General features: G+C 31.1%; 9 protein-coding genes across 14 annotated transcripts; 6 read left to right on the top strand and 3 right to left on the bottom strand.

Annotated features, from left to right (window-relative positions):
• Positions 1–3,846: 3,846 nt before the first annotated feature.
• On the bottom strand, positions 3,847–6,968 carry LOC127265106 (probable purine permease 5). The gene is made up of 2 exons (XM_051294798.1): positions 6,799–6,968; positions 3,847–5,072 (listed from the first exon to the last, which is right to left on the bottom strand). Exons 1-2 carry the CDS (start codon positions 6,833–6,835, stop codon positions 4,000–4,002), a joined length of 1,110 nt encoding a protein of 369 aa, XP_051150755.1. The 5' UTR covers positions 6,836–6,968; the 3' UTR covers positions 3,847–3,999.
• Positions 6,969–12,418: 5,450 nt separating this feature from the next.
• Positions 12,419–16,717, top strand: LOC127264849 (probable WRKY transcription factor 32). The gene is made up of 5 exons (XM_051294391.1): positions 12,419–12,752; positions 13,001–13,089; positions 13,666–14,381; positions 14,479–14,637; positions 16,172–16,717. The coding sequence occupies exons 1-5, from the start codon at positions 12,419–12,421 to the stop codon at positions 16,467–16,469; spliced, it is 1,596 nt and encodes a 531-aa protein (XP_051150348.1). The 3' UTR covers positions 16,470–16,717.
• Positions 16,718–32,314: 15,597 nt separating this feature from the next.
• LOC127264982 (transcriptional regulator STERILE APETALA) lies at positions 32,315–36,107 on the top strand. Of its 2 annotated transcripts, none has more exons than XM_051294602.1 (3): positions 32,315–32,643; positions 34,697–35,249; positions 35,332–36,107. In XM_051294602.1, the coding sequence occupies exons 1-3, from the start codon at positions 32,392–32,394 to the stop codon at positions 35,913–35,915; spliced, it is 1,389 nt and encodes a 462-aa protein (XP_051150559.1). In that variant the 5' UTR covers positions 32,315–32,391; the 3' UTR covers positions 35,916–36,107. The 2 variants fall into 2 exon arrangements, with proteins under 2 accessions (XP_051150559.1, XP_051150560.1); XM_051294603.1 differs by lacking the exon at positions 32,315–32,643 and adding an exon at positions 34,158–34,568.
• A 2,901-nt stretch (positions 36,108–39,008) lies between these two features.
• LOC127264755 (protein PELPK1-like) lies at positions 39,009–42,779 on the top strand. 2 transcript variants are annotated; one of them, XM_051294264.1, is made up of 5 exons: positions 39,009–39,527; positions 39,594–39,683; positions 42,267–42,506; positions 42,540–42,649; positions 42,680–42,700. In XM_051294264.1, the coding sequence occupies exons 1-4, from the start codon at positions 39,108–39,110 to the stop codon at positions 42,606–42,608; spliced, it is 819 nt and encodes a 272-aa protein (XP_051150221.1). In that variant the 5' UTR covers positions 39,009–39,107; the 3' UTR covers positions 42,609–42,649; positions 42,680–42,700. The 2 variants fall into 2 exon arrangements, with proteins under 2 accessions (XP_051150221.1, XP_051150220.1); XM_051294263.1 differs by having other exon boundaries at positions 42,540–42,779.
• A 2,638-nt stretch (positions 42,780–45,417) lies between these two features.
• On the top strand, positions 45,418–55,146 carry LOC127264756 (protein PELPK1-like). The gene is made up of 2 exons (XM_051294265.1): positions 45,418–46,202; positions 54,385–55,146. The coding sequence occupies exons 1-2, from the start codon at positions 45,534–45,536 to the stop codon at positions 54,931–54,933; spliced, it is 1,218 nt and encodes a 405-aa protein (XP_051150222.1). The 5' UTR covers positions 45,418–45,533; the 3' UTR covers positions 54,934–55,146.
• LOC127264754 (uncharacterized) lies at positions 49,080–51,771 on the bottom strand. Its single transcript, XM_051294262.1, has 9 exons — positions 51,366–51,771; positions 51,051–51,254; positions 50,730–50,787; positions 50,579–50,641; positions 50,320–50,395; positions 50,066–50,181; positions 49,819–49,908; positions 49,591–49,722; positions 49,080–49,487 (listed from the first exon to the last, which is right to left on the bottom strand). Exons 1-9 carry the CDS (start codon positions 51,698–51,700, stop codon positions 49,353–49,355), a joined length of 1,209 nt encoding a protein of 402 aa, XP_051150219.1. The 5' UTR covers positions 51,701–51,771; the 3' UTR covers positions 49,080–49,352.
• Positions 53,970–59,654, bottom strand: LOC127264753 (APO protein 2, chloroplastic). Of its 4 annotated transcripts, XR_007841843.1 has the most exons (6): positions 59,409–59,652; positions 58,685–58,821; positions 58,131–58,480; positions 56,711–57,580; positions 54,204–55,277; positions 53,970–54,120 (listed from the first exon to the last, which is right to left on the bottom strand). XR_007841843.1 is itself a non-coding variant. In XM_051294259.1 (5 exons), the coding sequence occupies exons 2-4, from the start codon at positions 58,817–58,819 to the stop codon at positions 56,752–56,754; spliced, it is 1,314 nt and encodes a 437-aa protein (XP_051150216.1). In that variant the 5' UTR covers positions 58,820–58,821; positions 59,409–59,652; the 3' UTR covers positions 53,970–55,277; positions 56,711–56,751. The 4 variants fall into 4 exon arrangements, 3 of the variants coding, with proteins under 3 accessions (XP_051150216.1, XP_051150217.1, XP_051150215.1); XM_051294259.1 differs by having other exon boundaries at positions 53,970–55,277; XM_051294260.1 differs by lacking the exons at positions 53,970–54,120; positions 54,204–55,277 and having other exon boundaries at positions 56,565–57,580; positions 59,409–59,457; positions 59,539–59,654.
• A 4,774-nt stretch (positions 59,655–64,428) lies between these two features.
• On the top strand, positions 64,429–65,288 carry LOC127264985 (early nodulin-like protein 1). Its single transcript, XM_051294607.1, has 2 exons — positions 64,429–64,686; positions 64,824–65,288. Exons 1-2 carry the CDS (start codon positions 64,497–64,499, stop codon positions 65,189–65,191), a joined length of 558 nt encoding a protein of 185 aa, XP_051150564.1. The 5' UTR covers positions 64,429–64,496; the 3' UTR covers positions 65,192–65,288.
• A 4,051-nt stretch (positions 65,289–69,339) lies between these two features.
• On the top strand, positions 69,340–70,518 carry LOC127264848 (putative F-box protein At3g17490). Its single transcript, XM_051294390.1, has one exon. The coding sequence runs from the start codon at positions 69,340–69,342 to the stop codon at positions 70,516–70,518; it is 1,179 nt and encodes a 392-aa protein (XP_051150347.1).
• Positions 70,519–71,228: the final 710 nt, after the last annotated feature.

Genomic DNA, 71,228 nt, shown 5'->3' with positions numbered 1-71,228 from the left:
GAGCCGAAGGTGGTAGACGTGGGCGTGCTGGGACTCGAGGCAGAGGTCGTGGTCGTCGAAGTGAAACTGTTAGTCCCTCTCCCGAACCCATGGAGGTTTCTGAATCGATTAATAATCCTCCGCCACTGGCCGAAGGAAATCTGAAGGAAGCAGAGGACGACACTGTTATTCAAACCCTACAGTCCTTGAACGAACAATCGAAGGTTCTAGAGGAAAATGTCTGTCCAAATGAAGGTATCATCACTGGAACTGAAGTTGCTGTTGCTGTTGAAGAAGAGCCCCCAACTATCGCTGGCGAAGCCCCCATTGAAGAACTCGAAAAGGTTGCTGAGGAGCCCCTGGTTACTGAAGAAGTTCAAAATGCTGGTGATGCTGAGGAAGTTGTTCCACAACATGTTGCCGAACATAAGGTCCCTAACACACAGATAGATGAAGTGGTTGCTGAAGAAGAAGTTCCTACGGAACAAGTTGTTCATGGTGTTGAAACAGAAGGTACAAATCTTGAGCCTCGTTCTTCTTCTGAAGATCTTGATGCTCTCATTGACAAGGTCGTGAGTCAGCTTCCTTCTCAAGATAAGGAGTCATCTTCCGAAACGCCTGGACCAGACACAGTCCCTGATTCTCCGTTACTTGGAAAAATGGTGGAAGGTAGTGAAGAGGTTGTTGCGACATCAGAACAACAACCATCTGCAGAACAGGCCATGGAGGCTGAGTTTACTCCATCATCGTCAAAGAGACAACCCTCCAAAAAGAGGAAGTCGTCTGCTGGTGTTCCCGGGTCTTTTCGAAAAAGGCTCAAACGATCTTTTTCAAAGAAAGTCATAAAGGGAAAGAAGTCCAAAACTCGTCAGAAGGCTCTCGGATCTCATTCTGTTACTGCACAACAAGCTATGGATACTACACACTTTGATGATCTTGCTGAAGTGTTTGAGTACGACATTCTCGCCGACCGAAAATTTGTGATTGAAAAGAAATTCACGAGCAATGAGCATGTGGAGGTTGGTTTTTCCGATTATCTGCGCCGGAAAGGATTGTTTCACTGGGCTGTCAAATTGCGGAAGTACTGTCCAAAATTGGTCAAGGAGTTTTACGCTAACCTTTCTGCTCATGTCTTAGATCAAGACTCTCCCTGGTTTCATAAAGTTTATGTGCGTGGCAAGGTTTTTGAGCTAAGCCCGCGGGTCATCAACAAGCTGTTAAAGCTCCCTCTTGACAATCCTGAAGAGCTTCCCTCTGATCTTCTGAAAGACTCCACGAAAGATGTTGCCCTGTTTCTGTCCTCACGCAAGTCAGTGGACTTTGGTAGAAAAGGACTCAGTGCCTCTGAGCTTTCACTGAGATTTCAATGTCTTTTCCGTCTCTGCGCCAAGAACATTCTTCCAACCAGCAATGGAACCACTATTGGTTCTGAAATGGGTAAACTAATGTATTCCATTGATCGCTTTTGTCCTAACATTAACTTTGGTTTTATTGTGATGTCAAAAATGGTCAAGTTCTCTCGCGGTCAGAAAACGGAAGGTACGAACCTACCGTATCCTGCCTTGATCACACTGTTGTTGAAAAAGAACGGCATTGTTCCGGATCCTGCCGAAGACGTCATCAACCTGGAGGTGTTTCAGCCCAAACCGAATATTCTCAGTCTGCACAACGACATTACTGACGACATCCCCCGAAATGCGACCGAACAGCTTCTTGAAGCCCGACGAATTCTTCAAGAAGTGGTGCAAGAACAAGCGGCCATCCGCATCACTCTGGGAGAGCATCGTCAGAAAATCATCCGTGCGGTCAACCTCATGCCGAAGATTGGTTCTGTACTTGCTGATGAAGGGGAGGACCCTTCGCTTCTCTGATCTGCTCGTCCATCCCTTTTTGGCATCTGCTCTCGAGGGGGAGAGATGTGCATGAGATGTGCATGGTGTTGGTGTGTTTGCTGCTTTGCTACTGTTTCCTGCTACTGACTATTTCATTTTGTTTGCCAGGCTGCCTGTAGCCTGTGTTTGTTTTCTGCTGGCCTGTAACAAATTGATAACTTACTGCTGTTTTTGTTTGGATTGATTGGTTTGGTGTGGGAGTGATTCTCCTGCACATTGGGCGAAGTCCCATATGCCAAAAAGGGGGAGAATGTTGGAACAATATTTTTCTCCAACTTTTTTTGGCATATGGTTCTTCTTGCTTTTCTCCTGCTGCCTTTTTCTGTTTCCATTCAGGTCATTTCAACAGACTGCCTGCAACTCTGATGGTCTACTCTTCTCGATTTGGGAACCTTAGAAGAGACAAAAAGAATGAATTTTGGGGTGGTCAACCTTTGACAGAATTCATGCAGGATTACATCATTCCACTTTCGTGCAAAGGGTTTTAATTGAGTTTGTCCTGTATGCCTTGTTTGGCTGCTTCTTGGTTTGTTATGTGGGAAGTATTGTGGTTGTTGCATAGGTTAGAGAGAGAGAACTGTTGTGAGAGAAAGTAAGTTAAATCCTCTCAACCTCAACCCTTCCCTTCTCCATGCATTGAAAGAGTGCTTGTCACATTTACTTGCCGGAGACATCGTCGGAGGAAGAAGAGATTGGAAATCCGATCAGGAGATTCGTCCAAAGTCTGAGCAACCCTGCTATTTGCTAGTTGTCAGTACGAGTTCGTGACAACTTATACCTGTGGAGGGATTTTCCTAGGTGGTTTGCGTCATAGTATGGGATATAGGAGTTTTGGGCTGTTTAGTTCATAATCAACCTTGATTAGTGAACTTCTCCTGGATTGGAATCCCCCGGATGTAGGTTGGTTATAACCGAACCGGGTTACCAAATATCTTGTCTTTTATTGCTTTGGATTTTGCCCTTATTTCGTTGACAAGATAATGTTACAACTGTGATTTTACCACGCTTCGGGAGTTGGCCCATTTTGAAAAGTGTACAAGAATTTATCGGGGTAGCACTTATTCCATCCCAACATACGTAAATATTTTTCTTCTAACAAAATATTTCAGCATAAGTTATTTTAATATCAAGTCTAACCAAAAATTTCCAAACTACATAAAAAAAACATACCCTAAATTTATGTAAAGTTTTTTTCTTTTTTTTTTATAACAAAATTTCAGGTAAAGTTTGAGTCAACTCATGATTGATTTCTATTATGGTGTGTCTGTTGAGGGATTTCCTCAAATTTTTACTATTTAGCTAATTTTTTTTTTTTATCCATCTAATTTTTTCTCTCAAAAAATATCAAATTAAGACCATCTCTAATCCATCAATTCAATTTATCCAGTTTTAACTCTAAATATATATGCAATTGCTACAGTAATTTTACTCTAATCATAACTCCATTTTTTACTATTATTCTTTAAATATTCAATTTTTTCTATTATTTTAAATAACTTTTTATTTTTATAATTTAAAATAATTTTTTTTAAATTAAAAAAATAAAAAATAAATTTAAAAGTTAAAATAAATTATTTAAATTTTTTTAAAGAAAAATAAAAAATTGGCGTTGCTACAGTGTAACGGCAACGCCAATTTTTGGAGCTGGGTTAGAGATGACTTAACACATATTTTTTATTTTTATATTATACTAAAAATTAATTTTAGCAACAATTATTACAATTCAAAATTTTTACTATTCAAATTCCAATTCAACGTGCAAACTCCAAACAAACATACCCTATTTTTCTGTTTGAAATTTTTAGGTAAGTTTATTTAGATATAAAGACAAAACTAATAAAATTTTATATTAAAATAAATAAATAAAATTTCAAGTGATAATATTATAAAAATTTTATTAAAAAAATTAATAAGAATAATAAAAAAAATAAAAAAACAACAAATTAATTAGTATTTATTAAATAAAATAATAAAATTTGAAATGAATAAAATTATTTATAATAAATAAGCACAAAATTTATTACACAATCATATCATTGTCCAATAGAGCAAATACATTCTACATATGGCAAGTACACACCTCTTTTCCGGCATCGATATTTAGCATGATAAGCGATTACAAGGAGCCTTAACTAGTCGGGTAATGCCCGTATATATAACAGGCAAATCCCCATAATGTAATAACCAAAGACAAGATCTTGAACCCGCTCATCGGATCGTTCAACAGTATAACAGCCGCAACGGCGGTTAAGGGCACCCGCATCGAGTTTAGGACACCGGCGAGCACAGTCGACGCCAAAAACAGGACAGCCGTCGCCCCGAGAATACCGAGCTGAAACGAGACGAGTCCCCATATAAGAACCGAGAGGTACGAACTTCTACCCCCGGCAAAACTCTTCGACTCGGAAACCATCCCCGAAAAGCCGTCGTTTATTATAACCCCGATCGTAGTAAACACGAACGCGAAGAAAGACACCATCACCTGCTGCTCCAATACGACGTGAAACGATCTTCTCCCGAGCAATTTGACGAAAACGAGCTCGGACAGCGCAAAAATAAGCCCGTGTAGAAGTGACGCCAGAATGTTCCATATAATACCCATCGCGTATTGACCATCCGTTACGCTCCCGTACCTGTCCGAACCCGAGTCGAGCGCGATTATAGCCATCGAGGCGGTGATGATGAAAATCGAGTTCACCGTGCAAGAGTTGATCTTGTTCTTGACTATGAGGTACCCAAAGAGCACTGAGAAGATCAAAGAAGTCGATCCCAACAATGAAGCTGTGGATGCCGGCAAATATGCGTATCCGTACGCATACAAGAGGTTATCGGCAGCGCTTAAAAATCCCAACCCGACACACGAGACGACGAGTTTTGCGCTCAGAGGAGTCGGAGAATTTCCCGCGACAAAGTACATAGGGATCAGAACTAGTAAAGGAATAGGCCATCCGGCAACGGCTACCCACGAGATTATCCATTTGCTCGTCCCGCCATTGGAATAGTAAGCTCGCAACAGAAGAGCTGACGCCGGGAATGCCACGAGCATCGCTGCACTGCTTAGAGATAAGAGAATCCAATGCGAGATCGGCTTGCTTTCGAACGTTTTTCTAGCCATTGTCCTATAGGCCACCACTCTCCCCCACGCCGATACCCGGCCTTGCCGAGCCGGCCGCGGCTCCTCCGATTCTCCGGCTTCCATTTCTTCCCTCGGGAATTAAGAATAACAAATTAGGTAATATCTATTTATATCACATCAAACAACTATTCAATAATCCAAACCCAAACCTACAAGCAAATGCACCCTAAGGCTCAGTTTACTCAATACATTTTTAAAAAATTTAAACATTTTGATATGGTTCTTCACATTTTTTTTAAATTTGAAAAGTCTCTATGTAGACTAAGGGGTGTATTCAATTGGAATTTTAATGGATGTTTTTTGAATTTTAAAAAGTTTATGAATTTATGTGGATTTAGAAAATCCATAGACTCTAGACTGAGTTTGATGGATTTTAGTAATTAATTTAAATGGATTTCTACAAATTTTATTGAATTCTTTATGTATTTATATGAATTTTGTAGGATTGTAAAATAATATTTTTATTAATATATATTAATTTTATAAATTTATATCAACACAAATTTTATAAATATAATATATAATTATCAATAAAATAAAATTTAATATTAAAAAATAATACATAATTATGTAACCTTTTTACATAAACAAATAAATACGTATATAAATAAAATAAAAAATATAATTTACAATTTTTTTAAAAAAATATTAAAATAAATAAATAAATAAATATAAATTAACGGTTCAACAAAAAAATATATATTTAAATATCTATTTCACCGTCATCGGAATGATAATATAGTGTATTCGATAATTGAAAAAGAAGAATTACACCGAAATGACAATATATTATATTCAATAACTAAAAAGGAAAGACGATAGTAATACATATTAATTATGATAATAATATTTTTTAAAATTATATTTATAATATAAAAATATATATTTAAAAAAAATCATAATAATTTGCTAATATATTTTAGTTTTAAATTATTATTTTTATTAAAAATTATAATAATATTAATAAATATTACCAAATTATTTATCATAAGAACAACACTAAGAACAACAACAACACCAATAATAATAAAAATAATAAAAATAATTATTATGAGATATTTCATTCTATACAAAATTTTCACAATTTTCTATTAAAATTCATAGTCTTTCAAAGTGTATGGATCGTTGAATATCTAAAAATTTTAAAAAACTTTGTATTGAATTACTCAAGATTTTAAAAGACTTTTAAACGTCATATTTTAACTTTTAAAAATGTTACTGAATACACCCGAATTTTGAAAGTACAACAAAAACTTACAAACTCTAGATTGAATCCACCCCTAGGTATAAGAACTCAACAGATTTTAAGTGCAAGGGACTCAAATAATGAGAATAATCAACAGTATGTGTAGAAAGTTTTAGCGCAAACAGAAGGAATCATCATCGCAATAGGTATGGAATATTTCACAGCAGATCAACAATGGAAGCAGCTTAGGATCAAAGCAATTACACTAAATAAAAAAAAAAAAAAATTCAGTGAGAAATCAGGTGCTAACCACAGATGCAATTCAAACACGACAAAACAGTGACCAATTATCAGAACTCCATAAACATACACAAATGGTGGGCCGTACCTTTTCCACTAAAGTTGGGCGAATAAATAAATTCAAAAGCACCCAATCGCAACCATTTAATACAGAAATCACACACAACCGACACAATATACAGTTATTCTATTCGCAGTTTAATAATTTCCCCAACATTCGGTTCCGAAATCGTAGCCACAGAAATTCCTCAATTAACGAACCAATTCACAGTTTCACACCAACAGTAAATTGCTATTAGGCTAACCTGATGAGACGAGTGGTTGGTTCATGAACTCCGACATCGTTCTCGCTCGAGGACTCGATAATAACTCCGGAAGAAGAATTCGAATGGATTGGAATTGAATGAATCAGATTCAAGTTTTGATATCTCTGTGTGAGGACAGTAATAATCTCTCTGGCTACACAACAGTGGCAGTCTGAATTCATGTCGTCGTCGTGGGGTAATATATAAATGCATTCAAGTAAAACGTGAAGAAAATAGACCGATAGGAATGCTTCGACGTATATTTATTTATTTTATCATTTTTAAATTTGAAAACTCATGTTTGAGATTTTACTTTTATTTTTTGTTATATACTCATTCCCTTCCCTCCCGTTACATATTTCTTTTTATAATATTTAATTACAAAGTAAATATTTTATTTTTTTTTTACAGATACATATACTTTATACCGCATCATTATTTTTATATAAAAAAAAAAATAAAATAAAATAAAGACAAAAATATTATTATACTATTTTTAACTATCTACTATAATTAAAATACTATTATTTTATAAATACCGCGCCAAAAGTAATTGTATACTTTATATGTGGACGGAGGGAGTATTATCTTTGTAAATTATACTCTTTTCGTCCCCTTTAAGGTCACATTTACGTTTTGCATCATTTTACTTAATATTAAAAATATTTTTATATTTGTATAATTTATTATACAAATTTCATTCTATTAGTATTACAATACACTAATATAAGTGTTCTTGTAATTTTTCTTAATTTGTACATATAATAATTAATTCAAATATTAATATGCAAAAAGTAAATGAAATCTTTAGAGCAGGACGGAGGTAATATATATTTTTATTTTAAATTGTTCAATTACAAAATAACTATTTAAAAAATATATTTTTTTTATAAATATTTCTATTTTATTATACATTATTATTTTTATATACTTTTAATTATTCATTACAATTAGTATTATCATTTTTTAAATTTTGCGTCAAAAATAAATATATATATATATATTTTTAGCTGAATGGAAATAGTACTTTTTTTTTCATATAAATGCATTCAACACGTTACTCTTTTTTTACATTACATCGGGTGTGTTTTTTCTCTATTTTTCTCGCGCTTATTTTTTTCAAAAAAAGCATATTCATTATTTTTGTATTCTCTACCCAATTTTTTATACCCCACATAAAAATAAATAAATAAATAAATAAATAAATCCTTTTTTAACCATTTCACAAAACAAACACACATTCAATACCTACAAAAAATTTTCAACACATTTTTCAAAAAAAATAATATATTACACACTCTACTTTATTTTCATTATATTATCTACACAATTTTTCGTACCTAACATAAAAAAAATATCAAAACACAAAATAAACACATTAAACTTTTATTTTGTTTTGAAAAAAAAAAATTATTTTGGTTCCATATATATCACAATTATCGATTTTGCTAATAGAGAATTTACACGGCCGGGTTGAATAATTCGAAAAAAATGATTAAGTTTCATAGACAACCAATACGGTCGTATTCATTCCCTGTACTAAGCATGACCGTGTTTATGCCCCTATTCACGGGCATATTCTAAACATAGGTTGTATTTTTGTTAGTATTGTAAAAATAGTCATGTTGTTGTCCATGTTTACAATTCTGTTATTAACATGATCATGTTATATGATATACTCAACCTTATTTTAAATATGATAATGTTTTAGGTCATCTTCACTATCATGTTTACTTCTTTTTGTTTCAATTCAATGTATATATTTTACGCATTTTTTAATAGGTAATCTAAAAAAAATACTAAAATACTCTTTTTTTTTTTTACAAAATATTCATTTATTTTTTACTTATAAAGGTAAAAATATCAAAATTATTTTACACACTTCCACTTATTAATAAAATATTGTTCCATCCGTCCACTATTAAACTTTTCATTTGTTATATATCCTAATCAAAACTTATCATTTCTGTTTTTGGAAAAAAAAGTAATTTGTAACTAAATATTAAAATATTTTGACTTTTTATTTTTCACATTATTTTTTAATGGTAAAGTAGACATTATATTTATATCACTACATATCTATAAAATATTAATTTATTTTAATTTTTCTGCAAAATTCAAATAAAAAATTTGCTAGTATACCGATGAAATATTATTTTTTAATATTCTACAAAAAAAAAGAAAGTACAAACATGTGTTCCACGACTTTCTCCAAAAAATTATTGTACTAATAAAATTAATATGAAACTTATAAAATGTACTCTTTCCGTCCCATATACCATATCCACGTTGCCGTTTCTGTTCGTCCCACATTCCATGTCACTTTTTTTTTTTAAAAATGATTACACACCTTAATCTCATTTTAAAATTTTTAATTTATTTATTTTTTAATTTTAATTAAACTAATTAGTTATCTTAATTTTAATTTATAATTATTTAGATTATAAGATAATTATTTTCACTAATACATTATTAATTATCTACTAATTACATCCCTCCTAAAATACCGTATCTACAGTGTAGCAGACACGATATGTGGGACTGAGAGAGTATATTTTTCTTCAAATATTTTAATGTAAGACTGAGGTTTGCAATCCAACAATATGTATTATCTAATACAACATATACATCTAAAAACACTTGAGTTTGTTTATTTGAGATTGGTTTGAAAAGATTTAGTTTAAGTTTTGTATTTGAATAATATTTAGGGGAATATTTTATTAGAGATTTTTTTGGAAAAAAATAAAATTTAAAAAGAATATATTAAAGAAAGACAACCAAAATAAACACACTCTATAATAATATAACTATTTAAATCAAAATTCAAATTTATTAGAATTTTCCAAACCAAAATTTTTAATATTCAACTGGTATAATTCTCATTATAAATATATTATTCTTTATTATAAAATAACTTATTAAACTAATTGTTGATGCAATTTTTCAATAATAAAAAGTAAAATTCGAAAATAGAGAAATATCTTCGAATTTGATAGATGAGTGCCTAAGATTGGAAATTTCTAAACACTGTAGAATACATAAAATAAAATAGAAAAAATAAAATAAAAGACTGAAAAATAAAGTGGTGATCCCCAAAAGCAATTCTCTTGAATTTGATGTCGATTGAAGATGCTTTTTTAGGTCAAAAACAGACCTTTAAATAACCCCTTAAAGAAGCGGTTTGAACCACCATTTGGTCGGTTACAGCAACTGCTGTCAACCGTCCACCAAGTTCTCATCTGTTGAGACGTGTTGCAACTTCCTTCAACCTTTCGCCGGTTGCAACTTCCTCCAACCGCCCCAGAACTGCCTCTCACGACTTGAACCGTCCCAGAAGTGCCTTTCGTCCGACCTGCACATCCACTGCCATGTCCCTTCTTGCTCGACTTCGTTTCGCCCGACCTCTGTGCCACCCGACCAATCCAGAGATTAACTGGTCGCTAGACCAAACGATTTATTGGCCGCCCCGTCAAGCGACCACCATCTGGTCTCTTGTACGACCACGTATCATCCGTCTCATTCTTCTTCACCCGACCTCACTTGGTTCGAACTCCGCAACAACCGACTGTGGTCCCGACCACAGAGCAACCGACTGTGGTCCCGACTGCAGACCAACCAACTGTAGTCCCGACCACAGAGCAACCGACTGTGGTCCCGACCACGGACCAACCGACCTCGGTCCTGACTGTAGACCAACCAACTGTGATCCCGACCACAGAGCAACCGACTGTGGTCTCGATCACAGAGCAACCAACCGGCTCTATTTGCCTTATCTCCTTAGATGGACTCCCCTTGACAGACCGTCTGTCCGACTTCTTTTTTCCCGACTTCTGGGCCGTTTGGCTTATATCCAGACTCAGAATTCTACTGCCATTATTTATTATTATTATTATTATTATTTTTTGTGCTCAACACTAATATTTAACCAAAAACTCATTTATACAATCTTATTTTAAGGTTGTGTTTGTTTGGGGGTTGGATTTTGAGTTGAGATTTGAATGGTAAAAATTTTGAATTTATATAGTTGTATGATGTGATATAAATAAGTGTTGACGTGATATTTTGAATGTAAATTTGATTTTTAGTATAATATAAAAAATAAAAAATAAGTGTTTAATTTGATATTTTTGAAAAAAAAAAAAAGGATGAATAATGAATTTAAAATTCAATCCCTCAAACAAACACACATAAGTCATTTAAATGTATATATATTCATAGTAATTTAATAAATATATAATAAAAACCATTTTCTTAAAAAAGGAAATTTAATTGTAAATACGTAAATCATTTAGTTTAACAACAGTTTTACCAAAAGGGAAGATATAAATATCTTCACGGATTGTAATTTTATAAAAACGTAGAAAAAAATTTAAGAAAAATTAAATTCACTAATCTACTAATTAAACTATATTTGTTTGTTTTTTTTTTAACCCTAAACCCATATTTTTACTATTTGGACTCATTTTTCTTCGAACAAAATATTTTTATCATATATTATTTTAATATCAAACCTAAACCAAAATTTTCTAAACTACATCAAAAAAACATACCCTAAATTTTAGGTAAAGTTTTTTTTTTTTATATAACAAAATTTTAGGTAAAGTTTGAGTCAACTAATGATTGATTTCTATTAGGTTGTGTTCTGCTGAAGGATTTCCCAAAATTTCTACTATTTATCTAATTTTTTCTTCTATTCATTTAATTTTTTCTATCGAAAAATATCAAATTAACACATATTTTTTATTTTTTATATTATACTAAAAATTAATTTTATATTCAAAATATCATATCAATACATATTTATATCACAACAACTATTACAATTCAAAATTTTTACTATTCAAATTTTAACTCAACATCCAAGCCTCCAAACAAACCGACCCTATTTTTTTGTTTGAAAATTTTAGGTAAGTTTGTTTAGATATAAAGACAAAACTAATAAAATTTTATATTAAAATAAATAAATAAAATTTCAAATGATAATATTGTAAAAATTTTATTTAAAAAATTAATAAGAATAATAAAAAAAAATAAAAAAACAAAAAATTAATTAATATTTATCAAATAAAATAATAAAATTTTAAAATAAGCACAAAATTTAACTTAAAAACAAAAACATAAATAGTTTGAGCAGAAACACGTGAATGAATTTATTTCAGGTGGATTTTTGGGAAAATTTATTTTAAATTTGATTTTATAATAATATTTTATTGATTATTTTGTAAAAATAATTTTTTTTCTAAAACTTCAGAATTGAAATATTAGAGAAATTTAGAAAAAGAAACACATAAAAATTAAAATCAACCAAGATTAATATCAGAAGGGTAGTTTTGGAAATTCATCTCAAGGCCGAGTCAAGGGTCAAATTCAGTCAACAGCAACGCCAGAATGTCCGGTTCAGCAAAATTAATATATGTTGAATTTTACTATTGACACTCCGAGACCACTAGCTCCAATCCCACTCACAGAAGCAAAACTACGAAAATAGCCTCCAAACACGCGGCTACGACAACCCCTCACAGCACAATCTTGGAGGGGTATTATAGTACTTTCCCCTAACGCCGTATTCCCACAGTAGATTCGCCTCATCGAATATAGTCTGAGAAATTACTATCAGCAGATGTTAAAGGAAAGAAGGGAAAGCTCAAAGCTGTCCTTTTTTGTCAGCGGCGAGAAATTTGCGGTGGCGGAAGAGAGCAATCGGAGCTCGCTGGGAGGCATGGAGGAAGGGGATTCGAAGCCGGCGGTGGAGGAGGGCGGAGGCGGTGCTGAATTGGGTGAAAACGAGGCGCAGAGGCTGGGGAGTGAGGGGAATAGTAGTGACTGTGCAGCAGAGAAGACTTCCAGTGGGGAAAGAGGGGAATTGCTGCTTCCTCAATCTGAAACCCTAGGCGCCGTACGGATTTCGGAGAGTGGTTTGCAGTCGTATAAGGAATCATCGGAAAATCTCTCCGGTAGTTTGAGATTCCATTTATTTTTATTTTTTATTTTGTTATTAATTTTTTTATTCTGCGTGCTTTGGTTCTTTGCTTTTGCTTTTTCTTTGTGTTTTTAGGTCGAGTGGTGGAATATTCGCTTGATTTTGTATGATCGGTTAATTAACTAGTTGTGCGTGATTGTATTTGTGTGTGCGCATGTGTACGTGAGAATTGCGTTGTTTTGTGACTGTGGCGATGGTTTTGATGTGTTTTGGATGGTGCAGAAGTTCCGGTGGAATACTCTCTGCAACCACTGCAGTCTGTTGGAGAATTGAAGGTTAAAACATCTTTTAATGCTCCTACTTTGCTTAGGGTAACTAATTTATTTTTTAGTAAAATGCATCCTGATTTTACTTTTTTGGTTACTGCTACTGCATTTATGATGCTATATTAAGTTTAGCTGAAAGTTGAAGATAACTACTTGGTTTTCTGAAGTTTAGTTTTAGGATATGTTGATTTTGCAAGTGTAGTTAATTGAGTATTTGAATTCTTAGATAAAAATGATCTGCCTTAAAAAGCTTTAGCAAAGCTGTAGAATCCTGAGTATGTTTATTTACAAGTATGGATGGTTGAAATAACTATGTGCAGAGTGATGGTTTATCAAAGGTTTTGATGATAAGTTGGCATGAATGTTTCCCCCAGTGTGTTTGAAGTTCACACTACTCAGTTTGTGCTTCTTTCATGCATGAACCTAAGCAACTATAAAAGAGACAAGAAAGCATAGAATTATAGATTTTGTTGTATGCTGCATTGGTTTCAATCCGAATTATATAATTTTCATATTAGATGTTTCTCGGAGATTTCTAATTTGCTATTGTGAAACTAAAGCTGAGTACTGTCTGAATTAGTTACGTGACTCTGGTTCCTTTGTATCCTTATTATTATCCAGGATGCAGCAATAGAGGTAAACAACGAAGCAGTGAAAGGTATCGATAACCAAGCCACTAATCTTCATACACAGAAACAGGTACAGATACCTGAACGTCCGCCTAAGCTGGCAGTGTTGCCAAAGTCTACTAAACAGTCTGTTTCCCCCATTCCAACTCCATCTCCATCTACATCTAAAAAAGAGCTGCATCCATTAGATAGTGGAAATAGTCACCTGACAGTTCAGGGTAAGCAGAATTCTCCAGATTCTAAACCTTCGACTGGTGTGACTATGCTGAAGACATTTGACGGCTACAACTGGAGAAAGTATGGTCAAAAGCAAGTGAAAAGCCCAGAAGGTTCTAGAAGTTACTACAGATGCACCTTTTCTAATTGCCATGCTAAGAAGATTGAATGTTGTGACTGTTCTAGTCGTGTTGTAGAGACTATTTATAGAAGTCAGCATAATCATGACCCTCCTCAGAAAGTGAATTGCACTAGGGAAAATAGATCTCCTAGAGCAGTTTTTCCGGTTAATGGGAGTCATGAAACAACTCATACAAGAAGAGGCCTTAGTGATTCAATCCCATCTACATCTCCTAAAGAATCTTTAGTGGTTAGTGATCAGATTCCCGAACCGAAACAGCAGGATTCATGTGGGTCTGATGAAACCATGGAAATTAATGTTAAGGAGGAGTATGTTGAGGGACCTGAATATAAGAGAAGGGAAGTCCTTAGGTACATTTACTACCATATTTTTATATCCTGTATACTTGTATATTATAGTTGGTTATGACACGAAAAAGTGACGCCCTTTTATGCACAACATTTCTAGGCAGAAGAGAATCGCTATTGATGAATCTGATTCCACTCCTAAAACTGGCAAGAAACCTAAATATGTTGTTCATGCGGCTGGTGATGTGGGCATATCAGGTGATGGCTACCGATGGCGCAAGTATGGGCAGAAAATGGTGAAGGGAAATCCTCATCCAAGGTATGTCTCGAATAATTGCTGGCTCACCTCAATTTTGACTTAATTTACTGTAGTCATTAGCTTCACTATGTTTTAGTATCCTCAGAAATCCTGTTCTGTGCCACTGGTTCTACAGTTGTCCTTTATAGAGATCTTATTATTTGGGTCTTATGTGATCTATCCAAAGGTTTCCCATTTCCTCTTCTGTAGTAATTTATGTTTTAGTCACCAAAAATTAGAGATTATGTTCGCACACGTGATGAGATGAATTAATAATCAACCTTTGCACCTCCCTGTTTCTTACTTCATCCTCTTACACATGTAGTAGTTTATTATATGGCCTTTTATCATTAAATTTTGAAAACAACACTTGTGAAGAGTCTATCTGATATTTGTCTCGCTAGTTTATGTTGCCCTTGTTTTGACGAATCTATTCACTGATGATAATTTTATGAATCGAAAATCTAAAATTTCATTTGCTTAATTGCAACTTATATGCGAATCAGGAATATTCTGACTTCATGGTGTTGAATACCTCTGCCCAAACAACATGCTGCCGATCCCCCAAAGTATACATATTTTGAATGAACTGTTCATGGTTTAATGAGTTTATTTGCAAATACTGATCTGCACTGTGTTGGATACATATGATGCTGTACTTCCAAATGTCCTCGGGTGCATTATCTGGAACATTAAAATAAATAAGATGCATATGCCTATTATGTTGATATTTTTCTATCAGACTTGATGCCAAGATGCATATTTTAAATATATTGGAGATTCATTTTAAAAATAATTCTTATCAATATTTTTCTTCACTCAAAAGGGTAATGCTACGGCACATGATATATGAATTTTACAGTCTTTTTTTGGTTTTTTGTTTTTTGTTTTTACGCTTATAATTATTACGTAATTATTAAATAATAAATCAAAGCAAGCATCCCCTCAATTGCTTATTACTATTTTCATAATTCCACAGCCTCTTGTTAATGTGATTTTTTTTATTTTATATTATTGAAACATTTCTAGGTATAATTATTTCATAATTCCACAGCCTCTTGAACTGGACTGTAAGTTGAGAAATTGCACGGTTTTAGTCTATTTGGAAAGTCTGCAATTGGAATTATGTAATTCAGTGTTTCATATAGTTTTCTTGCATATCCAAATACACTTCTCAAAAAATGACTTTATAAACATTTTGATTTTCTTTTCTAAAATTTTTTTCTTGTACCAGCAACGAACCCTGGGCAAGCTGCTGTGTTGTGTCAAGCCTTTGATTTCGGTAGGTTCTCTAAGAAAAATTTGTGTGGATCTCATTTCAACGTAGATACAACCAAGATTTTATAAATACGGACGCCATGATATAGGAGAGTTAAGCTCGGATAAAATTGGAATAAGTCAAATAGGGCTAGATCATAACTTAACACTGAAGGAACCAACGGCTTTTGAGTCGAACTTGTTCATGCCCACACAACATTACCACCTTTTTATTACTAGCCAGTATGCGGGAAACCCAATTCTTTAGTTTAAAGCAGAAATTGTGGTATATTTTCAGGAACTACTATAGATGTACCTCGGCTGGATGTCCTGTCCGAAAACAGATAGAGAGGGATGTGGATAATGACAGTGCTGTAGTAATCACTTACAAGGGAGCTCACAATCACGACGTGCCTGTGCCGAGAAAGCGTTATGGCCCAAAGAACACTCCTACCATTACTGAAGAAGATATTCAAAGCAAGACCGAACCTCAAGAAGGTGAATTGACCGGCGAAACATTGAAATTGGGTGGAGAAAAATCATCGGAATCAGCAAGAACCCTTTTGAGCATTGGATTCGAGATCAAGCCTTGTTGAAATTAACTCCAACAAAAACATGGATTGGCGCAGGTAAAAATTGACCAAATAATGATGTGTATGTATCCTATTCCTAATTATTACCGCGATATTTTTACCTTATATTCCTGTAGTCATAGTTTATCTGTCATCTAGTGTGGTAATTTCTTGAATCCGAGAAACAGCGCGAAACATTTAACTGTAGTGGTGGTGTGTTGTAGTACTGGATGCAGCAGTCTATAAATTATTTGTTGTGGGACTTCTGGCAATTTTCTTACCTTTCTAGGTCATAGGTCTAGCTCTTGAATCCGATTTTCGGGTTGTGTCTAGACATTTCGAATTTTCGCAACTGACTAGTTACTTAGTCCATTTGCTCGTAAATTAGGCCGGCAAGATAAGATAAGTCATACTACTAGGAAACCATGTGTGACACGATATACTTCGAGGTGTTGTATTTAAAATATAATTTTACGAATTCACTTTACACTTTACCCCACAAGATTTGCCATCTCTTATTGGACTTTTAATTCAGAAGTTGGTACAACCATTCTTGTATATAATACTCCATATCAAAATAGTAGTCCTTCTGTCTCATATACTGTGTCTGCTACATTGTAGACACGGTATTTTATTAGTGAAAATAATTATTTTATAATATAAATAATTATAAATTAAAATTAAGATAATTAATTAGTTTAATTAAAATTTTAAAAATAATAAATTAAAAAGTTTAAAATGAAATTATAGTGTGTAATTATTTTACAAAAAACAAAAGTGACATGAAATGTGGGACGGATAGAAACGACAACATGGCCATGATATATGGGACGGATGGAGTATTATAATATAATAGTACTATATATTTTAACTTTTGAATTTTTTTATTCTATAATTATACTTACTTTAACTTATATTATTATTTAATACATTAATATTTTTTATTTTAATTGAACTATTTATTAAATTTATAGGAAAAGAAATTCACATTATTATTTTTTTCTCTTTCTATTTAATTTAAATTATTAATTATTAAATTATAAATTCATAATCAACCAATCATTACCTATCAAATTCTTTTTTTTATTTATTTTTAATTTTTTTTCTGTTTTGTATAAATAATGAACTAAATCAAGATGAATTAATTCCCTTGTTCCCACATCAGGCTCGTCTCATCTCAATCTCTGTGATCTTTTCTGTCATATTTATATTCTATATAACTCCCTCCGTCCTAAAATTATAATCTTAATTGGGTTAGACACGAGATTTATTGATATTATATTGATAGTTGGTAAAAAATATGAATAAAAGATTTTTTTACTTAGTGAGTGTATTAGGGTAGAAAATAGGGTAATGAAAATAAAAAAACAAGGGTAGTTTGACAGTGACTTGGTTATTTATGAAAATAAGACTATTGTTTTGAAATAGAAAAAAATTGTAAACAATACTTGGGACGGAGAGCATATTTTTTTTTTCGATTTAATTACCAAAAATTATTATAAGTCAAGGAGAATTGTGTTCTCTCATTTAAATGTAAAAAGTTTGGGCCGACTGAATTTTTTCATGCTGCTGCCAGGAGAGGCCCGGTCTAATTTTGAATTGGGCCTAGAAATCTAGATGCAGCACGGCCCGATTCAATTTGTGCCGGGCCAGGCCAACTCAAAATTTGAAATAATTATTTTGCATAATATTTGTTAAAAATAAATTTTACTAGTAATTTTAAAAAATACAATGATTAGAAAAATGATATTTTTATTGATAATTAAGAATTTAAATATATAATTAATTTTTTATTTTATTATATGTTTATAATATATTTTAAAAATATTTAAAGTAGAATTTTATTTGATTAATCGTGTTCAACCATGTCGGGTAGATGCGGTCAGAAAATTATTTTTGCCGGCTATACTCACCCAAGAGTGTACTCTCAATAGTAACTTAATTGTAATAAATTAATTTTAGTTTAAATATTTTTTTTTTTTCTATTTTGCTTAAATAGTTTAAAAATAATATCAAATATATATTTTTCTAATAAAATATTATATTAAATATGATCCTTTTATTTATTTTTAAAAGTTTAAAACTCTCAAAATAGTTATTAGACGAAGCCATGTATTATCTTCATGCAACCGGTAATGCAATGCAGTAGAACAAATGTTAACTGCTACTCCCTCTGTCTCAAACACCTTGTAATATTTTATTTTTAGTATATCCTAAATACCCTGCAATATTTTCAAAATATGAAATAATTAATTATACTTAATCTCAACCTCACAATTTATATCATCACATCACCCAAATAAAAAAATAAAATATACATTTCTCTCTCCATCACATCACCTCATTTCTAAATTATCCTACTTAATACTACCTACCTAAAAATCCGTGCCAAAAATAAATATTGCACCTTATTTGAAACGGAAGAGTACTAGATTTAATATTTGGATCAATGTTATTTTTCGTCTTCTAAACTTGTCGTATTTTCTATTGCAATACATTCATTCATCAAACTATTTTGCACTTTCTTAACGGCTTTGAATCGGTACGTTATGCATATGTTAGAGGATATTAAATAATCGTTTCATCTAAAAGTTTTAAAAATCGACCGTCCTCATTCATCGTTATTCACGTGTACAATTTGTATCCTCTTTGTATGTGAGGGGCATGTTGTTTGATTTTTATAAAAATATAAATAAATAAATTATGTATATCCCTATAAGATTAAGCTTTTTAGTTGAGACGATCATTTAAAGAATCATTTATTATTGATTGACATGTATTATCAATATAAAATATTTGTTTTTTACTCTCTTCGTCTACTTATAAAATATATATATTTTTACTTTTAATTGTCTAATTACAAATTAACTATTTCACAAATATCCAAATTTTTGGCACAAATATTTATATTTTACCTTTAAATTATTATTTTTATACTAAAAAGTAAAAATAATTTAAATTTTATAGTACATTATTCTGAAATTGTTAACCAACTTAACATTACAGTATTAATGAAGGGGAAAAAAAATAATAATAATGACTACACAATACATCTCGGGTGTGTTTGTTTGAAGGATTTTGGTGGACTTTTACTATTCATCTCAACATCAAATTAAATACCTATTTTTCATTTTTTATATTATACTAAAAATTAATTTTACATTCAAAACATCACATCAACACCTATTTATATCACATCTTACAACTATTCAAATTCAAAATTTTTATTATTCAAATCTCAACTCAAAATTCAAATCCCCAAACAAACACACCCCTCATTTTTTACTTCATATATATTTTTCAATTAAAATCTTTTATACAATTCACACCACTTTTTATTTTATACTTTTAATTTAAAATTAAAAAAATTACTTTATTTAATACATTTCACGTTTATGTCACTATTTTTATTATCTATTAAATTAATTTGGATCGTAACTCTTAAAATTCAAACAAATCTATTAATTTAAAGAAATATATGATTTGTTAGTTTCTTGACGTGAGATATAGAAAATTGTATTGATATTATAAAAAAATACTTTATATGTCTCATCTACTGTGTTTATATTTCCGTTTTTGTTCTTCCACATCTTATGTCATTTATTTATTCTTTTTGAAAAATAATTAGATAATTTAATTTCATTTTAATTTTTTTAATTTATAATTTTTTTTATTTTAATTAGACTAATTAATTATTTTAATTTTAATATATTTATTTATATTATAAGAGAATTATTTTCTCTAATATATTTTTAATTATTTACTAATTATATTTATCCTAAATTCATATATTTACGATAACTCGGACACGCTAAGTGAGACGGGAGAGTAATATTTTATGTTGAATATTGATTATTATGAAGAAAAATAAAAGATATATATATTAAAATTAATAGTTTCTCCGTCTCACTTAATTTGTCCACTCTTTTTATTTTCGTCCGTCTTATATTTTAAAATTTACAATTTAAAACTAAATGAAACAATTTAATTAAGGCGGATGAAATATTAAAAAAAATAATAATAATAAGTAAACAAAGTCGAAATTTTCTTAAAACTATCTTAAAATTTAAATCTAATACAAACATAAATTAATTTAAATCTTTCAAACTTTCTCCAAAAAAATCGCACCCAATCATTCTATCAACGACCAAATAGAACATAGTGAGAGAGAGAGAGAGAGAGACAAGTAGTATGTATAGAATATATATATATATATAGTCAGCAGCAAATGAATTTGTTCAATATTCGAAGTGGCAGTGACAGTGAAAGTGACAGTCACAGTGACAGTGACAGTGACAGTGACAGAGAGAGCAAAATAAGACACTAATCAGCCTTTAAGTCGATTAGACATAACCCTGCAAGGCCACCATATAATATTTGTGCTCGATTTAATAGTCCCTCCCTCCCAGAAAAAAAATTATTTATTTGTTTATTTTTATTTAATTTTAAAAATATTAATATTATATTAAGATATAATAGAAATAAAATAGAAATAATTAAAATAATCTTGTTAGTACGTATGATATAAAGGTAATGACATTTGTGTAATATATTGTAAGTTCTAAGGATATTTGTAATATTAGGTAGATAATACAGTTACTAAAAAAAGAAATGAATATTTTGTTATGGGATGGACGAAAAATTGATACTTTATCATGGGACAGAAGGAGTATAAAATTTAAATACTCCCTCCGCTGGTTGTCGTTGAGCACGGAATTTTAAAAAATATTTATATTATATTAGTAGTCGATAAAAAATAAGAATAAATAATTTTTTTACCTTTATGAATATATTAGTATAAAAAATAATGATAATTATATAATAAAAATAAAAAAATAGAGATAATTTTATAGTGCTATGGTTATTTATGAAAATAAGACTATTAATTTTAAACCGATAAAAATGGTAAACAAAACTATTATATTGGGACGGATGAAGTATATTAAAAGTATAAAATATTATTCTACTCCCTCCGTCCCGGTGCATGGTTGCAGTTTACTTTTTACAAGTAGATTTTTTAATATTACTATTATAATAAGTTGTAGTGAAAAGGATAAAAATATCCTTATTAATATTGTGTAATATAAAAGTAATGACATTTGTGTAATATAATGTAAGTTGAAATGATATTTATTATGTTGGTAGGTAATACAATTACTAAATTAAGAAATAGTAACTTTGTTTTGGAACGGACGAAAATAGAAAATGACACTTTTAATAGGAGGGAGTATTAGTCTCACATAGAGTGTTTAATTTTATTTATTTTTTTTATGTAAAGTTGGCAAAAATTGACACAATACGATAACTCGATATGAATCTAACACGAAATAATTTGATTTGAGTCAAATATTTTAACTCGATTATATATAAGGGTTAACATGAATCCGACACAGTAATAAATACGTTGAGTTAGCGTTGAAACTTTCAATTCGAATTCGACACGCCAATCCGATTATAATATATTTATTACATATAAAAGATAATAATAATTTAATAATTACTTCACGCATTAATTTAAATTAAGTTCATATTTAAATAATTTAATTTAATACATTGTATATATATTACAGTAGAATCAATGAAAACTAATATAACATGAAAATATGACAAAATAATTACATTTGAATTAAATATTTTGACTTAATTATATATACGGATTAACACAGATTAACACAAATCCGATTTAATAATAATTGCTAATAGAATTTACCAAATTAACACACCAGACGAAATTCTAATAGTTACGTTAATATCTAAATCTTGAAAAATTATGAAAATAATTAGATTACCACAATTATATAAATTATTATTCAAAATTGGCTAAAAATATCATAATCCAAAGCCAATAAAGTAAATCCGGTAAATTCAATCCAATAAATTGCATAAGATCATAAAAGTATTTACTTTGGTTTTGTAAATGTCAATATATGGAATCAGCGTATATTCAATGCGAAATATGTCAAACAATATGCTTAATATTTTTATTATAAAATATTTTTCCATAAATAGTGTTTAAACTTTTAAGTTCCTTTTAATACGTTGGAAGATTTTGAATTCTTTTTCTAATAAATACGAAGGAAAATGAAAGTTCGAGATAAGTTGTTTAAATTAAAAAAATTGAAAAATTACTATTAAACTCATACACATTTAATAAAAAAATTGTAATTCAATGGTTGGTTGATATTCAATTAGCACAATACTAAATTTTATTATTCATCGTGTAATCCCGTCTATCTATTTTTTTTTTATTACTTTTGTCTTATCTACTAAAAATATATCACTTTGTTATTGTGATAAAAATAATTACATAATAATAATAAAATACCTTTAAATTTTAAATAAATTACAAATATGTAAATATATAATTATAAATACAATTAATTTATATATAAAATATGAAAAACAAATGTAAAAACAATTTATAATTTTAATAACCAATAAAATAAGAGTATTATTTTCTCTGTCTCGAACAAAAGTATCTACTTGGATTTAATTTTGTAGTATATAAATAAATAATACTAGTAGAATGTGTTTATTTGGAGGTTTGGATATTTTAGCTAAGATTTGAATGGTAAAAATTTTGAATTGAAATAATTGTATGATGTAATATAAATAGGTGTTGATATAATATTTTGAATACAAATTTAATTTTTAGAATAATATAAAAAATAAAAAATAAGCGTTTAATTTGATATTTTTGGGGAGAAAATTTTGGATAAATAGTGGTTTTTTTTTTTTTTTGCGAAATTCCTCAAAATTTTTTATTAATTAGTAGAAGTGTGTAGATAATTTTGATTATTTGTTTTATCTTTTTTATTTTTTTGGATGACGTGGGAACCCGCAATCGCTACCCGAAAATGCGCGTGTAAGAAATTAGAATATTTTATTATGAATATGTGATTTTTTTATTATAATAAAAGAATAGATAATTTTAAATAAAACAAGCAAATATAATTAAAATGATACTCCATCCGTCTCATAACTATGTATTCATTTATTTTTTACACGTAGTTTTAGAAATATTAGTATTATATTGAGATGTAGTAGGAATAAAATAGAAATGACTAAAATAACCTTATTAATATGGTATGATATAAATGTAATGACATTTGTGTAATATGTTGTAAGTTGTAAGGGTATTTGTAATGTTAGATAGATAGTACAGTTACTAAAAAAAAGAATATTTTGTTATGAAACGGACTAAAATAAAACAATGAATACTTTGTTATGAGACGAAAAAAGTATTTTCAATTAGAAAACATAAATTACTCCCTCCGTCCCAGAAGTAAGTATCTATTTGCTTTTTGCACGTAATTTTAGAAATATTAGTATTATATTGGGATATAGTATGAATAAAATAGAAATGACTAAAATAACCTTATTAGTATATGTGATATAAATGTAATGACATTTGTGTAATATATTTTAAGTTGTAATAATATTTGTAATGTTAGGTAGATATTACAGTTATTAAAAAAGAAAATGAATATTTTGTTATGGGACGAACTAAAATGAAAAAATAAATATTTTATTATTGGACGGAGAGAATGCTACATTCGGTTCAATAATAAGCTTTTACTTTGTCATTTTAGTCTTTCTAAATCAAAAGTAATTATCAACTAAATGTAAAAATACTTACTCCCTCTGTTTCACGTAACTTGTCATTTCTATTTTTGGAAATATAATTATGTACTTTAATAGTTTTTTAAATTTTATAATTTTTTTAATTTTAATTAAACTATTTACTTATTTTAATCTTAATCTATAATTATTTTTACTAAATAATAATTATTTTTACTAATATATTTCTTAAGTAATTACTAATTCTATTTTTTACCTAAATTCTTGTGTCTACAATAATACACATATTACCTGGGAAATAGACGGTACTTTATTACAATATATATAAAATATTAATTTATCTAATATATATAAAAAAAATTATTGAGAAAGTACTTAATCATTTACGAGATGAAAAGGATGGAGTAATTACGGAACTGTTTCTTTTGATTTAGTTTAAAATATTTTAATTGAAGTTTGATATTAAAGTATTTTATAAAAAAATAAATATAATATTTAAAATTTAAAATTTAAAATTTAAATAATACTTCCTTTGTCGTACAAATATGTGTTCATTTGATCGGAGACGAATTTTAATAAAAATGAATAATAATAGTTACTTTTTTCTTTTATATTAAAAAAATACAAAAATATAATAAGTTTTTATTTCAAAAGGTAACGAAATATTATTTAATTACAGTAAAAAAAAAAAAAAGTGAGTACAAATTTGAAATGGAGGTTGTAAATTCTTTTGAATTTATTAAAAAATAACAAACTACATATTCCTTTAATTTTTCTCCTTTAGTCAAAATTTAAGGCTGCTGCCAACTCACTGACTCCATTACTCACTGTTCTATTGTCTATTCTACTCCTTATTAGTCCATTTATTTTCATATATTTATATATATTTTAAAATTATTTTTAAATATTATTTTCGAGCATAATTTGATCTTTACACTGTTATATCTATTTTATATTACAAGAGATTTTAATTTAATATTAAAAATATTTTTATATTTATATAATTTATTTAAAAATATTATTATATTTGTATTATAAAAAATAATAGAAATTTTTTTTTTTTATCTTAATTTATACTATGTATTAATATGACAATTAATATTAAAAAATCTACACATAAAAAGTTAATAATACCTTTTTTTTATGAATGAAATATTTATTATTAATTTTGATTAAAGTTTATAACTAAAAATTTAATCATATACTTTCTCCGTCCACCTTTCTATTTTTGTCTTGAAAAAAGTTATACGTAAGTGTGTGTTTGTTTGGGGGTTTGAATTTTGAATTGTGATTTGAATAGTAAAAATTTTGAATTTGAATAGTTGTATGATGTGATATAAATAGGTGTTGATGTGATGTTTTGAATGTAAAATTAATTTTTAGTATAATATAAAAAATAGGTGTTTGATTTGATATTTTTTATGGAAAAAAATGAGATGAATAGCAGAAGTCTACCAAAATCCTTCAAACAAGCACACCCTTAATGTCATTTTAAATTTTAAATTTTAATTATACTGATAAATTATTGTATTAATCTTAATCTAAAATTATTTTTCTTATACGATAATTATACTCATATATTGGTACTTATTTATTAATTATACCCTCTAAATTCCCGTGTCTACGGAATTTCAGTAACCGGAACAAAAGGAGTATTTCAATGACATAAGAGAGTGTTTAACCTATAATACTTTTTTATTAATACTCCCTTCATCCCACATGTCCACGTTGCCGTTTCTGTCCGTCCCACGTACCATATCACTTTTATTTTTTTGAAAATGATTATACACTTTAATGTCATTTTAAACTTTTTAATTTTATTTTTTTAAAATTTTAATTAAACTAATTAGTTATCTTAATCTTAATTTATAATTATTTATATTATAGAATAATTATTTTCACTAATATATTCTTAATTATCTACTAATTACACCCCTTCTAAAATACCGTATCTACGGTGTAACAGACACGGTATATGAGACAGAGGTAGTATTATTTTTTTGTTCAAGTAAAAACATTCGTATTAATATAATATGACACGAAAATTTAAGAAAAACATTATTTGTATATAATTTAAAATTATAATAGTAAAAATAATTATAAATTAAAATTAAGATAAATAAATAAATTATTTAAAAATTAATATTATAAAATATAATTAAAATATATAATTAACTTTTTTAAAAAAGAAAAAGAAAAAGAAAAATGATGTGAAATATACGGAAATAAAAAAATAGACATTCAATGTGGAACGAAGAAAATAGTAAGCTTTGTTCTTTCTATTGTTTTTTTCCGCATGATTTTTCATAAAATTTAATACAATATACATATTTATTATTTTTATATTTTATATACAATTCTCTACGTATCACATAAAAAAAATTCTTAACAATCTCACAAAACAAACACACCGGTAATGTCTTCGTTTTGTTTGATTAGAATTTTTTTCATTTTTTTCTTAAATCTTTTATGAGCTTATCTTTTACATTTACAATAATATTATTAGAATTCATTGAATTTGCATTAATACAATTAAACAAATATTTTAAAGAAGAAGTATATATTTTGATTTATTTATCGTATTGATTACAATGTTGAATAAATAAACCAACACAATACTAATTTTTTGTACAATATGTTAAATAAAATAACATAGTTGCTATATATGAATATATATATATATATATATACTACATGTTGTGAATGATTATAAATTATTTGTCTTTTACATATATTGGTCATTTATATTTTATACTCTCTCCGTCCCATAATAAAGTATCAATTTTTTCATTTTAGTCCGTCCCATAACAATGTATCCAATTTTTTTAGTAACTGTATTATCTACCTAACATTACAAATACCCTTACAACTTACAATATATTACAGACTTGATGTTACCTTTATATTACACATACTAACAAGGTTATTTTAGTTCTTTCTACTTTATTTTTACTATATCCCAATATAATACTAATATTTCTAAAACAACGTACAAAAAACAAATTGATATTTCTTATTGGGACGGAGGGAGTATTTGTATTATATTAAAATTGAATGGATAACACATATTATAGTAAAAAAACAATACAACATGAGTATGTTTTCAAATGTGTTTGTTCGGGAGATTAGATTTTAAATACACTGTTAATCTCATTTTTTCCATAAAAAATATCAAATCAAACACCTATTTTTTATTTTTTATATTATATTAAAAATCAATTTTACATTCAAAACATCACATCAACACTTATTTATATTACATCATACAATTATTCAAATTCAAAATTTTTAATATTCAAATATCAACTCAAAATCCAAACTCAGAAAATCAATTTTGATTGATTTGGTGTGCCTTTCTCACACACACACACTTTTTATTTATGAAGTGGGCTTTTCATGGGCTTTGAAGGAAATTTGTGTAAGGAATTTAGAGAAATATTTATTTATTTATTTATTTTTGAAAAAACACATTGAGAAAAATATTTATTTGTTGAGTTTTGGCCTCATTTTGAAGGAGATGATTCTTATATTTGAATGAGAAACTCATGTTTTGATATGGATCATCTAAGAGGGTTCGGTATCTTTTATTTGATTGTGAGACGAGATGTTGGAACCTAATAACCTACAAATTAGATTTATAATACAAATTACAATAGATTAATCATCTGTGTTAAATAAAATTCAAATGTGTCATGATTTCATAATTACGAGTCCATTCTTATACTATCGGATAATTCCTTAGGGGATGTCATAGACCTTGTTAATTTACTTTGTTGATTGGAAATAGACCTTATTATTATTATTATTATTATTATTATTATTATTATTATTATCGGCTGAATTTAATACTATGCAAATTAGGTACGACAAGTCAAATTATACTAGGTGAACCATGTATAACGATGAACCTAAAGACATCTGAGATTTGAACTTATTACCTTATAGTCAAGAGTTCAAGAGTTCACTCCACCACCAGACAATTAGACAATTAGGGACGAAACAGACTTTGTTATAGACCAAATTGGATGTGGGTTTTATTAGGTTTTTTACAATTTATTTTTTTTTAAAAAAAATTCTTTTAATATATTAAGTTAAATATTAAATTTTTATTTATTATATTATACTGAAATTTAGATTTAGTTTAGGCAGAAGTTTAAGATGAAATTTTGGTTTGAACAGTTTTATATTTGAATTATTTGAGATAATTTTATTAATTATAAATACTAGATAATAAATGATGTGAGTGATGGGTGTAGAATTAAAATATTTATATAATATTATATAAAAATAAATTAAATGTGATTTTATAGATATATTAATTCAAATATATTTAATTTATATTATTTTATAAACAATATTATTTTATTTTTAATATAAAATACTTAAAAATGATGTAGGGTATTTTAATATACATTTACTATATTTTATTTTATATAATATTATAATATTAATATATTATAAATGATTAACCCATCAATCATTAGTTGCTAAACCAAATAGAGAATCCAAATGCTAAAGTTTCAAGAGATATATTTGGATTATTTAAATAAATTTTATTTATTTATTTAAAATATCAAATCAATATTTATTTATATTTATATGAAAATCGAAAAATTATATTAATTCAAAATTTTATTGATAGCTCCAAACTCACAACCATACACACTGATACTATTTGGCATAGTAGTGTATGCATGTACTTCAAAAAATAAAAATAAAAGATACCAAATTTGTCGAAATTCTAAAGTTCACATCTACCATTTCTACCTTCACTTAACTAAATTTACCACAAATTTAATACTGTCTATCAACTACATCTCACTTAACTTGAAATTTTCTATCTAAATCAGAAATAATGGTATATATTATTAAGGTATGCTTAATTTATTTTTATTTTTTATTATTCAATCATCAAAATTTTTGTAAAAATATTTATTTTATTTTATTCTATAAAACATTATATATATATATATATTTTTTATTTTTTTAATATCATATCAACTGCAAACAAGGTTCATTCATAGGCCAGTGTTTTTGCTTTCATTTTATTTTTCATTTAATGTGGACAATTATAATAACAACAACAACAATACTGACCATGCATGGATTTGTTTTGTTATTATCTTTTTTTAACAAAAAATATATTTAATTATTCAATTAGTATGCTTTTTAATAAAAATATATTATTTTTATTTCATAATATATTACATCACTATACTATTTAACTCAAATGTTGAATAAAAAAATTCAAATAAAAACTTATTTAGCTATGTTTTTTTGAGTTTCTTATGAAAATATATTGTTTTTATTATGAAATATTAAATCCAAATTATTTAATTTAATTTAATTTTTTAAAGAAAACACATTTATAAACTAGAGGGTATCATTGGTTGCATATTCAAATTTATCTAAGTATTCTTAATTTACCAAAATATAATATGCACTGGCTTTTTATCTAATCTAACGTTTTTTTGACTTAAAAAAATATTATATTTAAACTATATATATATTTTTTCATTTAAAAGTTTCAATAAAAATGGTGTTTAATTTAGCACAACTTATTATTATTGTTATCTTAAAACTATTACACAATTTATTTTACATATTATATCAAAAAAGTATTTTAACATTCAAATACCATATACAATTAAAATAAAAATATTCTTACATCAGAAAAAATATCTAGTAGTATACTTTTATTTTCAAATTATCGAAATATTCCAAAACTGTCCACAAAAGTCTCGAAATTACTCCAAACTACAAACAACCACACCCGACTCTTTATTGTAACCCGAAAACACTATACTGTACGAACCACCCGCACCCGACTCTTTATTGCAACGGAATAATAAAATTGTTTAAAAAAAATAAATAAGGGAAATAAAATAAAATAAAAGAGGCACTTTAAATGTTTCATTTATTAATTTAGGGAAGTTATATACATTGAATATTGTCTTCAACATTTACAAACCATCTTAAAAAATATGGGTTGATACCGGTAGTGAACTATACACTTTAATACTAATGAATAAACATAATTAAATACCATATTCAATATATACCTATAAATATATACTTTATACTATTATTTAATAAATAAATATTAGTATACATTAATAAGTTTGTTTACTTTAGGTGTATTTTTATTTTTATTTAATTTTGTATATTATAATTTTATTTTGAGGTAGAACATTGGGTATACATAGGTTGTGCTCTTTTGAATTTTAGATTTGAGTTTAAAATATATATAATATTTAATAAATATAAATAAATATTTAATACTTCCTCCGTCTCCGGTGAAAGAGTGATGTTTGTTTTTTGCATGTAGATTTTTGAATATTAATATTATATTGGATTGTAGTAAAAAAGACAAAAATATCCATATTATTATAGTGTAATATAAAAGTAATAAAAGTAATGACATTTGTGTAATATATTGTAAATTGGAAAGATATTTATTATGTTAGGTAAGTAGTACAATTACTAAATTAGGAAATGGTAATCTTGTTTTGGGACGGACGAAAATGAAAAATGACAACCTTTCAATGGGACGGAGAGAGTATAATATTTTAAATCTAAAATTAATTTTTTAGTAATACGTTTACATGTAAATGATATGATTGATTTAAGAGCTTTGAAGAGGAAGATTTTGTTGAATAATGTATAGGCCTTATAGAAATTAAACAATTCTATAATATTTTATATGGTAAATTAGTACTAAATTTATTATTTTTTATTTTAATATTTCAAATTAGAATAGTCATTATTTATTCAAAATAATTTTTAATAAAAATATATTATTTATTTTTCATAAAATATCAAATTAAAATATTATTTAAACAAAAATTTATATCAATATTTTTATTTTAAATCAATTTCAAAACTACAACCAAACAAATTCTTATTATTTGGTTTGTATTTTAAATCATTTTATTTACTATTTCCATATAAAGCATTTTAATGTAATACTCCACACCAATAACTATTTTATGGAAATACAAATCACAAAAATAAAATACTCCCTCTGTCCCATAAGAAGATACGATTTTCTATTTTTATCCGTCCTAAAACAAGGATATTACTTTCTTATTCAGTAATTGTATATCTACCTAACATAATTAATACTCTTACAACTTTCAATATATTACACAAATATTATTACTTTTATATCATGCAATCTAATAGGAGTATTTTTGTCTTTTTCACTATAAATAAATAGTATAATACTAATATTAAAAAATTTACGTACAAAAAGTAAACATTACTCTTTTTCCGGGACGGAGATAGTAAAATACAAAGTGTGTTCTCAATAAAAATACTCCCTCCGTCGTGGTGCAAAATTGCCGTTTTATGTTTTGCACGCAAATTTTTGAATATTAGTATTATAATAAATTATAGTGAAAAAGACGAAAATATTCATATTAATATTGTGTAATATAAAAGTAATGATATTTATATAATATAGTTTAAATTAAAAGAATATTTATTATATTAGGTGGTAGTTATAATTACTAAAATAAGAAATAGTAATTATGAAAATTGACAAACTTTCGAGACGAGGGAGATACTCCCTCCGTACCAATCCAATAGTCTTGTTTACCATTTTTATCCGTTCTAAAACAATAGTCTCATTTTCATAAATAATTATATCACTATAAAACTATTTCTACATTTTCATTATTATTACACAATTGTCACTATTTTTTACACTCATATATTCACAAGGCTAAAAAAGTCATTTGTCTATATATTTTACCGACTATCGATATAATATCACTATTTCTTAAATCTCGTATCCAAACACAATAAAAAGTATAATTTTGGAAGATGGGAGTAGTAATAATAATAACCAAAATACATACATAAATTAATCCCAAACAAACAAATAAACCACCAATTCAATTCAGACAGAACAGTGAATTCAACTATTTTAAAACCTGTGCAAGTTCCTCCAGGCCCTCCTTCTCCCTCCTCTCTCTCTCTCTCTCTCTCTCTCTCTCTCTCTCTCTCTCTATATATATATATATGTATATATATTTGTGTGTGTTTATATCATCTGACCCACAACTTTTTAGATCCTGATTTGGCTTTGCATGCGGAAGCTTGTCCTTTATACTAATATTTTCACATATTTATTATTATTAAATTAGAGATTATATATATATATATATAGGCAGGGAGGGTGGGGGGGTTGAGAGGTCCGAGGGAAGTTAAGTCTCCTCTGCTGTGTACATAATCTCCCAAAACTGAATCAGTCCCCATTTTGGGGACCCTTAGCTTTAGATTTGTGTCCCCATTTCACCCTTTTTACACATCTCTAATTTTGATCTTGATTTTGATTTTGATTTCGATTTTCCTTTTAAGCATGTCAACGTCGTCGTCGTCATCATCATCATCATCGTCTTCGGAAGAAGCTCCTGGAAGACGACGTGATGGCGGCGGCGGCGGCGGCGGTGGGGGAGATGTCGCCGGCCCTTCGTCGAGGAGGATTAGGCCGAGCAATGGTGTCTGGCCTGAGCCTTTCGTCGAAGCCCTAGCTTTCCAAGTCGCCATTGATGCTTACCTCTCCGATGGTCGTCTTGCTGCTGCTCAAGCCCTCGTTGAACACATCTTTCAGGTGCATTATTATTATTATTATTATTATTATTATTAATTTTCATCTCCTATTTATTGATTGATTTATAATTATATATATATACACGCACAAACACGTGTGCGTGCGTGTGTGTGTGTGGGGACATGGAATGGGGATTTTGTTTGTAGGGATTGGAATTCTTGGTGATGAGCTTTTAATGATTGTCGCCTTAGGCATTGAATTGAATTAAAAAGACAAGATTTTTAATTTTTAAAATTTTAATTTTTTAATTCTTTAAAATTCTACTTCTATTTAATTATTTAATTTTTATTGAGTCGATTAAGTTACGTCACATCATCACATCGCAAGATAATCTGCGCAATCTTTGACCAAATCATGGTTAAACACTGTGCCCTAAACTCAGTCTCTTTGCCTTCATTAACGACAAGATTTAGCTTTAATTAAGGATTCGATTCGATTCATCCATCAATTTTGTAGTTACAAAGATTGAGAGAAATTGACTCTTCTGTTTGTTAAGGTCAAACCATGAAAAGCTCAGAAACTCTTTCATCTTCTGCCATCAGAGGGTTTATCCATTTTTGGACAGACCTTTTGGATCCGATCTTAACCTTCGAAAAAAGGGTTTTTTTTTTTGTTTCAGAAATGGCTTTCCTTTCCTTTGGAAGATACCTTTCTGTAGAGAGAGAGAGAGAGAGAGAGAGAGAGAGAGAGAGAGAGAGAGAGATAGATAGATAGAGAGAGAGAGAGCTCTACTTCTGCTTTCTCTGTCAAGTTTATACCGTAGCTCAGGATATTGATGGAGACCCTTCTGCCGAATTAAATACATACATTCATATATAGATACATATCTTTATATATCTATATATATGAATACTCCTATCTTTGTAGATGTGCAAAATTGATTTGTAAAGAGTCCAGAAAGTATGTGTGCTTTTTTGAAAATGAAGTGTTCGAGTCATCGTCTTGTCCCTTGGGTCTTCTGTGTCTGTATCTGTGTCTGTCTCTGTCTATCTGTCTGTCTGTCTCTTTCTCTCTCTCTCTTCTCTCTCTCTCTCTCTCTACCTGTGCAAGTACTTCTTCTACTTCTTCTTCTTCTTCTCCAAAGGCCTTGAAAACCAATTTGTTTTCATGTTAGGCAGACAGCTGTGAACTTGCAGTGATTTTTCTCATTAGGTTGTCTGAATTGGTGTGTACTTTGGCTTTCAATAATCTTTCTCTATCTCTCTCTATATGTATATAAAGATATCTGTATCATGAATATTGCGACCATTTAAACGAGGGAAAAGCTGTCAGTGAGTAGCAGAGATTGGAGCATTACATCACGCAGAGATCGATCAGGACAAAAGTATAAAGTCCATGCTTAGCTATGTCAGGCTACCTGATTCCTTCGATTTTCTCACCCCCTCAATATATATAAATCAGTATGGGAATGGGTATTTTTAAGTCGATTAAATTAAATGGGGATTTGGCATGCCTGCCTGCCCGCCTGCCTGATCATCAGATATCTTGGATTTGGGAACAATTTGTATCTGTCAATTTATTTTGTTCAAAAGCATGATATTGAATGTGGGGATTCCTTCCCAAGACGAGCCTGCGCAGTGAAAAAAGGCGTCTTTTTAAAATCTGCAAATATTATTAGAGAGATTAGAGAAGAATGCTCATCCAACAATACATACATCTTTATATATATATATATATTCTTGGCCTTTGCAATATTTGATGCAGTGGTCGGCAATGGTGTCAGTCGCATCGAGTCAACAATGCATCATTGAAATGATTAATTATGATTTCTTCCTAGACCTGCTTTGCTCGTTTGTTTGTTTCTGTCTCGATAATTTCTTTGTTTGATTGAGATTTTTAATCTGTTTGGCTTTTGATTGTGTTCCAATTTGTTGTTTTGGGTTTATGAACATTTATGCATGCAAGGTGTTCGATCTATTGCTCCAGTAAGTTCTTGAGTTTCATTTTGTACCTGAATTTGTTGTGATTTTGATTTAAAATGTTATTTATAAACTATTTTGACGAGCGAAAATAGTATATTTTTATTGAAAATTGTACGAATTGACGGCTGCAGGTTTGCTCGACGTGGCTTATGATATCGCGTTCCGAGTTGCTGTGGCAAAACTTGGCGAGACGTATCTGGAACGTTCGAAGCCTCGAGCGTGGCACTTGGCGCGAAGAGTACATCTACCGGCACCGGACGGCGAGCAATTTCCGCGTGCCGAGATACATCTACACCACACTCCAATTTGTCGCGCCGGAGGACGACAACAACAACAATAACAACAACGACGGACTCGTGTGTCGCAGGCTTGCCTTGTCGACCCGCCACATTGCCGCCGGGTTCTCCAACGGCGCCGTTCGCCTGTTCCATCTTCCGAGCCGGCTTCACGTCTCCACATTCTACCCGCAGCACCGCGATCGTCTCGGTCGATTCTCAAGCGCCGTCTCGGGGATCATCCTATCCGACTACAGCCTCGTGTTCGCCACCGTCGACGGCGACATCCACGCAGCCGTCATCAACGGCATCACGCCGCTGCGCCGCGCGCATTTGGGCGACGTCGTGAACGACGGCGCATTGGTCGACTTCGCCGGCAGCAGCCAGTGGTGGGTCGGCCTCTTCGCAGGTGAGTTCTCATCGATTTCATTGCGATCGCAAAAACACGAATAATCAACTATTAATACAAAATTTATCCGATCGTCGTGTAGGTGTCCCGGGCCGGGCCTTCCACATATGGAACGGTGAGACTGAGGAGCTAGTTTTCGTCGGCGGAACCCTAACCGATCCGGAAGCCGTAATGGGGTGGCATCTACTAACCGAGCTAACCGATCTAATCGGGCGGGTGAGAGTGACGTGCCACGAGAGCGCCGTGGCATGCACGAATCTCCGAGTGATCGTATTCGACCTACGGAATCAAGGGGTTATATTAGGCGAAGAGGAGATCCGGAGGGGGATAATGGTGGGGATGTTCGACGCAAACGACGAGTCAGCAATGGTAGTGGACGGCAGGGGTGTGGCGAGCATTCGACGAGCGGAGAATCTCGACGAAGTGTGTAGGTTCCCGGTGAGGGGGGCGGCGCAGCATAGGGGGGCTCTAGGGAGCGTAAACGGAGGGTACGCCGTCGTTTTCGTCGGCGGGGTGATTAGGGTTTGGGAGATAGAGAATGGGAGGAGTTTGTACAATGTGGATGAGATGATTGGGGAATGTGATGCCCTAATTGTGGATGAAAGGTATGTGGCAGCTTCATCTGGGGATGGGATAATTCATGTTTGGGATTTTGGGGCACAATGATATTAAGGAAGAAGAAGAAGATGAAGAAGAAGTGATGAGTTTGATGATGTTAAGGTTGTTGATGGATTTTGATGATGTTATGGATTAGGGTTTGTTTGTGATTGGTTTTGATAGTGATAGGGCAGGCCAAAAAGAACCCTTTTGTTTGTTTGTTAGTTTGTATTTTTGGAATGGATTGGATTTGTCTAAGAAAGAAATGAGCAGTGGGCAGGGCAGGGCGGGCAGCCATCACTTTCATCGAGATTGTGTTTGTACAATGCATGTACTCTTTTTCTTCCTATTGTTTTACCTCATTTGTTAGTGGGATGGATTTATATATGTATATATATATTTTGATAGAAACTCCCGTGAACTAAGTCTACAACACAAGTTAGACTAAACGAATCACGTGTGACACATGAATCTGAAGGCGTCGGAACTTAAATTTATAATCTTACGATCACAAGTTTACTCTCTACGCCATCATACAATTACGGACTATGTTATGCCCCTTTTATTTGTGTATGTTGTTATACTATATATTTCGTGTTAAGATATCTTGCAAAGTACAAATACTATCGGGCCGGTGTATTTTGTAGGGCAAATCGGAACAGTGGGATTCGAACACAATATTTATGATTGTGATAGCATACTAGATAATGTATATATTCGTTTCATTTAAAAATTTAAGCAATTAGGTATATCTATAAATTATTTATTTATTTACAAATGAAAGTCAATCAACATGTAATATTGAAAAAGAAAAAAATATATTTATACAAAAACACAAAACAAATAAAACCTTTTAGTACTAGAATTTCCTTTCTTAGTCTCGGAAAATGTCTCGGAAACTTGGAGACTATGTAAAATAGTTTCGGATTTTTAAAAGCTATATTAAATATATAATTTATTATATTGAATAGTTTCGAAAATTCCGAACTTATTTCAAATAATCTTGGAAATTCCGAATATGTATTAGTTTAAAAAAATTCCAGACTTTTAATTTCAGAACTTTGAAACTGTTTGCTGTTTTTTGGTGTTTGCCGGAGCACTGGCCATTGTCGGAGCACCGCTTGGAGTATCCGGAGATCCTGAGCCGTATAGGAAGAATCCATCCAGTTGTTGCTATTTCCGGAAGCTGTTTCCCGTAGAAGATCTAGATGTCTCCGCAATGTGTTGGAAAATCTTCATCTTCGATCTCTCTTGGCAATGCAATAAAGAAGTGTTGACTGCGTGTTTAGTTGAAAATTTGAATTTTGGGTATGAGTTTTAAATAATAAAAAAAAAATTAAATTTGAACAATTGCAGAATTTGATATAATTAGCAGGTTTTTGGATATAAAATTAATTTTAATATAATATAAAAAATATTTAATTTAATATTTTTTAAGAGAAAAATTACTTAATAAATAACAAAATTCGAGGCAAATTTCCTCGACCAAATGCACTCTAAGTTTCACTCAAACACTTTGTCTTTAAGAAGATGCAATCTCATATCTAGTTGCAACATTCACTATATGTTGTCCACACCCGGGCATTCCTTTAGGCTCGTCCCTATTACTATCTTTTTCTTCTTATTATTTGTTTCAATAGTTCGTGCTTATTCTTACTTTCAACCTCCTTTATTTTTTATAATGTGGGAATCTGCAGTCACTACTCGAAAGTGCCAACTGGATAAATACCCTGTTGAATTTAATATCTTGCAAACTAGGTCCGACAAGAAAAGACCCAACAATGCAAGTCATATTATGTGAACCATACGTGGCAGGTGGACCTTTAGGCGCCGAAATTTAAACCCATGACCTCACGGTCACAATTTCACTCCCCACATCACCCGGTCATCCCTTACAGGACAACTCTCAACCTCTTTGATTAGTAGGCGGACGGACGGGCTAAACCCCCTACTTTAAATTCCATTCACAAAGCTAATTAGATCATATCGTGACACATTGGTACGGTCTATTATGACTATTACTATAGCCCATTTACCGTACTATAATATTTTTTTATATTATACGTACAAAATATTTTCTTCATCCAAATACTAATATATGCTCAATATACAAGTATTGTGCAAATAAATTAAATTAAATAATTTTTTTTTAATAAAATAAATAAAAATTTGATCAAATCTTTTACTTCATACTTTATAAAAATTAAGCCATGATTCATCTTTATTTTACAAACTGTAAAAATAATTATTTTTTTTCTTTATTTTTTTTATTCAAGTAATGATCTTAAAAATATTTCATCCAATTATATTTATAATACTTGCATAGTTAAACATGCATTTACTAACAAATTAGTATAAATTATGCAATAAATAAAATATAAAATCAACTTCAACCCATTACTCTATTGTTGCAATAGTTACGGTAGTTGATGTAGAGTAATTTTACTTCAACATAAACTTTAATGTTCGTTTTAAAAACTATATTCCCTATATATTTCTTCTTTATATTATTTTATATTTATAAATTACTCTTTAATTTATTTTTACATTTTAACCCAAAAATATATAATTACATTATTTAAAAAATATATATAATTATATATCAGTTTCGGAAAAGAAAAATTATATCACATAAAAAAATAAAAATTATACATTATTTTTTTTAAAAAATAAAATTATACTTACTTTCCAAAAAATAATGCAATTTACACTATAAAATTATAAGATAAATTTGATAATTAAACATATAGATATATACAATAAATATAGCTTTAACTAAAAATATGTTTATATTATACGAATTAAGTAGTAATTAGGTGGACTGCTTTTTCCAAATCCAATAAATTCACATATAAATAAAATTAAATTCATTTTCTAATGCAAAATTCTCACCCGCCACATGGAAATAATCTTCCACAAAATCGATCATCATCCAAAATTTCGACACATACATTCACATTATATTTTCATTACTTTTAAATATATTTTAAACTAAATTTCATACATATATAAAATAAAAATAATGTATATAAGTGTACGAAAGGCCATGGGAAGTTGAACAAACTCAATCTCCCTCAACAACCAATAAGGGGCAGGAAAGTTCTTCTGCCTATAAAATCCCCAATTACAAACCCTAATATTCAATCCATCCATCACTCAAAACCTTAAACCAATCACAGATCATCAACAATTATATTAATTAATTGTGTTTTTGGCCGGCCAATTGAGTTCAATATCGTCGATCTATCGAGCTTAGCAGCAATGGCGACATTATTGGATCATGGCTGCAATTCCCTTCTCCTGCTGCTGATCATCACTTTCTCAGCCATAACCTGCAACCTCCACCCGGCGGCGGCGGCTCGGCAGCTCCTCGAAACACCCACCAAGCCGGAGATTCCAGAATTGCCAAAACCCCAGATTCCGGAAGTACCAAAGCCTGAGCTCCCGAAGGTCCCGGAACTGCCTAAACCAGAGCTCCCAAAGCTGCCGGAACTTCCGAAGCCTGAGGTCCCGAAGCTGCCGGAAGTCCCAAAACCTGAGCTCCCGAAAGTGCCGGAAGTTCCGAAACCAGAGCTACCAAAGCTGCCGGAAGTTCCAAAACCTGAGCTCCCGAAGGTGCCGGAAGTTCCAAAACCTGAGCTACCAAAGCTGCCGGAAGTTCCAAAACCCGAGGTCCCGAAGGTGCCGGAAGTTCCAAAGCCTGAGCTCCCAAAGCTGCCGGAAGTTCCGAAGCCTGAGCTCCCAAAGGTGCCAGAAGTTCCAAAACCCGAGGTCCCGAAGGTGCCGGAAGTTCCTAAGCCCGAGGTCCCGAAGGTGCCGGAATTGCCTAAACCTGAGGTCCCAAAGCTACCAGAAGTTCCGAAGGTGCCGGAATTGCCTAAACCTAGTTTGCCAGAAGTCCCGAAATCTCCATAATCTGCTGCTGCTTGCATGATGCAGATTGAATTCTACTATATATATATCCATTGATGGTAGAGAGTGAGGAATTGGCCATTTGTATTGTTTTTACATGCTGTTGTGTCTTGCAGTTTTACATTTCCATTGTTGATTCATATTTGTATTTGTATGTCATCACATTTATATACTATGCATTTTCTTTCCATGAATATATACTGCAGCAATAACTATTGTTTAATTTTATAATTGACATATATAGTGGAGATATTATAATTACAAACAACATACTACTTAGTTAATATAATAAATATAAAACACATTATATAATTCTATAAATATATATATATGCTATTATTAATTTTAATATAAAAGATAATATTTGTTGTAACGAATTAGAAGAAATGTAAAAAATACATAGATTTACTTGGTTCACCAACAACAACGTTACATATTACAAATGCCGACTTTCTATACAAATTAAGTTTGATTAAATATCTCTAAATATATTCAAATAAATTAAGGGAATACATCAGATGAGCTCACCCAATACAAATTCAAAAGCCTAATACAACATACTGTCGGATCGGGGCAACTCCGCACCCCCGACCCCAAGCAACCCCTTGACCCTCCGACTCGCTGACCGGGCAGTAAGATTCCGTAAAAATTCACGAAAATAACAAACTAGAATCAAGACATATAAACAATATTCATATGATACAAGTAAAGTATAAAATGAACCACATATGCTAACCGGGCAAATCAAATATAACCAATGTTGGTCAATAAAAGAATAAAAATAAAACACGTAAATGGAAATAACAATATGATTAAAATACCTTCTCAATCTACGAGTATATATATTAATCCCTATTTAAAATTTTCATTTCTACTTTTGTTAATTTTACTTTTGTGATCTCCTAACACTTATATCTTAAAAGATAAAATTACATTAATAATTGATGCACTTGTTTAAATGAGGATTATATTAGAACAGCCTTGGTAGAACGAAATTGGTTGCATTGATATCAACATGACTTTCTTCGTATAAGGGACAACATGCATTAGTTGTAGGTTCCGAACTTGTCCAAATACCACACGCTTTCATATAATATATATTTCTTACAACTAATTGACGAACAATCATTGTCTATTCAAGAAGTTGCTGCCAAATAGATCCATTACCTTCCGAACCTTCAGCTTCTCTTGTTCGGAATTGCTACAAATTCTTAGCCATCCCTACAATCAATTCTCGGGCGCCTTTTGGAGTTTTATTCCCAATGCTCATTGGCTAGCATGTATTATATCAATCTCTCATGCCAAGTACTTTATAAGAGAATCGGAGCAACAATTGTTCAGAAATATAGTGTTCGGGGCATCGCGCACAAAACCTATTGAAACTTTCTAGAAATTCGTTCAAATTTTTGAATCAATTTATTATTCATCATGTGTCTCGACAATCTGGTGAAATAAAATTTTTCTTGTTGATAGAAGTTTTGAATAAACTTTTCAATATTCGATAAAAAACACTCGAATGAGCTGTTCCCAGCCTATTGCCTATTGGCGGGTAATGATTCGCCGTCGAAGTAACTTTATTATAATTAGTTCTATTATCAAAATATAATTAAACATATACATATATACAACAAATTAACTTAGACTTCAATTAAAAATTTGTTCATATTATACGAAGTAAATTAGGTGGACTGCTTTTCCAAACCCAATAAATTCACATATAAAATAAATTAATTGCATTTTCTAATGCACAATTCTCACCCACCACATGGAAATAATCCTCCACAAAATCGAACATCATCATCTAAAATTTCGACACATAAAATCCACATTATATTTGTTTTACTTATAAATATATTTCAAAATTCATACATGAATAAAAATATCATAAATATAAGTGTGAGAAAGGTCATGGGAAGTTAAACAAACTCAAATTTCCTCACCAACCAAAAAGGGACAAGAAATTTCTTCTGCCTATAAAATCCCCAATTCCAAACCCTAATTCTCAATCCATCCATCATTCAAAACCTCAAATCAATCACAGATCATCAATAATTATATTGATTAATTGTGTTTTTGGGCGTCGATCGGCGGCCAATTGAGTTCAGTATCGTCGATCTATCGAGCTTAGCAGCAATGGCGGCATTATTTGATCATGGCTGCAATTCTCTTCTCCTGCTGCTGATCATCACTTTCGCAGCCATAACCTGCAACCTCCACCCGGCGGCGGCACGGCAGCTCCTCGAAACACCCACCAAGCCGGAGATTCCAGAATTGCCAAAACCCCAGATTCCGGAAGTACCAAAGCCTGAGCTCCCGAAGGTCCCGGAACTGCCTAAACCAGAGCTCCCAAAGCTGCCGGAACTTCCGAAACCTGAGGTCCCGAAGGTGCCGGAAGTTCCAAAACCTGAGCTCCCGAAGCTGCCGGAACTTCCGAAACCTGAGGTCCCGAAGGTGCCGGAAGTTCCAAAACCTGAGCTCCCGAAGCTGCCGGAACTTCCGAAGCCTGAGCTACCAAAGCTGCCGGAAGTTCCTAAACCTGAGGTGCCAAAAGTGCCGGAAGTTCCGAAACCTGAGCTCCCGAAGTTGCCGGAAGTTCCGAAACCTGAGGTGCCAAAGGTGCCGGAAGTTCCAAAAACTGAGCTCCCGAAGGTGCCGGAAGTTCCGAAGCCTGAACTCCCGAAGCTGCCTGAAGTTCCAAAGCCTGAGGTCCCAAAGGTGCCGGAATTGCCTAAACCTGAGGTCCCAAAGGTGCCGGAATTGCCTAAACCTGAGGTCCCAAAGCTACCGGAAGTTCCGAAGGTGCCGGAATTGCCTAAACCTAGTTTGCCAGAAGTCCCGAAATCTCCATGATTTGCTGCTGCTTGCATGATGCAGGTTGAATTCTACTATATATATATATATATACAGAGGATCATCTATATCCATTGATGGTAGAGAGTGAGTATTTGTCGATTTGTATTGTTTACATTTCCATTGTTGATTCATATTTGTATGTGAATGATGTCATCACATTTATATATATGCATTTTCTTTCCATGAACATATACAGCAGTAATAACTATATATTATTGTTCAATTTTATAATATAACACAGTATTGATATATTATGATTACAAACAACATACTATTTAAATTAATATAATAACTTTTAAAAAATACATGATATAATCTTATAATATATATATGCTATTATTATAAGCAATGTTGGTTAATAAAAAAACAAAAATGGAAAGCACAATATGATTAAAATACCCATTTTGATCTACGAGTATATATTTTAATCTCTATTTAAAATTTTTATTTCTACTTTTATTATTTTTACTTCTGTGGTCTCCTAACATTTATATCTTAAAAGAAAAATTACATTAATAATGGATTTCAGTTGTTTTAATAAGGATTATATTACAAAATCGATTATATTCACATCAGTCGTAGGCTCCGAATTTGTACAAATACCACATGCTTTCATATGATGTATATTCCCTACAACTAATTAACAAACAATCGTTGTCTATTAAAATATTTTCTGTCGAATAGATTCATTATCTTCCGCACCTTAAACTTCTCTCGTCCGGAATTGCTACAAATTCTTAGTCATCCTTGCAATAAACTCTCATGCGCCTTTCGGAGTTTTATCCCCAATGCTCATTGGGTAGCATAATTAATATTGTTCAAATCTTTCATGCCAAGGCATTTATAATAGAATCAGAGCAACAATTGTTCAGTAGTATGGTGTTTTGGGCATCGAGCACAGAGCCTATTGAATCTTTTGAAATATTCGTGCAATTTTTTCTTTTGTTGTTGTTGTTGTTGTTGTTGTTTACTACCGCAAATTTCTTTGTTTAGTGTTGCTTTTCGTGATGCAGGAAATATTATTTTAATTTTTTTTTTTCTTGTCCATCCAAGTATTATTAATGTCCCAGTAAACAAAAGAGTCATTTCTTTGTCGTATCCTTCAATGAGAATATAAATACCCTTAGTTTCATTTGTTTATCCTTAGCCGGTGATTTTATGCTTGAACTTACGTGGTTTCTCTCTTGTAGTGCCGTAACAATAATGCAAACAATCTATTAGTCCATATCATAATTCAAAAAGTGTCAATGTAAATAGTTGTAAATTTAAATTGGGCGCTCTCAGCCATAATGATTTCTTGCTTCGTCAGTCCACTCGGAATAGAATTCAAGATTTTTTCAAATTTCAATGTGTTTTTTACTTTTTTTTTTTGTAATTTTCTCGCTAACTTCTCAATTTTTGATTCGTGTATCAAATTTTATGTACAAGACGAGATGAGCATAAAGAATTAGGATAGGCAAGATATATAATAATATAAATATATAAATAAAAAAAAAACACAAAAATAATTCAAATGTCATTATCCAACAACACTGTCAAAATTGGTAGTCTTCATAGCTTCAACAAAAATTTTCTAACATTAACACATATCGTATATTAAGTGGTGTCGAAGTAGAATGAAAGAGAAATTATTTCCTATATGATCACAAGTTAAATATTGGGAGGGACTAAAAGTTTAGCTAAAAATAAAATCAATTAAATTAAAACATAACTCCGACCAAGATTAAATCTCTTGCAAAAAAGTGGACAAGAAACCAGAGTAATAATTTGATCATTATATTAAAATAATCTTATTGATCGATTAATAAATTGGTTAAAGATACTTAGATACATTCATAATATCCAATTTTTTCTTGTCTTGTTTGTGGCAATGGTACAATAGATTAACCACACTCCTAGTTAAAAACTAAACTAGATATGACCATAGAATAATATTAAATATTCAATTTTTTTAATAAAAATATTCATACTTTATACCACATCATTATTTTTATTAAAAAGTAAAGGTAAACATATCATTACATTATTTTTAACTACCAACTATAATTAAAATATTATTATTTTTTAAACTTCACCTAAATAATAAATATTTTCTTTGTAACCGGACGGAGGTAGTAATTTTCCTTTTTTAGAAATTAGTATGAGACAATTAATTTGAATATTCAATCAATTACCAAAAAAATTATATGTTTTATAATGTAATTTCTAGGTCAAGCTCGTCAACTTATTAACCAATTCATCAAACAAGTACACAAATTCGTATACAAATATTTGATTGGCACACAATTCTAAAATAATATATATCCGAAGTAAAACAATTATGGATATAAGTTGTAAAAAATGTACGAATATCACCTTACAAAAAAGATTCAATACATATCAAAACACATATCACAAATTCAAATCCGAAGTCTAAATTTAATCTCGTACCAACCAAATTAACCTAGCCTTAATTAAAAATTTGTTCATATTATACCAAGTACGTTAGGTGGACTGCTTTTTCCAAACCCAATAAATTCACATATAAATAAAAATTAATTGCATTTTCTAAAGCAAAATTCTCACCCACCACATGGAAATAATCCTCCACAAAATCGATCATCATCTAAAATTTCGACACATAAAATCCACGTTATAATATATTTCGAAATTCATGCATAAATAAAAATATTATAAATTTAAGTGTGAGAAAGGTCATGGGAAGTTAAACAAACTCAAATTTCCTCACCAACCAAAAACGGATAAGAAATTTCTCCTGCCTATAAAATCCCCAATTACAAACCCTAATTTTCAATCCATCCATCATTCAAAACCTCAAACCAATCACAGATCATCAATAATTATATTGATTAATTGAGTTTTTGGGCGTCGATCGCCGGCCAATTGAGTTCAGTATCGTCGATTCGATCGAGCTTAGCAGCAATGGCGGCTTTATTCGATCATGGCTGCAGTTCTCTTCTCCTGCTGCTGATCTTCACTTTCGCAGCCATAACCTGCAACCTCCACCCGGCCGCGGCGGCTCGGCAGCTCCTCGAGACACCCTCCAAGCCGGAGATTCCAGAATTGCCAAAACCCCAGATTCCGGAAGTACCAAAGCCTGAGCTCCCAAAGGTCTCGGAATTGCCAAAACCAGAGCTCCCAAAGCTGCCGGAAGTTCCGAAACCTGAGGTCCCGAAGCTGCCGGAAGTCCCAAAACCTGAGCTCCCGAAAGTGCCGGAAGTTCCGAAACCAGAGCTACCAAAGCTGCCGGAAGTTCCAAAACCTGAGCTCCCGAAGGTGCCGGAAGTTCCGAAACCTGAGCTCCCAAAGCTGCCGGAAGTTCCAAAACCTGAGGTCCCGAAGGTGCCGGAAGTTCCAAAACCCGAGGTCCCGAAGCTGCCTGAAGTTCCAAAGCCTGAGCTCCCAAAGCTGCCGGAAGTTCCGAAGCCTGAGCTCCCAAAGGTGCCAGAAGTTCCAAAACCCGAGGTCCCGAAGCTGCCGGAAGTTCCTAAGCCCGAGGTCCCAAAGCTGCCGGAAGTTCCTAAGCCCGAGGTCCCGAAGGTGCCGGAATTGCCTAAACCTGAGGTCCCAAAGCTACCGGAAGTTCCGAAGGTGCCGGAATTGCCTAAACCTAGTTTGCCAGAAGTCCCGAAATCTCCATGATTTGCTGCTGCTTGCATGATGCAGGTTGAATTCTACTATATATATATCCATTGATGGTAGAGAGTGAGGATTTGTCGATTTGTATTGTTTACATACTGTTTGTGTCTTGCAGTTTTACATTTCCATTGTTGATTCATATTTGTATGTGATGATGTCATCACATTTTTATACTATGCATTTTCTTTCATGACTATATATATATATATAGGGCAGTAGTATTGTTCTAAATTTATAATTCTAACACAATGATAGTACAGAAACAACATATGATAGAAGAAATGTGACACTGGCCCACAACCCGCATAATCTCGGACGTATTAGGATTGCAGACTGATCCCACAGGTGAACACGATTTTTAAGACGCTTTTGTCCTCACTTACATGTATGAAAGATTTCCAAGGGTCACCCGCCCTCAGCAGGGCGTCTCGGACTTTTTTTTAAGCTCTGAGCGAAAATAAATTATAGGTCCCACAAATAAATGATTAAAATATATTTTTAATAATATTACTGATTGACGTTGATTGAACAAGAGGTTGAATGATCGTCTGGACAATGTCAATTTGAGAAAAGAAGATGAAAGACGGTCTGTCTAAAAGTTCGAAAAACAAGAAGGACCGAAGGAAGGTGAAAGATATAACATAAAAGGTGAGACAGGTTTGATCTAGTTGCTAGGGACAATACTATAGGGTGTAAGACAAAAAGTCTATACGATTAGAAATAAATAATTTTTTTATATATATATATGATTAGAAATTTAAATTTAATTTTAAAATTAAATAGGATAATTATGAAAAAAGAAAAAAATATAAATTAAAAGTTAAAATTTAATTTTAAAATTTAATAATAATAATAATAGATAATATTTAAAATATAGGCCTTTTATTGATTAGGGGCTTTGAGCAGTTACTCATCCTGCTCCTGCTATGAGCTGAGCCGCCCCTGACCCTCAAATTATTAGGGCAAGCAGCTTAACCAGCGCAACTCGACGTTTAAACAACGTATTCCGATTAAAAAAAATGTATATTTGATAGAATTAAATAACATATGTTCTGTCCCATAAGAGATGTCCGATGGCGTAACCCTGACGACTCCATATCTTGTCTATCACACATAATTTGAGCGTTGTCAGATTTAGTTTGCAATCTCGATCGGGATTTACCTAGAACAATTAATTAATAACATGGATCGATCTTGTAGAGATTTTTGTGAATTTCATAAGACAAATTACCTTAGTGGAATGTGCGTCGTCCTATTGAGGTTTTTTCGGGAGTGGTCCATATCATTGTCGTCCGAAGATCCCATCCGCTGCGGAACCTTCGAACAATGAACCATTAATTAATTAAGAAAAATAAAATAAACTAGGAGAAGAACTATTATTAAGATTAACATGGAACGGGAGGGAGTATATAATTGTAATTATAATTATTATTTATTAATATTAATAAAAACTGTATGTAAATTTTGTTTATCAAGGATGTGTTTAGTTTTGTTTGAAGTCTCAAAGCTATCATTATTTAATATTTATGATTCTCAATAAAAATATAATAAAATATATAAATTTTACAAATAAGTAATAAACAATAAAATTAGAACTTAAAGAAAGATTTTTAATACAATTTATTTATTTACATTACACTTTTTTAAAAAGTTTAAATAATATTTTTATAAATTCAAATTGAAATCTAATACTCTCTGATTTTAGACGTCTTCCATCACCATTTCCACGTTGTCGCTCCTGTCTCTAAAAATATCAGCTGGGAGTAAAATCGAGGCTTAAATTTGAAGTGAACGCCGCTCTCGTCTCATGCAGTCGAGGCAATTTCGATGGATGCATTTAATTTTTTCTCAGCATGCAATGTTTTTATAACAAAAACGCATATAACATAGAAAACAAGCAGAAAACTGAAGCCTATTCCCTGTTTTACTTCAACTTGCCATTCTGCAGTCTATTCCGAATCGAAGCCTTCTGCAAGAACGAGCAATACCTTTCCCGTTGGCGCCAGACAGTCGGGTTCGACACTCCCACAATTATCAGAAGCAGTATTTATTCAAAATTAAAACTACTGATTGCTACAACAGACACCATGTAAATTTCCAGTCACCAATGTAATAGTTTATCTGTAATAACCCCAGAGTTGAATAGTGATATGAATAGTCGGAGAGGATATGATACCCCGATGTTAAATAGAGGTTAAATGGATTGAATAAACTACTCATGTCAATAATGTGCACATTTTTTTTCGAAAGCTCTAATTAAAGAACTTTAGAATTAAATGTGTTTGCTCTAGAGATATTTAACCGGTTGAGCTAAGGTATGACCTGTGGCGTACTATGAGAATGCAGTACTAACTCAAGCAAGAACTTAAGGGGTAAAAATACTGTAATAGTCCATTAGAGTATCAAAAGGTCGTCGACAAGATCGACACTAGTTTTTAGGGACAACCTAAGTTTACAAATCAATTACATTTCAATGTATCAGAAACTTCACAATTGAATTCATAAGGTCTATTTTGGTTTGGGAAAGCATCGCGAGCAACTTCAACACTATTTCTTACACCACTTATCGAACGGGAAATAAATATACTAAACAAGAAAGCTAAAGAAGCCAGATTTGAAAATCGGACCCCTCTATGATTTCTTCTAAACTCTCACTAATGATCCATATTGCTCCACATGTATTCTACAACTAGCTTTACATCTAAAAGCATATCGGAATTAGGTTTGGATGATCTAAGATTAGCAAGAGTCATTAAAGTTTAATATACTGCTCATGTTAGATCATCAAAGGAAGCAGATAATGACAACTGAGTAAATAGGTTATTTGAGTAAAATAACAAGAATATTCTTTTATACATGAATACTAATTGCATCGTTCGAATTTTGGACCTTGATCACAAAGAGCAAAATCGATCCATATAATGCAGGGGAGATCATAAAGCAATAAACAAACATGGCAGCAGTCAAATTCATTTTGAGTGCGCACGGGTACAAAGGCAATAATATAGATGAACACCTGTTACCTATCAAATAACAGTTCATATATAAAAGAAATTACTTAAATCGAAAGGGATGTACTTGAAGGCAAACCGGATCCTTCTTTTATGATGTGAGGCCGTCTAACCAGTTGCTGATGGTTCTGGATAAGAGTCTAGTGTCATTTACTGAAATGGCTTTTAATCCTTGAGCAATAGCATCTGCCGGAGTGTACACTTGCCCTACGTCCCATCTAGGTTCCTGTCGATACTCAACACAATGAAATCATATCTTAGACTCTATCACATTACCACCATTCATGATTACAACTTGCTCAATCTTTTCACCATTTAAAGGATTTTACCTGTATACATGGTGTTATATGGTTACCGCGTAAAACCACTTTCTCTAGTTTTCCACCAAAAGATTCGACGCGAGGCTTTAGTGTCTCTTCAAGGAGATCTGTCTCATCAATGGTGTCGAAATCAAACTTCACCTAGCAGAATAAAAGAGAAGAAAAAGTAAACATTTGGTATGTTCATGGTGGCATTGCATTCTGTCGAAAATTTGTTATGCAGAGTCGGGCAAGTACTAATAACGTGTTCTTGATGTTATATAGCTTCTTGAAGCAATCAAGATTCTCTGCCGGTGTGGGTCTGAATTCTGAAATCCCTTGTGCAACCTAGATTGAATTTTTGAGACACATTACTGTAAAATCGGAAATTGATGGAAGAAAATCAATAACCTGATTAAAATTTTCGAAAAGTTAGGGTGAAGATAATGCATCCATACATGAACAACGAATCTCGGGATCTAACATATTATGTGGTAACATGTACCTGACCAAATACTGAGGGCAACTGATCTACAAAATTGGTCAGAGACACCGTAGCATCGGCATCATAGTCTGGCAGAACTCGTTCAGCCATGCCTATGAGAGTCTTCCATCCATCTCCTAAATTTTACAAATCTTCAAATAACTTAAGCATAACATCAAATGACGAAAACAAAACCATAACTCGTCCACAGCTAGTTCTCAGACTCGAATATTTTGTTCTACGTGTATATTTGAGAAAACTGAGAATGCACGAACCTGAGATGCTCTGAGCCATCGAATACATGGGAGATGTCTCAATCATCGGCATCAGTTGACTGACCACAGGACCCAACTGCAGTATTCGATATGGTAAATCAAAATCGATTTAGTAAGAATCTTCACATTATTAGCAGCATTTGTAGCCATATTTCCACGGATCATTTCATTAGCTGTGGAATCACTTACAATAGCAGAAACATTTCGAAATACTTTTTCAAATATTATTGTAAAGGCAAACAGAGGAACATCGCAGCACCTGTTCAAAGTATGGAACGGCCTCCGAAGCAGGCTTATTGTTGTATGATATGATTGCATTGGCCTTCAACCAAAAAACCATAAGAAAAGATCAATAATTCATCATCTACTCCAATTTTTATTCATCAAATTAACAAAGAGGAACTTTAAACCTTCGGAATCTTCTCACTGAAATAACTTCCTACAAGCACTTGCAGAAGTGCTCCATTGCTGCAAATTGGTCAAAAACAGAATTCAAACAGCAACAGTGACGAACATGGTATACAGAAGCTCCTATGCTTCAAATTGTTTGAACTAATAGAATTATAAACATTCAGTCAAAAAACAAAAGTCCAATGGATTGGTGAAAATTGATCATAAACCTAAATACACAGATAAGCAAATTGGACTACATTTCATAATTTATCAAACACTTTCTGAGGAAACCACAGTTGTTATAGACATAAGTTAGTCCAATGATTGAATCACCTGACCTGTGTCCAATGCAATAAAATGGTAGATTAGCAATATCAGCAGCTGAAATTCCATTCTCAGGCAATCCAGTCGCCAAAATCGAATCCAAACAAGTATGAAATCGCTGGTAAATCTCTCGAGCAACTCGTTCATGGTCAAAAGTCACATTGTACGGAACGGATATAATCAAATACCCTTCGTTTGCCAACAGCCCAAGAAGATAACTGTTCAATCAATGAAATAAGCCAAAAATACAAAAAAGCAACCAATCAGAAGATAAGCACATACTGTAGATGATTCAGCACCACAGCTCCACCACAAAGCATATCAAATACCTGTAAGTAACTTCGGGCACGGCTCCAATGAAAGCACCGCCTAAAAATTTGATCAAAGCCTTCGGTTTCTTTCCTCTAGCCGGAGGTATAACCAAACATGAATCAAACCTCCTGTATATTTTATCATTGCCATAACCTCTAAATTTCGGGTTGTCAGCACTATTCCCAATGTTGGAATTAAAATTTCCACTAATCTTCCTGGTCTGCGAAGAAGAAAAGGCCAACTGCTCGTAATACCAGCTAACACGAGTGATAATTTTCTGCGGCCTCTTAGAAGTCACAGGTCGAAGTTTCGGGCTTGTCAAGTTGCTGCAAGCGAGAGCAGCTGTCGCCATTGAAGCTTATTCTGTGGAGTGAGAAGCCAAAGCTACGGGAAGACGACGAGGTTGCGAAGGGTAGATTCGTCATTCCGAGGAGAAAGCGCAACTGAGAGGTACACGTGGAAAGACCACTAGCGCTTAATATATTTATTTATTTATTTATCATGAAACGACGTCGTCCTAAGAGAATAGGAAAAATTCAAATCAATGAAAACTGTATAAACACGCTGTTTTAGAAGAGTTAGAATTAATAGATAATTAAAAATATATTATTAAAAATAATTATTTTATAATATAAATAATTATAAATTAAAATTAAGATAACTGATTAGTTTAATTAAAATTAAAAAATAAATTAAAATAAGATTAAAGTGTATGATTATTTTGAAAAAAAGAAATTGATATAGTACGTGGGACGAAAAGAAATGGTAACGTGGACATGGTAGGTGAGACGGAAAGAAACGGCAACGTGGACATGATATGTGGGACAGAAGGAGTATATAAATTTTATTTTTATTAAAAATATAATATTGTATAATTAATTCATATAAATAAAAACAATAAACGTGATATCATATCATTTGTTATTTATTTATTTATTTAAAAAAATAATTTTATTTTGAATTTATTTATTTATAGTTTGAAATTGATTAAAGTAAGAAGTTGATTTAAACTTTTTTTTTTTTGTTAAAATAATATTTTTGATATAAGACAATTTTTTTAAAATTCAGTGATGCTGGTTTTGGAATTGTTCGAGATAAATTCTATAAATTACTGCAGCTTTTAATTGAATTTAATGATTCATCTAATCATGTCAAAAAAATCAAGTGATGCTTATAGATCATCTGCCATCAGTAAGCAAAGCTTATGAATATAAATAAAAAAAATATTTTATAATTCTATTAAATTCATATAATTTTATTTTTATTTTCTTTTATAATCAATCAGCTAAATTTATCACAATTTTGACGATGTCAACAAATCAACATTTAATAATTACGTTTATTTATCGCAAATACTACTACCTTTATTACATTGTCTCTTCAGTTACTTTTATTTCTAAATAAATTAGAAATCATGTGACGTGATGGAGAAAGAAATATATATTTTATTTTTTATTTGGGTAATGTGATGGGATAAAGTGTGGGGTAGAGATTAAGTATAATTAATTATTTCCTATTGGAAATATTGCAGGGTGTTTGAGATAGAAAATGTTTTAAGGAGAGAGTATATCTTAACTACTTGTCACTTTTTCAATAAAATATTCATTTTTTTAATCTTGGCCACACCAAATGGGCTATCGATGGAGAAGAAAGAACACTATGCCTTATAATTGATTTATATATAAAAAACAGTCAGTTATTCGATTATATCCTACAGTTTGATCGGGGTCTGTTCCTCTTTTCTAAAACGAATTCTCCAGTCACAATTTTCATAAGATAAGACTAGTTATCCGTAGATGTCAAGTTTCAAGGATTTGCAAAAACAAATTAAAGAAAGAAGTTGTTCGGTTTTCTAAATTACTTTTCTATTCAATATATAAGCTAAGAGACTACTTTCCAACTGCTGATTATCAACAGCATGGAAAGTCGAGTGCTTGAACGTAATTGTGGTTATTATCACATGAGACAATATTAGGCTGCGCATCGGTACCTATTGTCAGGAACTTCCGTTTGCAGATAAATATTAATAGATTCATTTCCTTAAGTACAAATAAAAAGGCTATGTTTGCTAACAATTATTTAAAATACTTAGTATTATTCATCAAACTCCTATGTTTTCTTTGGATGGATTTTGGAAAATTTTGGGCTATATTTCTTTTGATAAAAACTTAATTTGAAATTGATATTAAAATAATGTATGATAAAATATTTTATGAGAGAATTTTTATTTTTTTTCCTAAAAATGTCGAAATAGTAGAAACCTGAAGTTTGAAGGCCGAAAAAACAAACCCTAAAATTTATTTTTTTCAAAACAAGCAGTCGCGTCAAATATATGATTTAAATTGTTACAACAAAAACCTAATTTATATTTTTTTACTATTTCTAAACATATCCAAAACTAATAAACAAAGATTTTTTCAAAGCATTTTTGGCAAGAAGAAGGGTTAGGTGCACAGCCAGCATACTTCCAAACCACATACACACAATCTATTTTAATTTCTACGACATGTGTAAACAAACAGCAAAGACAGAAGAAGGATTTTCTTACCAACCATTTTGAATTATCCATGTCAAAAATTCATATGTAATCTAAATCAATCCACCTGCAGACACAAAAAGACTTTCAAGATGTACAACAAATAATGATAATAATAATAATTAGTGAGTCGATGCATAGTTGGAAGAATGGCCATAAGGGGGTTGAACTAACTCATTATCCCTATCAACAACCAATGCACAACACCCTGAAGACTGGTTCTCATCGTCTCGCCTCTATAAAACCCACAGCGCCGTAAACAATCAAAGCATCGAGAAAAAGCAAACACATTGTTTTTTTATTGAAGAAAATTGCATACCTCAGTTTAGTAGCAGTGAACAATGGCATTTGAAAGCTATAGTTCCCTTTTCATCGTGCTGCTTCTTGGCATAGGAGGAAATTGGTACCGAGCAGAGGGTGCTCGTCTGCTGCTGGAGTCAGGTTTGCCTGAGATTCCGAAACCTGAATTACCTGTCCCCCATTTTCCAACTTTACCGAAGCCTGAGCTACCAATATTGCCGAAACCTGAGATTCCGGTGCTGCCCAAGCCTGAGATACCAACATTGCCGAAACCTGTTATTCCAGAGTTGCCTAAGCCTGTGCTTCCAGAGTTGCCTAAGCCTGTGCTTCCGACACTGCCAAAACCTGAAATCCCGGAATTGCCAAAACCTGAGATCCCACATTTGCCCAAGACAGAGATGCCGGCACTGGAAAAGACTGAGCAGCCCAAGCCAGAGGTTCCAACATTGCCAAAACCCGAGATCCCTGAATTGCCAAAACCTGAGGTTCCAACATTACCAAAACCTGAGATTCCAGAACTTCCAAAACCCAAAATCCCAGAGCTGCCGAAACCTGAGATTCCAGTACTGCCGAAACCTGAGATTCCAGAGCTGCCGAAACCCAAAATCCCAGAGTTGCCAGAACTACCAAAACCTGAAGTTCCCAAATTGCCAGAACTGCCAAAGCCTGAAGTTCCTAAAGTGCCTGAACTCCCTAAGATCCCAGAGTTGCCTAAACCTACTTTGCCAGAAGTGCCCAAATCTCCATGATTTGCACGAGTCGGCAAGAATTTGATCTCTGGGACTTGAATTCTTTGGAGTGTGTTCAGCATGATTAAATATGAAGTTTTTACAATTCTCTAGCAATCTTCTAGTTATTTTCAAGTCATGTTACATCTATTATTTGTTTTTGTATTGTGTGACAGAATTTGCACTTCCACTGTTGATTCATATATCTATGTAATATATGCACTATCTTCTTTATATATATATTTTTGCAGCATTGCTTGATTCCCTATTCATTGTGATATTCAACACAATATTGCCCTCCACACAACTTTTATCGACATGTTTTCAGATATTCCGCAGATGCGAAGTCTTGTATCTCATGTAAACTGAGCAATAAGATACACACGAAGAATTAAAATCAGCATCAGGCCATATAGCTAAGGATTAAAATTTCATAAGATATTTCAAGACTTAAGGCCTATAATCCACTGCCTAAGATGATGATAGTTTACCACAGGATCAAACTTCCTCCTCAGACTAACTCAAACTTGTCTGCAATGTTACCGACACACACAGATTGAAAGTCTAGTAGAATACATTGGGTGGTCAGAAATTGTATGAGATGAGGGATGAAACCAAACGTACTAAAGCTCTAAATGTTAATGAATTGACTCCAAGGCACAAGATTAACAGATTTAATTGCATACACTTCTCACATAAAACATTTGCTAAATGGTAGGTACTTGTTCTTTTTCATTCCCCCCAAGTCAGAAGATTGTGTATTACATAATTTGGTTAAACAATTCATATTAAGATAATATTAGTATGAAACATGTAAATGAAAAACTGTTTAATTATGATTGCTTTCCAGAGCAAAAAATAGATACAATACAACATGTATGATAAAATCATTAACCCCTATTTTTATTTTTATGATGCTATTCTACATATGAGCACATATCTTATCTTTTTACTTCTGTATATCATAGCATGATAGTTGATGTGCTTAATAATTAACACATTTTAAATACTATTCAAATTTAGGCCTTCTTGCACTTATCTAATATGATTTATCCTAATTATTATTTTGGAAAAATATATAAGTAAGATTGATTATTTGTTGGAATGTCGTCTTTCAGCATCCAAAAGTTTGCCTTTCAACTACTAGAAGTTCGGTTTGGCACAACACCAAGATCCTTCACATTACCAATCTGGTTTATATCATCTTTGCATCATAGCAGTTACTTCAGCATCTAAGGGAATAATATGACTTAGATAAAAAGGATAATAAACTAATGGTTTTTTCGATGGGATAGATTCTTAAATATCAAGATACATAGTAAAATTCTCAAAATATGACTCAGAGAGATTGATATGTGGTAAAATACTAGTAAATCCTCAGCGCGCGAGATCAGAAATTGAATAGAGTTTCAGAAAACTATTGGCAACATAGCATGCTAGTTAATAATTGCAATAAAATCGCCTTAGGAAGTGGTAATTATTATCTGATCCTGCATGCTTAATTTATTGATCACAATTTGTTTTAATTGAAACACCAAAATTCAATTGAATACAATTTGAAAGAACCTAACACTTAAGAATTCTTCTCCTTGAGTTCACCCCATTCGTAATTATTGCTTAAAAATGCAGTATACAATACATGCAGTAAAATATTTTCACAAATTGAGAATAGTTAATAAGTATCATGGTTAACTACATGACGTCCATAAACTTAACATCATAAAAGCTAGTTTTGGCAAATAAAAACTCCAAAAAGCATATACATATACGTAAGGACTTTAAATAATTGACAACCAACCTTGCCTGATATGAAGGAGTAAAGATCAAGGAAAAGGCTGCTCAAACAACCATTTCTGCTTCTCTAACATCTGTCGGAATTCCCACATCCAACCTCATAGTTGGCTTGTATTGCTCTGGAACTTCAGCACCTGCCTGCACACACAATTCTACGACAGCAGGGGCCTGACCATAGAAGTTCCTGAGCTCCCTATTCAATGGCTTGGTAACATCAGGTACATGCCACACATATCTGGGTGGGATTAAGTCATCAAGAATGGCTGCCTGCCATCCATGCTGCCCATTTCGTTGCTGGTGCTTATGAGCTCCACAGTTCTGTGCTTTATGTCCACTTGGGCCGACATGGACTTCAGGGCAATACCCACAGGCCCTCACGGGATACAATTTCATCAGCCTCTTGGCTCCACTCCTCATTTCATCCCATGCTTGTAGTGTCTCCTCAGCAAGCAATGCTATGTCTTCTTTGCCGGAAGGTGGTACTATTTCAGAATCGAGTGTTTCAGTTAATATTTCTGGCTTGGGGGTGTCAGGATCAGGATCTGGTAGTTCACTTTCATCAGCATCAACAAACTCCTTTTTCCCAATGCGTATGACGGGTTTTCTTCTCCTTTTTGTAGGATATTCAGGCAGGTCGACTCCTGCTTGAATGCAGAGCTCAACAACTGCTGGGATTCTTGGGATGGAAAATCTCTCATCATGATTAATACGTCTCCCAAGACGATCATATAAGTGGTAGGCATCTACTGGTACAAGTATGTCTTCGACAACTGCTGCGCCCCATTCATGAGCCCCTTTACGTATTGAAGCTCGTGGTCCTCTGCATGACTTGAAAGGATGCCCTATAGGGCCAACATGAATTTCATTACACCACCTGCAAGAAGTGCAGTAAGGTAATAAAGAAATTCAGGTGTTGTGAAGTAAGAACACTAGGTGTGTTTGTTTGGGGGTTTGGATTTTGAGTTGGGATTTGAATAGTAAAAATTTTGAATTTGAATAGTTGTATGATGTGATATAAATAGGGTTTGATGTGATGTTTTGAATGTAAAATTGATTTTTAGTATAATATAAAAAATGAAAAATAGGTGTTTGATTTGATGTTTTTGGGGGGAAAAAATTGGATGAATAGTGGAAATCTATCAAAATCCTTCAAACAAACACACCCTAAAAGAACTTCTGAAATTGTTGATTAGAACACTATTAGAAAATATAGAAGATCTTTTATTGTAAATTAGTTATGAGTCTAATGACATGATCACAACTGAAAACTAGTCATTCAGACAAAATGAAAATGAAAGAAATGTTCAGAAGACCATTCTGCTGAGTGATGTAAGAGAAGCAACGCGAATAGCCAAACACTAAAAAGCAGTCAACACAGGTATTTGAAAGAGCCATGAGAAAGTCGGGAATAAGGTTGAAATTACTTGCAGGCATTGACAGGCATCACTTTCAAGAGCTTCCTGAGATTGTTTATTAGCTTTATTCTCTCGTTCAATACCCTGTATGCAAGAGGGATTAGTCTTTGAACCACCAATCCTCTTTTTGGCGGAGGAACCCCTCTTTGTTCGCCATTCCTATTTTTCAACCTCTCTCTAGCAGCTCGTCGTAACTCCACTATAGGTATTGGAAATGGTTTCTTCTCCTTTTTCGAATAGTAACGAGGCAAATCTGCATTCTGAGGGTGATCGCACTCAATCACCAAAGGTCGGACATGAGTAATGCATTTTGGCGAACTTCTAATGTTCAATTGAAGATTAAGGCTCCTGCAACTGTTCTGCAACCAGAAGAACTATTTTAATCCATAAAATCAGCTGTAGCACCAATCAAAAGGCACAAACAGGTCAAAGAATGAAAAATCTAAGACTAAAAAGATCAGAAGTACTAAAAACTTTAACATTTTGACAAAATAATGAATACATACATAAAAATTCGATAATGCTCTACAGGAAGAACTGAAGAAAAAAGGAAATAGAAATACCTTCAAAGAGTCATGTGAACTGAGTCCTTGCTGCTTGCTTTGTTTTAGAAAATCAACCACTGGATATACATTTCTCCCTCTACATTGTAAACCTGAAGTCCTGATGAACTGAGGATGCAGACACCCAACATCCATTCCTTGAAATAGCAAAGCATATGGGTTTAAAAGTTATGAATGTATGTATGTAAATGTGCCTCCTCAAATCTCCAAGCATCAACAAACAATTTCATTTATAAGGGAAAGAAATGCATTGTAGTTTATGATATCAGGGTCATAAAATTCTTTCAGACGCAAAAGTTCATGAATATAAGACATCAAGAAACACACAAACAAATGCTATATTGGTAATTATTGACATAATATGAAAGTAGATGTCATAGAGGAACCTAATAAGATTAATTTTTGGCAGCATAAATAGCAATTAAATCACAAAACAACCTAATTCTCAAATTTGCTGCAAATTAAATTCTTGAAAGATTCTTGCACTTGCCTAAAATCTCTTCCATCCGTAACACGACAAGATCGAATTGAAATCATATTAAAGCAACAAATACGACCGAAAATCAAAATTTATGTAAATTCTTGAAAGATTCCACATCGAATTGACATTATATATAAAGCAGCAAACACTACCGAAAATCAAAATTGATGTAAATGCTTTAAAGATTCCCACACGTAGCGTTGCTTTTAGCAGTAGAAGACTAACAGTAAGGATGAAACTTACAATTCGATGCAGCTGTAACTTTTAGGAGAAGAAGAGAACCCGATTCAAGCTGAAGTGAAACCAGAGAATACGATGAATCGCACCGACGGAAGAAGTAGAATTAAAGCTTTGAGGTTTACAAAATGCTCACTGAGAGTGCCGGAAGACCGTCGGAATCAACTCAGAAGATCGACTAAGTGCCGGGCACAGTGAAGGGGAGAAGCATTATCACATATCCTATCATCTCGTCTTCTAGCACGTATTCGCTTTCTGAATTTTGTTTTTTAATTCTTTTAATATGAGGCCCATTTTAGTTTTAATTATTTTACATTTCTAGCCCAATTAAATTCTTCTCTTTTAATCTTAATATAATAATTATTTTTACTAGAAATATATATATGTATAATATAAATTTATAATCGAATTATAAAAATTAATACACAATTATATTATTATATTTATTATCATCAAATTAATACACATCAAAACTCTCCAAACTCAATCCAAATCTAGACATATAAATTCAAATTCACTTCAAAATTCAAATAAAAATCAAATCGAACCAAATTTTCCCCAAAAGCCCTTAAAAAAACACACCCTAAACTTTTAAAATCTAAACTTTTAAAATTATGATAAATAATGTATGCATGATGCAAAGTAATGAATCAAAACAATAATATACAACTAGTTATTTGGAAAGTTCAAAATGGATAGTGTTGTACATGTAGGGTGTGTTTGTTCGGGGGATTGGATTGGATTTACACAATTCATTCAATTTTTTTCTAAAAAAAAATCAAATCAAACACCTATTTTTTTATTTTTTATATTATACTAAAAATCAATTTTACATTCAAAACATTACATCAACACCTATTTATATCACATCATACAACTATTCAAATTCAAAAATTTTACTATTTAAAAATTCAAAATTCAAACATCCAAACAAACACAACACTGTGTTTCCTTAATATTTAATTTTTATATATTTTTTACTATTTAAATTTTATATTTTCTGTTGGTAACATAAAATCAACACTTTTATAAAATACCATATCTAAAATTATTTAAATAAAAAAATTTAAATCTATAAATTCAATCCAAATTGAAAAGATACACGCTTGCCTAAATTTATGATGATGGGTTATAATGAACTTTCTTAAAACTGCATAAGATATATTTTCTAAATTTTTCCTTTTTTTCTTTTTATTTTATAATTTTAAACCAATATACCTGTAAATAATTGGTTCATTTCTTTTCAATAAAATTATAAATATTACACAACACACTCAAAATTTTCACTTGTAATATAAACCATTTTTTTTTTGTTATTTTCATTTATTATTATTATTATTATTTTAAGAATCTTGTTACCTCACCAATCTATGTTTATTTCATATTCAACTATTCATATTTCATACAATAATCAAGTATATACTTCTATATTTATTATAATTTGTATTCAACTCACACAAACATATTTTAAATTAAAAGAATATTATATTCAATCAATTTTCTACCTAAAAATAAGAATAAGAAAAAAATAATAATAATAAATTTATTTGAGAACGATTATTTTTAATAGTTATTCAAGAACATATATTGGATATTGAATGAGTCAAATTAATATTGACCTCTTTTTTTTTTTTTTTGTCCATCCTATTAAAGATAATCAATTTATATTTGTTGATGTAATTTTTTAACAAAAATAAAGTAAAATTCAACGATATAGAAAATATCCTTAAACTTGATTAATTAGTGCCTGAGATTAGGAATCTCTAAACACTGTATGGTACAGAAAATAAACTGGAAAATAAAAGACTGAAATTTAAAGTGGTGATCCCCAAATCTGACTTTGCTTTGTTGAAGTTGATTGAAGATGTCTTGCCAAATGATGATCCAAATCCTTAAATATTCCCTGGGAAACTGTACTGAAAACCGTCGCCCGAACGGTTACAACGTCTCCTTTCCAACCGTCTTCCAACCCTTTTCCTGCTGACACGTGTCCTCAACGGACCAAAAATTATCACTATATTTCACCCTTTGAGCCGACCACAGACCTTCCGCCCTTTTGGCCCGACTGCCAATCTACAACCGACTTGTAAACCATCTGACTGGTTGGTCCAGCCGCAGAGTCCCGACCTGAGGACCTCCCGATCTGTCCGACCTGAGGACTTTCCGTCCTGAGGACTTTTCGACTTGCGGACTTTCCGTCCGACCTGAGGACCTCCCGACCTGCGGACTTTCTGTCCTGATGACTTTCCGTCTTGAAGACCTCCCGACCTGAGGACCTCCCGACCGGAGGACTTTCCGTCCTGAGGACTTTTCGACCTGAGGACCTCCCGTCCTGATGACTTTCCTTCTTGAAGACCTCCCGACCTGAGGACCTCCCGACCGGAGGACTTTCCGTCCTGAGGATTTTTCGACCTGAGGACCTCCCGACCTGAAGACTTTCCGTCCTGAGGACCTCCCGACCTGTATTTTCCTTAGAAATAAACCTATTTTCCTTGAATTCTCCACGGTGTCCTTCAGCCAGTTCAATCAACTCTATTGCCAGGCCCATTTTTTCTTTTACCTTGGGCTTTTTAACCTAATTCTAAATTTCATACGTAACAATATTTTTAGTAAATTTATTTATCTTAAACATATTTAAAAAATATAATTATAAATAAATAAATAATTTTATTTATTTATTTGTATTATATAAATTTTTATTCTCTAAAAAATAATATCCATATTGTATATATTTTATTAATATATAATGCTAAAAATATTTAAAATGCCAACAACACTACTCATATAAAAATAATAAAATAATATAATAATTTATTATTAATAATTTACTAATCTACACTACATAAAATACTGTATCCTTAAGCAAATGAGTCATCTTGATCGGAGAGGAGGGAGTATATAATAAGAGCATATACAACATATATTTTACATAGTTCAACATATGTTGTGTTACAAAATATATATTTCGTTATAAATATACTAATATTGTATATAATAAATAATGTATATCTTATCAAATTGCCACCATGGTAATTTGATTCTATCCATATCGGATATTTGGATGTCATTTATCATTTTCTACATAGACTTAAAAGGAATATTCAAATTAAAACTACTATTATATTTAATTATCCAAAATGATCTAATAATTTATATTGAAATGTAGAAATAATCACCCTTAGAATTACTCCATCGATAAAGCAAACCTGTGCTCATTTAACCGGACACAGATTTTAATAAAAGTGAGTAATAATTGTTTATTTTTTCTTTTATAGTAAAAAATATTACAAAAATGAAATGACTTTTTACTTAGGGTGTGTTTGTTTGAGGGTTTGGATTTTGAGTTGGGATTTGAATAGTAAAAATTTTGAATTTGAATAGTTGTATGATGTAATATAAATAGGTGTTGATGTGATGTTTTGAATGTAAAATTGATTTTTAGTGTAATATAAAAAATAAAAAATAGATGTTTGATTTGATTTTTTGGGAAAAAAAAATTGGATGAATAGTGGAAATCTAATCTAATTTCCCAAACAAACACACCTTAAAAAAAAATGAAAATATTTTTCGATGATAATTTAAAAATAAAAGTGGGCATAAATTTAAATGACGGACGGAATATTAATTAATGCATTTCTAAAACTAAATATAATGTAAGTGATGGTAGTTTGAACAGCATTTATTATATGAACATTTCCAAATTTTCATAGTAAAATATCATACTTGACATGAATATATTTCTTTAACTGTGAATGATTTTAGTCACACGTTTTTATTAATTTACTTTTTATTTAATGTAACAAGAGGTGAGATTGCATTAATCGAACAATGCCAATTTTGAACATAGAAAATATATATTTACCATAATTAATTGTTGGTCTAAAAATTGAGAAATAATTAGAGTTTGTTTGAATTTGATTTGAAATTTTAAATAATAATTTAATGTGATATTTTACGAGATAAAATAATATTATTAAAAAATTGAATACATTGCTCATTAAATAGTGATATTAAAATGTAAATGAATATATTTTGGTTAAATACTATTTGTTTCTATTTCAAATATATATATATATATTATATTATTCAGTTAGTATTATTCCTAATTTTTTTAAAAAAATACTACTCCTTTCTTCCCATATTTATTTATTTATTTATTTATTTTTTTACAAAATTTTAAAAATATTAATGTTATATTAAAATACAGTAGAAATAAATATAAAAAGAATAAACTAATTTTATTAGTACTGTATGACATAAATATAATAATACTTGTGTAATATATTGTAAATTGAAAGAATATTTGTAATATTAGTTAGATAATATAATTATTAAAAAAAAATAATAACTTTGTTATGGAACATACCAAAGTGAAAAAATAAATAGATTGTTAAAGGACGGACCTAAGTGAAAAATAAATAAATTGTTAAGAGATGGTACATACTACCTCCGTTCGAGTATCATTTGTTTTTTTTACATAAATTTGTGAATATTATTATTATATTAATTTGTAATAATAAAGACAAAAATGTTCAACATAAAAATAATTATATTTGAATAATATATTATAATTAGTAAATATAATTATTATATGAGATAAACAATACAATTACTAAATATAAAATATTACCATATTTTAGAACCAACAAAAATAAAAAATAATATCAAAATAATATTGAAATGAATTTTCAAATTAAAATCCTAAACTAAAATAAAGAACACACCTCGAGAGTCATTCCCATTCATCCCTAGTTTATGAAATGACACTTTTACCCCTCTCGGAAATGACAAAAACTACGCTACGACTCGAAACGTCTCCGTGTTTTTCCCTTCCCATTATCGGAATAAATAATACTAACGGACAAGTAAATTGTGGTCCCCTTACCAGGTCAGACGACCACGTGCCTCTCACGCGACTCACGTCTCTCACCCTTCTTCTACAGTGGACCCCACCCCACCCACCCACCCCGTCCCCTCTATAAATATACCGCCTGTCTCTGTCTGCTTCTGCAACCGCCATTGATAGTTCAACTCAGTCTCCACTGTTCTCCCCCGATTCTCCCTCAAAAAACGTGAATTCTGCTGCTTTTTGCCATGGCTTTTCTCAAGAGCTTCCTTACATATCTCGCTATAGCTCTCTTTCTGATTTTCGCCACCACTGGCGTTCACGGTGAGCACGAGTTTCCGGTCGGCGGAAGGCATGGCTTCTGGAAGGTTCCTTCGTCCCCAGACGTGTACGAAAATTGGGCGGAGAGGCTCCGCTTCCTCATCGGCGATACGCTCGGTAATAAGACTAATTAAATAATTATTTCTCCGTCGCCGATTTAGGGTTTCTGATTTCCATTTCTTTTCAGAAATTGAGTTCTTAGTTCCACTGTGATGTTTGTTACTTTTTTCTTATTTTGGTTAATTCGATTTCAGTTCTCCGATACGATCCCAAGGCCGATTCGGTTCTGCAAGTGACGGAGCAGAGCTACAAGATCTGCAACAAATCCGACCCCATTAAATCGTACGGCGAAGGGAACACCAGGATCGTCCTCGAAAGATCAGGACCGTTCTTTTTCATCAGCGGCGCTCAGGGGCACTGCGAGAAGGGCCAGAAGTTTGCCGTTTGGGTGTTGTCGCCTAAGAGAGGGACTCACATTCATTCTCCGGCGCCGTCTCCGTCGGATCACCACCACTTGCACCATTCTCCGGCGCCGGCGCCGTCGAGCTCTGGTTCTCGACTTATCGGAGGAGTTATCGGCGGCGGCGTCGCCGCCGTTGCTGCGGCGGTCCTTTTTATTTAATTATGGTTTTTTTTTTTTCTGAATTGTGCATGTGTCTTTATTGTTGGTGGTTTTGTGTTTAAGTTTTTGGTATTTGGTGTCGTTTTTATTATGTTGTTGGAATGTATTTTTATCGGTATATTGTTCAAATTAGACATATTTTGGTTTTTTTATTTTTTTTATTTTTTTATTGGAGTGTTATTTATGTTTTATTTGATATTTTATATTTAGCTAATTGTTAAAATAATTTGTTGAATGTACCATAGTAACAGCCACCAATTAATTCACGACACGTGGAAGGCCTACCGTATAATGAACGTACGGTATGAATAAATTATAGGTAGTCTATATCTATAAGGCATCGGTTACAAATGATAATATAATTACAATATATATTTTGATAGTTATGATATAATTTCATGTAATATTGTAATAAGTAGTGTAATTTTGGCTTTTATTATTTATAAAATTTTATTCTATTTTATTATTTCATTTTTATTTTTATTATTTTTGCAAAACATCAAATTAAATATTTAATGTTATTTATTTTTTAAATTTAATTTTAAAAGATTATATCAACATATATTTATATTACATCAAATAATTATTTCAAATAAAAATTTTACTATGCAAAATTAAAATTCAAAACTAAAATTTCAAAAATAGTTTATATAAAAATACTTTATAATTAATGAAAATATCTTTTAATAATTAAAATATTATAAATACACTTTACCCTACATCACTAAAATATTTTGATATAACTGTTTATATAGAAAATAATAATTAATGATATTTTATATATTTTTAAAAACATTAATTTTGACCATTATTAAAATTTTATTGAAAATTGATTTTTGTTGCACTACTAGAATCTTTTTGAAAAGTCTCAGAAAAATTCACAATGTCGAAAAGTAACATTCCATACCTCATCGACGTATCTGTTAAACAAAGCCAATGGATGAATCCGGACATATAAATCGAGATACCATGGATGTTTATTCTTTTCGCCGGAGGTTTTATTTTTTTCCATGAATTCAACTTTGAGGAGAAAACTTGAGCAAATTTATAATTTTCGATAATCTTCACAATCTTGTAATCATTTGTTTCTGAATCGCAGCCGATGCCGCAATCCAGGATAATTAGTGTAATGTCATAGACAGCTTGGGAGAGAGATCGAACGCTCGATGCAAGGATTGAATATGATCAGATTATCAGGAGCAACTGTACAACAAAAGATGCCATTGCAAGGACCGTGGAAACTCCAACTTAAAGGTCCTTCAGAATTATCGATGAACTTCGTTTTCTCAAATATTGTAGCTAAATTGTGTTCTGGAAACACAAAAGATTTGTGTATATTAGTTGATCCTTTGGGGATTATAATGCGGCCGATGTTTGATCGATGCTTACTTACGAATTTGGAGTCGAAGATTGTCGAACACCACAGCTTGCAGACGAAACTCAGGCGGATCAGAGTCTCCGGCGGAAGCAATGTCAGTATCTGTAAAATTACGTCGTCGGGCAACGATTTCGATAATTGATAGTAACTGTACCAATTGAAGGGTTTAGGGTTTTGTTAGGCGATGGACAAAGAGATTCACAATAATCAAAGCAACATTTAAGTCGTAAATTTAAGTAGGAGATAGATTTATTATTAAGTGGAGAATTTTTTATTTTTTTTTGTTAAGATTAGATTTGCTAAATTAAATGAATGATTTGTGGATATTCTATAGTGAAAATTGGATATATATAGATATATATATATATTTGGAAGTATCGGATGTGGTAAATTTTATCCTGGTGGTTGCTGCACAAAAGAATGCCTTGTTTACGTAACAAAATTTTACTTCCGGTACTATTCATTTTTTTTTTAAAAATATCATATTAAATACACTTTTTTAATTTCAAAATATTAAATCAAATATTAATTTTTTTAGTTTTATCCGTTAATACTCATATATTATTGTTGGGGGCTCCCGTTTGTGGATATATGAATAATGGGTTAGTTTTTCTAATAAGTTCAAGCTTTTAGGTGAGATGGTCATTAACATCTGCATGTGCAAGTTTCGCAGACCTACTTGCACCTGGGGATATGCGCAACAAAAGAAAATATATGATCTAAGGGGACATTTTTTTAATAAATTATAAATATAACCAATATATTTTAGCTTTTTGAAAAGTTTTTACCACTGACTAGTTAAAAACTTAATTTAAATTTTTTTATAGTAAAAAAGCTCATTTAAATTTTGGTAAATTAGTAAAATGATGCTTTTTTAAATATATATATCAATATTTCAAAAGAATTTTTTCACTCCTATTTTTTTTATTCCTTTTTTAATCCTTAAGAATAAATACTTTTCAATTACATTCGGCTTCATTGATGTTTTGTATAATTTTTTTTTTTTTTTTTTTACAAATGTCATTATATATAATGCAAAATATAAATGAGAAGTTTAGTAGGAGGAGATATATTTTTTTTATTACAATATTTATTAATTATTTATTATATTTTTTTCTGAAGACTTATAAATCTAGTTTTATAAGTTTAAATATTTGATATTATTTTTTTATATGGAACTTTATTATATTTTTGGGGACCTAATAAAAAATAAATAAATAAATTAAAAATTAACTTAATTGTTGGGACTCCTGTTTGCGGATATATGATTAATGACTGTATTTTCGTCTTGAGTTCGAGTACAGTGAAACGGTCATTCAACATCCGACACTAATATATATATATAATTTGTTCTTTTACATTTTCTATTTATTTTAATGTAAAAAATACTCTAGAGTGTTTGTTTTGTAAAATAGTTAGAAAGAAAAAAAATATATATTAATTCTGTAAAAATATTTTTAAGAAATAAAAACAAATATTTCAATAAAACTTTAATAATTGTCAATAACTAATAACTGAAATCAATCTTTTAAATATATACTACCTCCGTCCAGCTGCTCTAAGTGCCTCATTTAATTTTTCTTTGTTGATATTTGAATATTAATTATTATATTAAAATTTTAAAAATATTTCTATTAGTATCTTATAATACTAAAATTATACAAATATAATGATATTTTTAATGTTAAATATAATGAAGCAAAAAGCAAATATGACCCTCAAAGGCTAGAGGTAGTATAAAATATCGTAATTATCATTTTGTAGTATAAACAGTTAATATCAAACAATTATTTTATCAAATACTTTAGCTAATATATTCAGTTAACAATTAATCGAATCAACTATTAACTTTTTTTTTTAAATAAATATATGTTGATTGAGTCAAATAAATATTATATTGATTTATACGGTACAAAGGTATTTAAAAATATTTTAATTATAAAAATTCTTTTCATTGAAAAAAAAAAAAAAAAAAAACTATTCATAAGATACAACTTTCATTAATCACAAATTATTTAAAATTTAAATATATTAACTAAATGATGGTTGTATTTTTATATAATACAATGTTACATGAAATTATATTATAATTATCAAAATATATGTTGTAATTATATTATATTTTTGTGACTGAGTCAAATGAACACAAATGTAACCCATAGACTTGACTATCCACTTAGCCTTAACATATAATTACCACTTAAGGAGGTCAATGTAATTCAAACATTAGGGTTTAGGGCTTAACTCAAAACAAAACTTACTAATTTTGTTGTTCAAAATCAATCACATGTAAATATTTTGTCGACTCATAGCCTACTTGATTTAAACAAATTTACTTTTTAATATTTAGACCATATATCCCTCACAAAAGAAACAAACCCTAATTTGTTTAGTAAGAGATGATTGGTGTATAATTTGCCTTATCCAATATAATTTATTGGATATTAAATTTGGTCCAATGCACACTTTCCGATAAGGACGGGAAATTCCAACATCATAAAATAAAATAATAATAATAATAATAATAATAATAATAATAATAATAAAAACCTTAATTTAAAAGATAATTATCAATAATAATAACCAACAAATCTTATCAATAATAAAATCAATTATAAATATAATTTTAATTTAGTAGTATTTAACTGTGTTTTGATTGTTTTATCTCTATATCAATCTTTTAACAAAAAAAACCCTAAAATCCTATGCCCTTTTCATAGTTACAAATAGACTCTTTTCTCTCTTCTCTGTTGATTTTTAGATCCTTACAATGGCGGATAACAAATCGAAATTTGTGCCCGACGACGTTATCTTTGAGATACTGACATGGCTTCCGCCGGAGACTCTTATCCGCCTGAAGACCGTCTGCAAACTGTGGAATTCGACAATCTGCGATTCCAAATTCATAAGTAAGCATCGATCCAACTTCGGCGACTCCCGACGCAACAAAAACAATATCGGCCGCATTATAATCCCCACGACATCAATCAGGTTTGGTTCCTTCAATATACACAAAACTTTTGTGTTACCAGAACACAATTTACGTGCAACCTTTGAAAATGTGGAATTCGTCAATGATTCAGAAGGACCTTTAAGTTTGACAATTTACGGTTCCTGCAATGGCGTCCTTTGTTGCATGTCTGGTTCCAATCATCTAATGGTATGCAATCCTTGCATCGGGCGTTCGATATTGATTCCAAATTCTCCATCTCGTTGCTTTCACTTTCGGGGGGATTTTGGGATTGGCTACGATTCAGAAAGAAACGATTACAAAATTGTGAATATGACCGAAAAGTGTTTGGCACACGTTAGTATTGCCGAAGTTTTTTCGTTAAAGTCGAATTCATGGAAAGAAATAGAGTCTCCGGTGAAAGAAATAGGGCTTCCGTGGCGGGAATTATTCATTGTGGGAATGTCGATTTATATATCCGGATTTATCCACTGGCTTTGCACTTCGTTGAACAAGTCTAAAATATTGCGTTTCGACGTTGCGAATGAAGTTTTTAGCGAGATGGAATTGCCAATGGAGATTGATAGGTGGCGCTACGGCGTTGCTTCCATTGCTGAAGCGAACGGTTTGCTTAGCCTCACGGTTCTGAAGAAATATCCGGACATCTTTGAGGTGTGGACGATGAATGAATACGGAGTTTTGGGTTCATGGATTCGACGGTTCGAAGGACGGGTCCCTCATCATAGCAAAATTGTGTCTATAGGGTTAACTATTGAATGCAAAATTATGATGTGCTTGTTAAGTTTTCGTGTGACTAGTAGTGGATTTTTAAGACAGTATAACAACAAATGGAATAGGGAAGCTAAGGAAAATATATTGCTTGCTGTGGTCGACCTGAAAACGCCGAATCGTGTCTATAGCACTCGACTACTTGATTATCCTTACCACCGTATGTTGGCCTTCAAAGCTAGTCTCGAACTTCTTGATTATGTTGCGTGATAGACTGATAGTTAATTATGTTTACGAGAGTTATTTTAGATATTTAGTTTATTATTTTCGTGTCAGTGATGTTTTATTTTGTATGAATTTTCTAGTAATATATGTTTCATCAATTAGTTTTTTTTCGAAACCTTGAAATTAATGTGTTTATATCTATGTTCTTGTCCATTAGATCAATTTTTACATCAATCATAGTCTATTGTTAAGTATTGAATTTAATGTTATTTAAACTAATATTTTATCTATTTGAAATTAATATCATTAGTTAATTATATATATATTTTGGAAATAAAAAACCTTACAAATTAATATCATTCATTAATCATTCTCATTTTATACAAACTTTTGTTTTGGTTACTATTTTTTTTTTTTTTTTTGTTTGAATACAAAGTTGATACACACCCACAGTTGAATACTCATTCTTTAGATAAAAAAAATTGGTTTTAATTTTTTTATTACGTCATTAACTTTATTTCTTATAAAATTATAGTATATAATTTCAAAAATATAAAATAAAATTTACTTTTCAAATAAAAAAACAAAACAAATTAAAAAAAAAAAAAAACACTCTCAATTAAATTCAATAAACCACGAAATGCATAATATATATACCTCGAAAAACATACCTACCTTCTTAGTTTTGTTTATTACTATTAGCATCTAATGTTATCTTAAATATATATATACAATATATTATTTTTAGTATTATT

Source organism: Andrographis paniculata, unplaced genomic scaffold (genome assembly GCF_009805555.1).
Source record: "Andrographis paniculata isolate CXL003 unplaced genomic scaffold, ASM980555v1 Contig71END, whole genome shotgun sequence".
NCBI classification, from domain to species: domain Eukaryota; kingdom Viridiplantae; phylum Streptophyta; class Magnoliopsida; order Lamiales; family Acanthaceae; genus Andrographis; species Andrographis paniculata.
This window is presented reverse-complemented; position numbering and strand designations above follow the sequence as displayed.

Excerpts from the sequence above, each read along its gene's own strand:
- LOC127265106 (XM_051294798.1), bottom strand. The coding sequence starts at position 6,835 with ATGTCGGAGTTCATGAACCAACCACTCGTCTCATCAG. Across the intron at positions 5,073-6,798 it reads CCAACCACTCGTCTCATCAG|AAATGGAAGCCGGAGAATCG; the intron begins GTTAGCCTAATA and ends TCCCGAGGGAAG.
- LOC127264849 (XM_051294391.1), top strand. The coding sequence starts at position 12,419 with ATGTTAAAGGAAAGAAGGGAAAGCTCAAAGCTGTCCTTTTTTGTCAGC. Across the intron at positions 12,753-13,000 it reads ATCATCGGAAAATCTCTCCG|AAGTTCCGGTGGAATACTCT; the intron begins GTAGTTTGAGAT and ends TGGATGGTGCAG. Across the intron at positions 14,638-16,171 it reads AAGGGAAATCCTCATCCAAG|GAACTACTATAGATGTACCT; the intron begins GTATGTCTCGAA and ends GTATATTTTCAG.
- LOC127264982 (XM_051294602.1), top strand. The coding sequence starts at position 32,392 with ATGTCAACGTCGTCGTCGTCATCATCATCATCATCGTCTTCGGAAGAA. Across the intron at positions 32,644-34,696 it reads TCGTTGAACACATCTTTCAG|GTTTGCTCGACGTGGCTTAT; the intron begins GTGCATTATTAT and ends TGACGGCTGCAG. Across the intron at positions 35,250-35,331 it reads GTGGGTCGGCCTCTTCGCAG|GTGTCCCGGGCCGGGCCTTC; the intron begins GTGAGTTCTCAT and ends ATCGTCGTGTAG.
- LOC127264755 (XM_051294263.1), top strand. The coding sequence starts at position 39,108 with ATGGCGACATTATTGGATCATGGCTGCAATTCCCTTCTCCTGCTGCTG. Across the intron at positions 39,528-39,593 it reads CAAAACCCGAGGTCCCGAAG|GTGCCAGAAGTTCCAAAACC; the intron begins GTGCCGGAAGTT and ends GAGCTCCCAAAG. Across the intron at positions 42,507-42,539 it reads CTAAACCTGAGGTCCCAAAG|CTACCGGAAGTTCCGAAGGT; the intron begins GTGCCGGAATTG and ends GAGGTCCCAAAG.
- LOC127264756 (XM_051294265.1), top strand. The coding sequence starts at position 45,534 with ATGGCGGCTTTATTCGATCATGGCTGCAGTTCTCTTCTCCTGCTGCTG. Across the intron at positions 46,203-54,384 it reads AGCTACCGGAAGTTCCGAAG|CCTGAGCTACCAATATTGCC; the intron begins GTGCCGGAATTG and ends ACTTTACCGAAG.
- LOC127264754 (XM_051294262.1), bottom strand. The coding sequence starts at position 51,700 with ATGGCGACAGCTGCTCTCGCTTGCAGCAACTTGACAAGCCCGAAACTT. Across the intron at positions 50,788-51,050 it reads TTTTATTGCATTGGACACAG|CAATGGAGCACTTCTGCAAG; the intron begins GTCAGGTGATTC and ends ACCAATTTGCAG. Across the intron at positions 50,182-50,319 it reads GATGGCTCAGAGCATCTCAG|GAGATGGATGGAAGACTCTC; the intron begins GTTCGTGCATTC and ends TGTAAAATTTAG.
- LOC127264753 (XM_051294258.1), bottom strand. The coding sequence starts at position 58,819 with ATGGATGTTGGGTGTCTGCATCCTCAGTTCATCAGGACTTCAGGTTTA. Across the intron at positions 58,481-58,684 it reads GTTCACATGACTCTTTGAAG|AACAGTTGCAGGAGCCTTAA; the intron begins GTATTTCTATTT and ends TTCTGGTTGCAG. Across the intron at positions 57,581-58,130 it reads ATGCCTGTCAATGCCTGCAA|GTGGTGTAATGAAATTCATG; the intron begins GTAATTTCAACC and ends CACTTCTTGCAG.
- LOC127264985 (XM_051294607.1), top strand. The coding sequence starts at position 64,497 with ATGGCTTTTCTCAAGAGCTTCCTTACATATCTCGCTATAGCTCTCTTT. Across the intron at positions 64,687-64,823 it reads CCTCATCGGCGATACGCTCG|TTCTCCGATACGATCCCAAG; the intron begins GTAATAAGACTA and ends ATTCGATTTCAG.
- LOC127264848 (XM_051294390.1), top strand. The coding sequence starts at position 69,340 with ATGGCGGATAACAAATCGAAATTTGTGCCCGACGACGTTATCTTTGAG.